General features: G+C 45.9%; 1 protein-coding gene and 1 long non-coding RNA gene across 5 annotated transcripts; one reads left to right on the top strand and one right to left on the bottom strand.

Annotated features, from left to right (window-relative positions):
• Positions 1–294: 294 nt before the first annotated feature.
• LOC310637260 lies at positions 295–2,300 on the bottom strand. The gene is made up of 2 exons (XR_014491900.1): positions 958–2,300; positions 295–812 (listed from the first exon to the last, which is right to left on the bottom strand). It is a non-coding gene; the product is annotated as an uncharacterized lncRNA (long non-coding RNA).
• A 131-nt stretch (positions 2,301–2,431) lies between these two features.
• On the top strand, positions 2,432–39,651 carry GMEB2 (glucocorticoid modulatory element binding protein 2). Of its 4 annotated transcripts, none has more exons than XM_083360872.1 (10): positions 2,432–2,574; positions 11,412–11,574; positions 20,344–20,441; positions 23,070–23,197; positions 24,801–24,904; positions 25,421–25,575; positions 28,829–28,900; positions 31,574–31,711; positions 32,871–32,993; positions 37,820–39,651. In XM_083360872.1, exons 2-10 carry the CDS (start codon positions 11,441–11,443, stop codon positions 38,464–38,466), a joined length of 1,599 nt encoding a protein of 532 aa, XP_083216998.1. In that variant the 5' UTR covers positions 2,432–2,574; positions 11,412–11,440; the 3' UTR covers positions 38,467–39,651. The 4 variants fall into 4 exon arrangements, with proteins under 4 accessions (XP_083216998.1, XP_083216996.1, XP_083216997.1 ...); XM_083360870.1 differs by having other exon boundaries at positions 31,553–31,711; XM_083360871.1 differs by lacking the exon at positions 2,432–2,574 and adding an exon at positions 2,928–3,367 and having other exon boundaries at positions 31,553–31,711.
• The last annotated feature ends 21,297 nt before the right edge of the window (positions 39,652–60,948 follow it).

Here is a 60,948-nt window from a genome sequence, read left to right as displayed (position 1 = left end):
AACACCGGACCCTCTATAAAGCAAACCTTCTGTAATGGTATTTGAGCTGGTTGTTTTATAAGCTAATTTCAGCAAAGGTGCAGAAAAAAATGTGAGTGAGTGAAGTATTAGAAAGGCTTACGGTGGGGGTCTCCAAACCGGGCAACATGCTGGTTGGTAAATTCTGAGAGTTGAAGTCCACAAATTTGGAGAGCCCTGATTTTAGAGGATTTGTAATGATTTTATACACAAATACAGATAGACAGACAGACATGAGGCAGCTTTTGGAGATGCCAAGAACCAAAACAGAAACAATCCCTTTTTAATATTTATTTATTACATTAAACGCCAGTTCCCTCCTCTCATCCCTATAAAGGAACCAAGCCTATGAGTGTAATCTGCATTAAATGGAGGTTGGTTTTATAACAGTCAAGGGCTGGATCTCTGGTCCATGACACGGGTGTATCCATGTCACTCGCCTGACAATCATAGGGCTGTGATTATTATCCCTGCCTCCTTCCAGAATGTTTTTTTCCCCTCCACTCAGGGGAGGAGTTCACAATTCCAGGATTTCCTGATGGTCTCCTTTCCCCAATCCTAACCAGGCCCAGTTAGTGTTACACCTCAAACAGAACAATTAAAAAGATAAAAGATCTCAAGTAAAACATTTTCATAATTGGATGGAACCTCTTGAGGAGCTGTTTAAACAAACATCTCTGCGTACTGGTCTGGCTAGAACTAAAGATTACATGCAAAAACATTTCTCCCCGATAATGAGGAGGAGGATATTCACTGCGAAGGTGGCACTATTCAAACAACCAGGGCTTTTTTTCCTCATAGAACGCTCAGAACGGAGTTCCGGCACCTTTTTTGGATGGAACCTTGTAGGGTAGGCAAGGCGGGTTGTATGACATGTGTGAGTTCCGGCACCTTTTTCTTTTACAAAAAAAGCACTGCAAACAACTACCCATCTTTTACAGTGGGCCCTGAAACCTACTTGCATACAGAATGATTCACTGACTGGAAATAACTCGGCCATTAATATGGCCCAGTTCCTGGGGCTAGAAATACATAACTCTATTTTATTCAAGCTTTTAATTTTTTTTTAAAAAAATATTAAATTAACAACTTTCCCTTTTCTAGTTCCTGCATTTCTGACCACCAGACGAGACTGCATTTGCATTTTGTTTTTTAAAATGCAATGAGATTAGTCTGTGTAGCCGGCATGGCCAGGAGATGATGGGATCAAGAGTCCGAACCCCAAGGAACTGGGGAGGAAGGCCCCATCACGGCCGGCATGGCCTGGGGATCAAGAGTCCAAACCCCAAGGAACTGGTGAGGAAGGCCCCATCCCGGCCGGCATGGCCAGGGGATGATGGGATCTAGAGTCCAAACCCCAAGGAACTGGGGAGGAAGGCCCCATCACGGCCGGCATGGACAGGGGATCAAGAGTCCAAACCCCAAGGAACTGGGGAGGAAGGCCCCATCACGGCCGGCATGGCCAGGGGATGATGGGATCAAGAGTCCGAACCCCAAGGAACTGGGGAGGAAGGCCCCATCACGGCCAGCATGGCCAGGGGATGATGGGATCAAGAGTCCGAACCCCAAGGAACTGGGGAGGAAGGCCCCATCCTGGCCGGCATGGCCAGGGGATGATGGGATCAAGAGTCCAAACCCCAAGGAACTGGGGAGGAAGGCTCCATCCCGGCCGGCATGGCCAGGGGATGATGGGATCTAGAGTCTGAACCCCAAGGAACTGGGGAGGAAGGCCCCATAACGGGACACGCTATTTTCCCTCAGGGAGGCACATGGAGGCTGGAGTCCCATCTCCCTGTCATTCATCTCTATAAAGCAACCAGCATGAGTATAGCCTGCATTAAACCAAGGATGGTTTCCCAATAACAAAAAGAGCAGGATTTTGACAAAACAGGCGTACAATGTCACTTTCAGGGCAACCTTCCGCCTCCCACCAGAATGTTCTTCCCCTCCCTCTCCTCTTCCTCAGGGGAGTGCCCAGCCCTGTCATCTCCTCGTGGTCTCCACTCCACTCCCAGCTCCTAACCAGCCCCTAAACCTAACCCCACTCTACAGAGGCGCTTCTTTCCTTTCCTTTTTTTTTAAACGGTGATATAAGGAGTTGACGGGGATGATGGGAGTTGGAGTCCGAAGCCGAAAAGAAAAGAAAAAACCCGGGAGAGGCTGCTTTTCCCTCAGGGGGCGCGCGCGACGGGGGAAAGAAGCCTCTCGGCGCCCCGCGCATGCGCCGTGGAGCCTCGGCGGTGGTTCTGCGGGGAGGCGACCGGCAGCTCTCCCCCAATAAAAGCCCCGCGGCGGGTGGGAGCCCTTCTCTCCCTCCCCCCCCCCGCTTCCCTCCCTCAGCCTCAGCCCCGGCGCCGCAGCAGGGAGAAGGCGGCAGGGGCGCAGTGCGCCTGCGCAGCAGCGAGAAGAGGCCGCGCGCGCCGCAGCTTCCCTCAGACACGGCGCCGAGGCGGCCGCTTCGGCTTCTTCCTCCTCCTCCTCCTCCTCCTCCCTCCCTCCCTCCTTCCTTCGTTCCCCGCCGGCGCTGGAACCTGAGCTCGGGCCACCGCGGCTGAGGTAAGCGAGTGAGGGCTCCCGGGTGGTGACGCCGGCCAGCCGACCGGCCGGCCTGCCTGTCAGCGGATCCCTGCGGAGCGTCAGGACGTTACGGCAACGACGGGCGGACGGCGGCGACGGCGACGACGGAGCGCCGCGCTCGGCCGTCTCCCCCGCTCGCCCCCCCCTCGCTCGCTGGCGCCTCGGCCCCTCCCCCTCCCCGGCCTCACATAGGCGAGCGCGCCTCTTTTTCCCCCCTCCCCGCTCGTTTTTCGACTCTGCCAGCGGAGTGCGCGTGCGCGCGGCCCGGCTACTCTTATTTCCCCCCTCCCCTCTCCGCCTCACGCGCGCCGCCTCAGAGGTTGCTGTGGGGGGGGGTGGGGTGGCGGCGGCGGATGGGCCTTGGAGTCCGGCGCTCCGACCCCGGGACGCTTCTTCCCCTGATGGGATGGGAGGCGTCTGCCCACCCGCCACCCCAACCCCCGGTCCCACAGCCCGGCGGTGCCGCGGCTGGGGATGATGGGAGTGCGGCGGGGAGAGGTGTCTGGCGGGTCCCCGTGTGGTGGAAGGGACGGGACGGCACCCGAGCTTAGAAGAGCCGTTAAAAGAAAAGGGGTAGTTGGTTTTTTGGGTTTTTTTGGTGGGATTTTCCTGGCTTGGATCTTGACTTAAGCGGGGCCTTTCCGGCGGGAAGGACTACAAAGCCCATCAGGGGCGTGGAGTGGGGGGGAGGAGTCCCCCGCCCCCCAAAGGGCGGAAGAATGGCTGAGCTGCAAGCTGAGAGAGAGAGAGAGATCAATTTGACAAATTCAAGGTGAGAGAGGAGATACAGCCAAGCTCCTGATATTATTAATGCTTTATTAATTTTATCAAATTTTTCTACAGTCATATCACAGTTTGGGGCAGCTTTGAAAGGTTCTTCCCCCACCCCACCCCCCTCAAAAAAATCTATGGAAGCATCCATTTGACAATCCCAGCTGAGAGTAGATACAGCCAAGCTCCATAAAAAATGGAGTGAACCAAGATTTTCTCTCTTTTTATGATTGCCACAGTTGTGAATCATCAAACTCCCAAAATTTACCTTTCTGGGATCCGGGAACCCCCCCCCCCCCATCCGTATATTTACCCCCTACCCGTTTTAAGATTCTGTTCACCATACTTTTGTGTTGTGCATTCAGAAGCAATTTCCAGAAAGTTTAGCCAGGCCTTCGAGCTGAGCTTACAAAAAGCAGCAGAAAGATCACAGAATTTAACTGCATTTATGATCAGAAATTATATATATATAATGTATGTGTGTATATATGTGTACACACACACACACACACACTCATCTCTCTCTCTCTCTCTCTCTCTCTCTCTCTCTCTCTCTCTCTCTCTCTCTCTCTCTCCCTCCCTCTATCTTTAATAAATTTAAAAACTGGAATCCCAGGTCTAGACATTTGAAGTTAGTAAAAATAAAAACGATGAACTCCGGGATAAAAGAGAAAATTCTTCTTTATCAACACTTACTTGATAATTCTACAACCTCTGTAAAATCTTCTGAAGATTTTCTAAAAAAATTACATTAAGGGTGAACAATGATGAGATCATGATCTCATTTGACGTAGTATCTTTGTTCACCTCTATCCCTCAAAACCTAGCCATCTCTGTTCTTAAAAATCTATTACAAAGAGAAGAACCACGACAACCTGGCTCCCTTATCATTCAGCCCTTGCTCTGATGATGTCAACACCTTGTTGACGAAAGCTCAGCAATAAAGAAGAATTTTCTCTTGTATCCCGGAGTTCATTGTTTTTATTTTTACTAACTTCAAATATCTATATCTATCTATCTATAGATAGATAGATAGATCTATAGATATAGATATATATCTATATATATATGTATGTTAAGTATTTGTCAAGGCTTTTTTTGAATATATGTGTGTGTGTGTGTGTGTGTGTGTATAAAAGGTAAAGGTTCCCCTGCACATGCGTGCTAGTCGTTTCCAACTCCGTTTCAAAGTCGAAGAGCCAGCGCTTGTCCAAGGACGTCTCCGTGGTCATGTGGCCGGCATGATTAGACAAGGCGCACGGAACGCTGTTACCTTCCCACCGTAGTGGTCCCTATTTTTCCACTTGCTTTTTTATGTGCTTTCGAACTGCTAGGTTGGCAGAAGCTGGGACAAGTAACAGGCGCTCACTCTGCTACGCGGCACTCGGGATTTGACCCGCCAAACTGCCGACATATATATATATATATATATATACACACACACATATACACACACACACACACACACACATATATATCTGTATATGTATATCTGTGTGTGTATATCTGTGTTTGTATCTGAATCTATATATATATATATCTTATCTGTATCTATCATATCTATATCTATCTATCTATCTATATATATCTAGATAGATAGATAGATAGATAGATAGATAGATTTCTGTAGAGTTCCCCAAGGTTTATGCCTCCACTTGGGAGCAAGTTTCCACAGTCCTGTGAATGTTTGAGGAGTAAGATCAAATGGGACATCCAAGGATAGTTAGTGCTCAACTTACGACCACAGCTGACCAGAATTTCCGTTGCTAAGCAAGGTGATTGTTAAGTGAGTCATGCCACATTTTATGACCTTTTTGCCATGGTCGCTAAGTGAATCCTAGTTAAGTGAGTCCAGCTTCTCCCATTGACCTTGCTTGTAGGAAGGCAGTAGGAAGGTTTTACGTAGTGATCACATCACCGTGAGATGCTGCAATTATTGTAATTATATGTAGGTTGCTTAGTGCCTGAATTCTGATCACATGATCACGGGGATGCTATGAAGGTTGTACCTCCAAGGACTGTTCCTAAGTCATCCTTTCAATGCCATAAGTTTGAATGGTCACTAAATAAATGGTTTTAGCTCGAGGGTTACTAATAAGCATGCGTAGAATTTGCTGGAAGTATCTTCTGAAGATGGTTCCACCAGAAATGGTCAAAACACCTTGTTTTGCATTCAGCATTTGCAGTGTTATTCTGCCTTGTGCAGTGGCTCTCTTGCTCACACAAAGTGCTATGCCTTTAAAAAAAAAGTAAGACTTTATGAGAAAACCCCCCCCCCCCATTTTATCTATTGAGTTGGAATGGGATATTGACGTTTATTTAATCACGTTTGTGTAGCTGCCCATCTCACGCAGTGACTTTGGGCAGCGTATATAATAAGACTCGAAACGCATAAGCAGTAAAACAACCAACAACTAATGTAAAAGGTAAAAACAACATAAAGAGAAGTTGGCACGTAAGTCATCATTTAGGCTTAGCACGTTGGGAGACCGCTGTTGGCACGCTCAGAGCTCTGCTTGTTTTTTTCAGTTATTTTTATTTTATTGATTGGTCAAATTTAGTGACCGGCGACCGCCCATCTCATTCACAGAGTAACTCTGGGCAGTGTATCACTGCAAACAAAAACCGTCTAAAATATTGTATCTTAGCAAAAGGAGATCACTAAGGGTGGAATAATAAAAGTGAAGAAACCAGGAAGAAGCCTCTTCAAGGCATTAACCAACTCAAAAGCTTGTGTTCCAACACTGATGATGTTACCTAGTTCGGTAATGAAACGTCTGCAAGAAAACAAGCCCAGAGAGGACCAAAGACCCCACAGTCCTCCTCAACCTCTCTACAAATCCCACTCCCTTCTAGCACTGATGACGTTACCTAGTTTGGTAAGGAAACGTTTGCAAGAAAACCACTAAGCCCAGTGCACCAAGGACCCCCTTAGCCTAGTTCAACCGTGAGTTACAAATATTCTCCTCAATTGCTTGTCCGTTTCTCTCCCAGCCCCGTGCGAGTTGGCAGGCCTAGGTTTTCAAACTCTTCCAAAAGGCCAGAAGACTTAACACAGGGGTAGGCAACCTTAGCTCTTTTATGACTCCTGGACTTCAACTCCCAGAATTCCTGAGCCAGCATGGGGGAACTATGGCCCCTTCGTGACTGGTGGACTTCAACTCCCAGAATTCCTGAGCCAGCATGGGGGAACTATGGCCCCTTCGTGACTGGTGGACTTCAACTCCCAGAATTCCTGAGCCAGCATGGCTCAGCTTGGAAACCTCTCCCTTTCCCCTCAGCATGGCTGGCTCAGGAATTCTGGGAGTTGAAGTCCAGGAGTCATAAAAGAGCCGAGGTTGCCTACCCCTGACTTAACAGAACTTTCAGGCAGTTGAAGGCAAGGATACTACTCGTAAGAACCCGTTCCCATGTAGCTGCATTCACGTGTACTTTTTTTTTAAAAAAAAAAATCTTACGTAACTTTAAAAACACAAAACTCTTCTGCATTCCTACACCACCATTCCTGATACGTTCAGGGATGTGATTGTGTTTCCCTAGGTGGCCTTCACTATTGAATGTGGGACACGAGTAGTAATTGTGCTTTGTTGTACCCATTTTTTAAAACACAGAGGTCACCATTTTTCAGGATAACGAACTAGAACAGCAAGAAGAAACAAATGGGAGAGTAAGATAACTGTAGCAAAAATAGGGTCCGAGCAAATGAAAATTATCAGTCAGTGCATTAGCCCTGGGTATTACAGTAGCTTTTGTATAAGCAGTGGCTGCTTAACGTTGAAATACTCCAAGTCTTGCGTTGTTAAATTATTATTAAATATTAACGTTAAATCTTGCATTTGAAAACTTGAGAATAACGACGTCAGTAAGGTTGTCCTTTTAAGGGAGTAACCATTGGAAGTGATGCAAAGGGGCAACAAGAATAAAACCCTGCAGTTCGTTGAGGTACTCCTTGACTTGCAACAGTTCACTTAGCGACCGTTCAAAGTTACAGGTTACACCACCACGGGGGAAAAGTGACCATTTTTCACACTTCTGATCAATTTAGGTTGCAAATGTTTTGTCGCATTTCTGGAAATCGCCATTTTTCCTATTCGAAAGGTGTGTGGGTTGGTTTTTTTTGTCTCAGAGCTACAAAAACATTTCTCATGTGCCTCGGGCTGGGATTTACAGTAAAGTCCACTCATGCCCATATTCTTACGGCTTAGTAAAATGCGTAGCTCCAGTCACTGTCCTTTTCCTGTGAAATTACCTGTGAAGGTTTCTTAATTAAATAAGACTGTAATGAAATGAAGTGGCGGTTATCTGAGGTGCCTGCAGTGCTTGGGATAAAAACCCATTTCCTTCTGTGCCTGCATATGCTGGGATGCTCTACCTGCAAAAAAGATTCTCTGAAGAATTTATTCACTTCACTGATCAGGTCGAGTGTTTTGTTGTTTTTTCAAGCTTCACTAATTTTCCTGATTTGCTTTCCTTTATTTTAGCGCTAGGCATGATTTGTTTCACTGTGATTTGTTTAATTAACCTCAAATCGCTGTGCCGGCACAGCATACAAAGACATAAAGCTTTTAGGAAATAGAACGAGGATTAAATTTAAATAGATAAAATGTGTATTTTGGACATTATAATTTGTTATGAAGTGAGATAAGGGAAATCTTGGTTACCCGAAGTCCGAAAATTATGGATGATCAAAGGTTAAATTGGAATATTGATGAGAAGTTAAAAATATATATGTAAAAATCAATAACAGGATATGGATTGTTTATGAAGATTGAATGTAATTAAGATATGTATAAGCTAAAAAAAATATTGCTAAATATAATAAGGATGTCTTCATTGAGTTGATATAACTAGAACTGTAGTAGCTTGATTAACCCAGTCACCACGTTGCTTTTTAAATACTCGAATGTAGAATTGGAAAAATAATAAAATATTATGTATATATAAAAAGACATAAAACCCTGATTTGCAAACTGCAAAAATACGTCAGCTAAAACTGTACAGGGAGTGCAGAATTATTAGGCAAGTTGTATTTTTGAGGATTAATTTTATTATTGAACAACAACCATGTTCTCAATGAACCCAAAAAACTCATTAATATCAAAGCTGAATATTTTTGGAAGTAGTTTTTAGTTTGTTTTTAGTTATAGCTATTTTAGGGGGATATCTGTGTGTGCAGGTGACTATTACTGTGCATAATTATTAGGCAACTTAACAAAAAACAAATATATACCCATTTCAATTATTTATTTTTACCAGTGAAACCAATATAACATCTCAACATTCACAAATATACATTTCTGACATTCAAAAACAAAACAAAAACAAATCAGTGACCAATATAGCCACCTTTCTTTGCAAGGACACTCAAAAGCCTGCCATCCATGGATTCTGTCAGTGTTTTGATCTGTTCACCATCAACATTGCGTGCAGCAGCAACCACAGCCTCCCAGACACTGTTCAGAGAGGTGTACTGTTTTCCCTCCTTGTAAATCTCACATTTGATGATGGACCACAGGTTCTCAATGGGGTTCAGATCAGGTGAACAAGGAGGCCATGTCATTAGATTTCCTGCTTTTATACCCTTTCTTGCCAGCCACGCTGTGGAGTACTTGGACGCGTGTGATGGAGCATTGTCCTGCATGAAAATCATGTTTTTCTTGAAGGATGCAGACTTCTTCCTGTACCACTGCTTGAAGAAGGTGTCTTCCAGAAACTGGCAGTAGGACTGGGAGTTGAGCTTGACTCCATCCTCAACCCGAAAAGGCCCCACAAGCTCATCTTTGATGATACCAGCCCAAACCAGTACTCCACCTCCACCTTGCTGGCGTCTGAGTCGGACTGGAGCTCTCTGCCCTTTACCAATCCAGCCACGGGCCCATCCATCTGGCCCATCAAGACTCACTCTCATTTCATCAGTCCATAAAACCTTAGAAAAATCAGTCTTGAGATATTTCTTGGCCCAGTCTTGACGTTTCAGCTTGTGTGTCTTGTTCAGTGGTGGTCGTCTTTCAGCCTTTCTTACCTTGGCCATGTCTCTGAGTATTGCACACCTTGTGCTTTTGGGCACTCCAGTGATGTTGCAGCTCTGAAATATGGCCAAACTGGTGGCAAGTGGCATCTTGGCAGCTGCACGCTTGACTTTTCTCAGTTCATGGGCAGTTATTTTGCGCCTTGGTTTCTCCACACGCTTCTTGCGACCCTGTTGACTATTTTGAATGAAACGCTTGATTGTTCGATGATCACGCTTCAGAAGCTTTGCAATTTTAAGAGTGCTGCATCCCTCTGCAAGATATCTCACTATTTTTGACTTTTCTGAGCCTGTCAAGTCCTTCTTTTGACCCATTTTGCCAAAGGAAAGGAAGTTGCCTAATAATTATGCACACCTGATACAGGGTGTTGATGTCATTAGACCACACCCCTTCTCATTACAGAGATGCACATCACCTAATATGCTTAATTGGTAGTAGGCTTTCGAGCCTATACAGCTTGGAGTAAGACAACATGCATAAAGAGGATGATGTGCTCAAAATACTCATTTGCCTAATAATTCTGCACTCCCTGTAGGAACAGAGTTATGAGGCACCAGACTGTAGTCCATACATTGGGCCTTCAGATGTTACTTGTGTCATAACGCAATCTCTTTGGCTCACATTGCAAAAAAAAGTAGTGGTTTTTTTTTTGCCAAACGGAGTAGATAAGTGGTCTTAATTTTTCTCTCCACAAAGTGTAAATTGACAACCCTGTTTTTCTCACTAGTGAATGCAGGTAGTCCTCGGCTTATTACCCAGAATTCAGTTGCTAAGCAAGACGGTTAAGTGAGTTTTGCTCCATTCTACAACCTTTTTGCCGCAGGGGCTAAGCAAGTCGCTGCAGTCGCTAAGTGAATCGTGCGGTCGTTAATTGAATCTGGTTTCTTCCCACTTGGCTTGTCGGAAGCCGGCTAGGAAGGTTACAAACGATGTTCACGTGACCCCCCGGGATGGTGCAACTTGTCACAAATGCTCGCTAGTTGCCAACCGTCTGAATTTTGATTAGATGACTGTAACGATGCTGCAACACTCATCAGTGTGAAGAAAGCCTCATTAGTCATTTTTTCCTCCTGTGTTGTCGTAATTTTAAACAGTCACTGAGCATATGCTTGTAAATCGAGGACAACCTGTAATGGAGACATTTTTTGACAGGAACTGGAGAACTTGGGGATCACCTAAAAACAGGAGTGCAGTACAACTGCATGCATAAGAATAACTAAAATGGTGGTGCAGTGGTTAGAATGCAATACTGCGGTCTACTTTTGCTGACTCCTGACTGCCAGCAGTTTGGCAGTTCAAGTGTCACCAGCTCAAGGTTGACTCGGCCTTCCATCCTTCTGAGGTCGGTAAAATGACCCACATTGTTGGGGGCAAGAGGCTGACTCTATAAAGCGCTTATAGAGGGCTACAAAGCACTGTGAAGTATATAAATCTAAGTGCTATCCACCTATCCAGCTGCCTGTCTATGTCTGTCTGTCTGCCTGTCTATCTATCTATCTATCTATCTATCTATCTATCTATCTATCTATCTATCTATCTATCTATCTTGGTACTGCAGTGGTTAGAATGCAGCATTGCAGGCTAACTCTGCCCACAGCCTGGAATTCGATCCTGGCCAGCTCAAGTTTGACTCAGTCTTCTATCCTTCTGATGTCGGTAAAATGAGGACCCAGATTGTTGGGGGCAACAGGCTGTAAACCGCTTAGAGAGGGCTGTAAAGCACTACGAAGGGGTATATACGTCTAAGTGTTGTTGCTATTGCTAAAATGTTTATAAATGTGTGTTTTTCTGGAAATTCAAGAAGTTGTGATCTCAGTACATCTAGAAGGGTGCTAGCTTCAGAACAAATTTTGATGACAGCGAAGAGACGTGCTCTCACATCCGTTGTAATGGCTTGCACAGGTGGAAATTATATGCTACCGTACAAGATGTCCCTGATCCTGGTTGAAAATGATGAAATGCATTCAGAGTAGATGAGGAGAGTGGTAACTCCTTCGCTTTGTTATCCTTCAACAGGATAAAAGAGGTCTAAAGGGGCCTCCTTAATGATGGCGACGCAAGATATGAGCATGCACATGGAGGAAGTTGTGGTGGTAACAACTCCAGATAGTGTGGTTGATGGCAGCGGTGTGGAGGAAGTGAAGACCGTCCTAGTTACCACCAATTTGTCCCAGCATGGGTGAGTAAAAAGATGAGCTACTTAGCTGGTATGATGGATACATTCAAAACTGTAGCTATTCCAGTGGTGTACCTAGAATATTTGACACCTGGGGCAGGTCCTCTTTTAGCATACACACGCTTCCTTCATTGTTGAGATCCAATTTGGGGTAGTGGTTAAGACATCAGATTAGAAGCTAGGAGACTGAATTCTAGTCCTGCCTTGGGCCTGAAAGCTCTCTGGGTGACTTTGGGCCAATCACCAGGAGACTATGACTTCCAATCCTGCGTTAGGCACAAAAGCCAGCTGGAGATTTAGGGGCAATCAGCAGGAGATGGTGAATTCCAGTTTTGCCTTGGGGCTGAAAGCTCTCTGGGTGACTTTGGGCCAATCACCAGGAGACAGTGAGTTCTAGTCCTGCCTTAGGGAAAAATGCCAGCTGGGAGATTTTGGGCCAATCACCAGGAGTTGGTGAATTCCAGTTTTGCCTTGGGCCTCAAAACTCTCTGGGTAACTTTGGGCCGATCACCAGGAGACGGTGAATTCTAGTCCTGCCTTAGGGACAAAAGCCAGATGGGAGATTTTGGGCCAATCACCAGGAGATGGTGAATTCTAGTTCTGCCTTGGCCATGAAGCCAGCTGGATGACCTTGGGCCAGTAGCTCTCAATGCTAGGAAGAAGAAGACAAGTTCAAGACAATTCTAAAAAAATAAGTAAAGTCATGGTTAGTCACTGGGGATAAAAACTGTCTTGAAGGTGCACATTTTTTCCTCCATTGCTGCTATGCTACCAGTGATTGACACACAAGCAGCTGATTGGCACACGGGCAGCAGCAACCTGTCCCCAAGCCCACGTCTAGCCTCCTACTCTCTTCAGCACCACGCCTGCATTTGAGTGGACACCTCCACCTCCCCTCCTACCTTGGTACACCCTTGAGCTGCTGCACATTTTCTATTCCTATCTCTGGAATGTAGGAATTCACATAAAAGAGGTTAGAATTAATAAATGATGTAGTTTATTAATTTATTAAATTTATATAGCCACCTAACTCACGTACAGTGACTCTGGGCAGTGTACAGCAGAGGTCCCCAACCTTTTGGGCCCCAGGGACCGGTTCTGTGGAGAGAGGTTTTTCCGCGGACTGGAGGGGGCATGGTTTCATGTACTGCCTGGGGCTTTGCTTGTTTGTGCGGACCGGTTGCTGGCCTGCTGCGGCCCGGTACCAGTCCACGGACCGTGGGTTGGGGACCCTGGTATACAGCATTAAAAAAATCCAGTTTAAACCCTCCCAATATAGTTAATCATCAGTGGGAAAATAAGGCCCTCAAAGACAGAGGTTCCATAGCTTACATTGCTATAGAATAAAGGGGGGGGGGAAATGACAGTAAACAACATTATAATAGTTTCTCATACATATATGTGCATATAAAATTGAAATAACTGCTTCATTGTAATCATCCAAGTATCATTTCTCAAATTTGGATTAGCAACATTTTTCTCAAAAACAATTTGAGGAACCCAAACTGTAACGAAGGCTAATACTGTATACACATCCCAGGATAATTTTATTTATTTATTTTATTTTAATTCAATTTATATACCGCCCTTTTCCCGAAGGACTCAGGGCGGTTTACAGGGCAAAAATAAAACAATGTAATATAAAAGTTAACATAAATTAAATCAATAACACCAAAATTAAAATTAGGATTTAAAATTTAAAAAACTTAAAACCCCTCAGTCCAGGCCGGCTAACTCAAAAAGCCAGGTTTCTAGGTCCCGGCGAAACGAACGAAGTTCGGGGGCAATCCGGAGTTCCACCAGCAATTGATTCCAAAGGGCAGGCGCCCTAATGAGGCAAGATCGAATTTGTGTCAGTCACTGAGCTTGCAAGCTCGTGCTGGAGCCCATCTTCAGGGAATTTCTCTCTACTGGAATACGTGCTTTGGGCTGTTCTGTGAGTCGTGTTTATGTGGTGGCTTCCTATTGGCTGATTGGTGTGTTGGTGGTTGGCGATTGGCTGTCGCTTCCTTGTGCCGCCCAGCCCTTGCCTCCTAAGTACTTGATAGGCTGGTGGTAAATCTGCACTCCTGTTGACTGACGAGGGCCCCGTTTCCCAGGCTTCAATCATTTCCCTGGCTGTTTTTGTGCCTGCTCAGCCAACAATCTTAGTAACTGCGAAATTGAATGTGAGGCTACCAATGAGTTCGTGTCTCCTCAACTGACCACTCTTGCAATCTGGTGGTTGGCTTCCTCCCTATTTATCCTACATAATCACAGGGGCAATCCATGCAGGGGATCCAGTAGATTCCATTGGAAGTGTCTACCCACCTCCAAGCGATCTGTACAGTGCATAATTTGTCCTCGTATGGTAGCCTCTGGGCAGCCTGCGATGCCCACTTGCAGATCTCAGAAGCTGCATTTTAACGGCTTCTGAAACGTTTTTGACATATGGGCAGGCTGTGTCTTTTACCTTCTTTTTCTTTTTCTTTACCTTTTTTTCTTTTATGTTCTCTTTTCTTTTCTCTCCTTTGATTTTTACGCAGGAGTCTTGAAATAAAGACTTGCTTTGTCATTATTCTCTCCTCTTTGAGTGTGACTTCCTTGCAGAAATCAGCTGTGCTGCCACCCATGAATTTTGTCATAGAAACAGCTCACACCAAAAGCTGTTTAATACAGCAGAAGGGTGAGGTGGGCTTCTCTGAGTTAATGACCCACCTCTCAGGTTTCCCAAGCTGAAGAACACTTTTTTTTTGGTAGAAAAACAAAAGTGTTGTGAACCTCTCTGGCGAAAGAAAAATGAGAAAGGAATACATGATCCCTTCAGCTTTTCTGCTTACACTCGATGTTTTTCCCCCCCTGTATTCCATATTTCTGGCCCTAAAAAAAGAAACAAACGTCAGGCTAATCTGTAGGGATTATCAATAGATAAGTATGGCTTCCTGTGTATAACTGGTCTCTGTGTTTAAACACTTATCCTGATTTTCCGACTGGCTTCAATAAATTAACGCTGATGCAAGGCACCAGGGGATCTTAGGTTTTCAAATCTTTGCTGAAAATAACAGGCAGGTTTGCTAAAACTGCGTTTAGTCTAGTAGTGCAGGGGTAGGCAACCTTGGCTCTTTTATGACTCATGGACTTCAACTCCCAGAATTCCTGAGCCAGTAAGCTGCTGGCTCAGGAATTCTGGGAGTTGAAGTCCATGAGTCATAAAAGAGCCAAGGTTGCCTACCCCTGGTCTAGTGGTTAAGGCCCCAAGCTAGAAAGAAGGAGGTGGAGTTTTAGCCCTGCTTTAGGCATGCAGGGCGGCTGGGTGGCTTTGGGCCAATCACTCAGAGACTCTGAGTTCTAGTCCCACCTTAGGCACGAAAGCCAATTGGATGATTGAGCCAATCACCAGTAGATGTTGAGTTCTAGTCCCGCCTTAGGCAGGAAAGCTGGCTGGGTGCCCAATCAGCAGGAGACGGTCCCTTCTAATCCCTCCTTAGGCCCGAAAGCCACTTGGGTGACTTTGGATCAGTCACCAGGAGATGGGGAGTTCTCGTTTCGCCTTTAGACCTGAAAACCGACTGGATGACCTTGGCTCAGTCACTCTCAGCCCGACCCACCTCACAGGGTTGTTGTGGGAGGAAAAATAGGAGCAGGAAGGTATGTTGGATGCTGTATATTCACCGCTTTGAGTTATTTGTAAAAAAAAAATTAAGGGAGGATAGGAATACATAAAAATAAAATAGTAAAAGGTAAAGGTTCCCCCGCACACGCGTGCTTGTCGTTTCCGACTCTAGGGGCCGGTGCTCATCTCCGTTTCAAAGCCGAAGAGCCAACGCTTCTCCGAGGACATCTCCGTGGTCATGTGGCCGGCATGACTGGACGCCAAAGGCGCACGGAATGCTGTTACCTTCCCACCGTAGTGGTCCCTATTTTTCTACTTGCATTTTTTACGTGCTTTCAAACTGCTAGGTTGGCAGAAGCTGGGATGAGTAACAGGCACTCACTCCGTTACGCGGCACTCGGGATTCGACCCGCCAAACTGTCGACCTGATCGACAAGCTCAGCGTCCTAACCCACTGAGCCACCACGTCCCTAAAAAATAAAATAGCTTTTACAAACAAACAAACAAACAACCCTTTGGAACTTAATCTCTTTTAAAAAGAAGTTGTAAAGTTGTGGTGGTAAAGTTTGTGGCAGTTGCTGAAAATTACAGCTGACCTCCCCCCAAGCCTGCCATACAGGGGTGGAAAAAATGAGCAGATAGGCAGACTAAATGGATTCCAGGCAGCCTTTAATGTACACGCTTAATAAAGCATCCCAAACACTGCAATTACATCCCACCCCCCTCGAGTTTGGCAAGGTTTATTTCTGAGATGCTCCCTATGCAATGCGCTGCCAGAAAGCCTAAAGGAAACATTTTGCTTTCATCTTCACTAGCGTCATCTTAAAATATTTGGGAAATGCCACACCTTCTTCCTGTGGGTTCAAGACCTGTTTGGTTGCAGAGAGCGAGAATGGATACGCTTGAGCCCTGGTTGACAGCCTTAGTGCGCTGCCTGTGCTGTTGTAATAAATCTGAGATGTTGTCCTGGCCAAGAAATGGTGGGTGACTTTGGCAGACAATGTATGTTTGCGTCACATAACGGGATGATTGTGCTGTAATCTGCAGTTAGCAGATGCTATGGGGAAGATGGTGCCGCTGCGCTTAATGTCAGGTTTTCTCTTTATGTAGCCAGGTGATGATAATAAAGTTGGAAGAGACCTTGGAGGTCATCTAGTCCAACCCCCTGCTCAGGCAGGAAACCCTATATCATTTCGGACAAATGGCTGTCCAGTCTCCTTAAAAACTTCCAGTGATGGAGCATTCACCGCTTCTGGAGTCAGGTTGTTCCACTGGTTAATTGTTCTGACTGTCAGGAAGTTTCTCCTTAGTTCCAGGTTGCTCCTCTCCTTGATGAGTTTCCACCTGTTGCTTCTTGTCCTGCCTTCGGGCGCTTTGGAGAATAGCTTGACTCTCTCTTCTTTGGGGCAGCCCCTGAGATATTGGAACACGGCTATCATGTCACCCCTCACCCTTCTCTTCGTTAAACTTGTTGTTGTTGTTAGCTGCGAAGTCGTGTCCGACCCATCGCGACCCTATGGACAACATTCCTCCAGGCCTTCCTGTCTTCTACCATCTTCTGGAGTCCATTTAAGCTCACGCCTTCTGCTTCAGTGACTCCATCCAGCCACCTCATTCTCTGTCGTCCCCTTCTTCTATTGCCCTCGATCTTTCCCAGCATGAGGCTCTTCTCCAGTGAGTCCTTCCTTCTCATTAGGTGGCCAAAGTATTTGAGTTTTAGCTTCAGGATCTGGCCTTCTAAAGAGCAGTCAGGATTGATCTCCTCTAGGACTGACCGGTTTGATCGCCTTGCAGTCCAAGGGACTCGCAGGAGTCTTCTCCAGCACCATAGTTCAAAGGCCTCAATTCTTTGGCGCTCAGCCTTTCTTATGGTCCAACTTTCACTGCCATACATTGCAACTGGGAAGACCATAGCCTTGACTATACGCACTTTTGTTGACAGGGTGATGTCTCTGTTTTTTAGTTCGTTAAACTAGACATCCCCAATTCCAGCAACCGTTCATTATATGGTTTAGCCTCCAGTCCCCTAATCATCTTTGTTGCTCTTCTCTGTACTCTTTCTAGAATCTCAACATCTTTTTTACATCACGGTGACCAAAACTGGATGCAGTATTCCAGGTGTGGCCTTACCAAGGCCTTGTAAAGTGGTATTAACACTTCACGTGATCTTGATTCTATCCCTCTGTTAATGCAGCCTAGCACTGTGTTGGCTTTTTTGGCAGCTGCAGCACACAGCTGGCTACTGTTTAAGTGATCGTCCACTAGGACTGAGATCCCTCTCACAGTTACTAATATTGAGCAAGGAACCACCTATACCAGTGGTAGGCAACCTCGGCTCTTTTATGACTCATGGACTTCAACTCCCAGAATTCCTGAGCCAGCCATGCTGGCTCAGGAATTCTGGGAGTTGAAGTCCATGAGTCATAAAAGAGGCGAGGTTGCCTACCCCTGACCTATACTATACCTGTACTTTCGGTTTTTCTGGCCTAAATGTAGAACCTTACTTTTTTCACCACTGAATTTTGTCATTTTCTTAGATAGCGCCCAGTGTTCAAGTCTGTCCAGATCCTCCTGTATCTTAAGCCTGTCCTCTGGAGTATTGGCTATTCCTACCAGCTTGGTGTCATCTGCAAATTTGATGAGTTCCCCATTTATCCCCTTGATTAAGGACGCAGCTGTCTGCCTGATCTACCCATTCATTTTTAGAAGCCAGGAGCTTTTAGCTCTGGAGTATCCTACGTACTGGTGTTTATTTACAGGTAGTCCTCGACTTACAACAGTTTGTGTCATGGTTCCGACAGATGAAACTCTTCAAAGAACTTCGAGGCGTTGTTTACCTTAAAGAATCTTTATTCGAGCATCCGCAGTACATAGGCAAAGCCAAAATCTCAATTCTCCTCCCCTGAGCACATAGTATCAAAGCACAATTCCCTCCCCCAATTAACAGTCATAAATAACCTTCTCCAATTAGTTTGAAATTCAGGCTTCCCTCCTGTTCTCCAGTCCTTACCATCTCTTATTTCAAAAAACCTTGGTTCTCACACTGTTACAATATTGTTATGTCTGTCTAACTCCTCTCCCCCCCCCAAGTATCATCTAATTCTAACTCTAATTCTAAGAGTAAAACATCCGATGTTAGCAGCGTTGACATCGTTACTATATGTAGTTCGTGACTTACAACCACTCATTTAAGGACCGAATTTACAACCTCCCCCCCCTTCGCGCGAAAAAAGTGACTTGTGGCCGTTTTTCACACTTAACAATAGTTGTAGCATCCTCATAGTCACGTGATCATAATTCAGAGGGTTCACATGACACACACATCCGGATGGTGCAACCGTCACAGATAATGAACCAGTTGCCAAACATTGGAATTTTGACCACATGACCCTGGAGGATGCCGCAACGGTCGCAAGCGTGAAAAAGAAGTCACAAGTCACTCTTTTTTTTCCCAGTGCTAACTTTGAACGGTCATTAAATGAACGGTTGTAAATTGAGGACTACCTGGTACCGGTTTGTAAATGTTTGTAAGCTGTCCAGAGTCGCCTTCAGACAAGACGGGCGGCAGACTAATCTAATGAATAAATAATTAAATCGGTGGGGACAGTTTCCAATTTACTTACATTGTTTTGTTTCTCCCCCCCCCCCCATTTCTTGCTAAAACTACACAGCAAGAAAATTCGTTTCTTGGAAATTATGCCCCTGAATTATGGAAGTTTCTAGAAAAGCTAACGTCTTTCCCAGAACTGCTGCCCCAGATTCTTTTAGCCTTATGTGGCCTGTATCTTTCCTTTCCTTTCCTTTAAAATAGTTAAAAACCGGCAGATCCCTTGCTTACTTTTCACAGTCCCACTTCAGGAAATACGGAAGGATTTAAACGATCAGACGAGGCCTGCTAATCACATTTATTTATTTACTAAATTGCTAACGCTGCCCATCTCGGATGGCCCCCGACCTTCGCACCTTCCGGCGCGACTTAAAAACTTACCTGTTCCAGCAGTCCGGCCTGGCCTGATAGCTCTTGGGGTTTCATTTGTTTTTTACTATTTTTTTACTATTGTTTAACTGTATACCTACCTTACTCTGTACACCGCCCCGAGTCCCTCGGGAGAAGGGTGGTATATAAAAACAAACAAATAAATAAATAAATAATAAATCTCGCTGTCAAGCGCCACACACCCGAATGGGAATTAATGCCTTCGTATTGGTCGTAAATAGGATCGGTCGTAAAGGACTGTTTTCAGCGCCTTCGTAACTCTGAACTGTCATTAAACTAGTGATCGTCCAGTCGTGTGAAAAAGAAAAGGACAGGTAGTCCTCGAGTTACGACCACAACTGACTCCCCCCCTAATTTTTTTTTTTGCTGCTAAGTGAAACATTGATCAAGTGAGTTTGTCCCATCTTACGACGTTTCTCACCACTGTTGTTATGGGAATCATTGCATCTGTTAAGCATGTTTGTTAAGTAACTCTGGCTTCCCCCGTTGATTTTGCTTGTCTGAAGGTTGCCAGAGGGGATCACGTGAGCCCGGGGACACTGCAACCGTCATAAGCATGAGCCAGTTTTGCCAAGCATCCGAATTTTGGGGATGCTACGGTGGTCGTAAGTGAAAAATGGTCATAAGTCCCTCTTTTCCGTGCCGCTGTAACTTTGAACTGTCGTAAACCGAGGACTGCCTGTCCCTTTTCTTTTTCAGACGACTGGACGATCACTAGTTTAATGACGGTTCAGAGTTACGAAGGCGCTGAAAACAGTCCTTTACGACCGATCCTATTTACGACCAATACGAAGGCCGTGGCAGCATTAATTCCCATTCGGGTGTGTGGCGCTTGACAGCGAGATGGGCAGCGTTATCAATTTAGTAAATAATAGCTTGGGGCCTTAACCACTAGACCAGGGGTAGGCAACCTTGGCTCTTTTATGACTCATGGACTTCAACTGCCTGGGCTATGTAGTAAAAAAAAATGGTCTGGCCCTTAGCAGTTCTGAAAAGTAGTTAAATACAACCTCAGATGAACAGCAAGCACCGTGTGGCATATTACGCCACGTCATCATTTATTTTACATCCAAGAAAGCCAGCCTGAAGAAGCCAAGTACATTTTTCTCGAGGAAAATGGCTAAAATGAGAGCACTTTGGCTAACGTCATTTCTTCACCGTTTCTCCCTTCCTCTCTGACCAGGAGTGACCTCAACGAGGACGCCCTGGAGACCGAAAACGCAGCCGCTGCAGCCGCTGCAGCTTTTACCGCCTCTGCGCATCTGAAAGAAGCCCTGTTAGGTAAGTCGGGTGAATCAGGACATTCCTATCCTCCAGAGTACCTGCGAAGAAGGGGAAGGTGTGAGTTGCAAGGTGAAAATGGCCGTGGCTCGTGGCAATTGCACCGTACCTGAGGAGACCTCAGGAGGAGAGGACATTGGCACTGGGCAGTAAATGCTGGACACTTGAAAAGTGTAAGAGACAACTCAGTTCAGATGGGTATTAGCAAGCCTTCCTTCCTTCCTTCCTTCCTCCCTCCCTCCCTCTACTTTCTCTTTTGTTCCCTTTCCTTTCCCTTCCTTCCCATTCCTTTCTTTCCTTTCCTTCCCTCCCACTTTTCTTCCTTCCCTTTCCCTTCCCTTCCTTTCCCTTTCCTTTCTTTCCTTCCCTTCCCTTCCGTCCTTTCCTTCCCTTTCCCTTCCCTTCCCTTCCCTTCCTTTCCCTTCCCTTCCCTTCCCTTCCCCTTCCTTCCCTTTCCTTTCCCTTCCTTCCCTTTCCTTTTCTTTCCTTTCCTTTCCTTTCCTTCCCTTTCCTTCCTTTCCTTCTCTTTCCTTCCTTTCCCTTCCTTTCCCTTCCTTTCCCTTCCTTTAATTCCCTCCCTTCCCTCCTTTCCTTCCCTTTCCTCTCCTCTCCTCTCCTCTCCTCTCCTCTCCTCTCCTCTCCTCTCCTCTCCTCTCCTCTCCTCTCCTCTCCTCCCTTCCCCTTCCCTCCTTTCCTTTCCTTTCCTTTCCTTTCCTTTCCTTTCCTTTCCTCTCCTTCCCTTCCATCTTCCCAGCCCCCTCTCGCCTTCCTTCCTCTCTTCCTCCCTTCCTTCCTTGGACTTCCAGGACAGAAAGGTTGCATTCCAGAGGAGCAAAAGACAACTCAGCAGAAAGAGGGTGAAGACAGCACCCTCCCAATAGTTGCCAGAGTATATGCTTCATCTAGGTAGCAGTCAACTTCAGTTTGGCAAGATTCTGTCGGTAGGTGTTAAAACAATAAAGAATTCGGCTTGGGAGAACTTCCGCATCTTTCCTGGTTTTTGGAGCCTGACAAACTCTGCATCTCTGGTTGCAGAGTTATTTCTTACCTGTCTATATTTCTAGCGTCATCGTATATAGCCCATCCTTTCTCAGAGAGCTCAAGGCAAGGCAGGGCAAGTGGTCCTCAGCTTACAACCCCAACGGAGCCCAAAGGTTATGTTGCTAAACAAGGCAGTTGTTGAATTTTGCCCCCTTTTATGACTTTTTTTTTGCTACTATCCATAAGCAGAATCTGTCTCCCCCACTGATTTGCTGGTCAGAAGGCCACAAGAGGGGATCACATGACCCCAGGACACTGCAACCGTCACAAATATGAGCCAGTTGCTCCTACGAGCATCTGAATTTTGATCCCGTGATCATGGGGATGCTGCAGGAGTCATAAGTGCAGGAAAACGGTCATAGGTCAACTTTTCCCAGTGCTGTTGTAATCACAAATAGACACTAAAAACGGTCTTAAGCCGAGGACTGCCTGTATTTCCTAGATTTTATCCCGACGACAGCCCAAAGACACTCGGAGGTTTTTTGCTGACATTTGAACTCACTCAGCCTGTCTTGGGGCAAGCCACGAACAGCTCCAAAATGCAACAGCAGAATGCTGAGAAGTGGCTCCAGCCGTTTGTTCCCTTCGCTTGCGTGTTTCGCTTGAGTCTTGCTTTCTCCCTGCCAAGTAAAAAAGAGGAAATTAAAACTTAGCAAACTAAAATCATCCCTACTCTATCCTCAGAGTCATTCCGATTTAGAGAAATGGTGGCGAGTGCATTTGATTTGGCTCTCGTTTAGGGCAGAATCTGAATCTAGGCTATTCCAACTGGCCCGCTGATGCGTCATTTGTGTGACAGACCCCCGTTGCTATGAAGACAACTTCATAGATGGGGGAGGAGTTGATAAATCAGGGGTGTCAAACTGCCGGCCCGCCGAAACCGCACCCACCCCAGCTCTGGAAATGGGGGGAAAAGTCGCGATACATCACGGCACGGCACGTGTCATTGCGAGTTTGACACCCCTGCTTTAAACCATCTTCACCAGCATTAGTAATTCATCTATCAGAGTAGAGCTGGAAGGGACCTTGGAGGTCTTCTAGTCCAACCCCCTGCTCAAGCAGGAGACCCTATTCCATTTCAGACAAGGGACTGTCCAGTCTCTTCTTAAAACTTTCCATTGATGGAGCGCCCACGATTTCTGGTGGCAAGCTGTTCCACTGGTTAATTGTCCTCACTGTCAGGAAGTTTCTCCTTAATTCCAGGTTGCTTCTCGCCTTGATCAGTTTCCATCTGTTGCTTCTTGTCCTGCCCTCTGGCGCTTTGGAGAGTAGCTTGACCCCCCCCTTCTTCATGGCAGCCCCTCAAATACTGGAATACTGCTAAGATGTCGCCCCTAGTCCTTTTCATTAAACTAGATACACCCAATTCCTGAAACCCTTCTTCATATGCAGTATTCCAGGTGTGGCCTCAACTAAAGCTTGATGAAGCGTTACTAATACTTCACGCCTCTGTTTATACAGCCCCGGATTGTATTAGCTTTTTTGCCTGCCACCGCAGACTGCTGGCTCATATTTGAAGAGGTTGACGTGGTTGTGTACTCTTTTTTTTAATTTAAAAAAACACCTTTTTGATTCCTCCCCTTGAAGTGAAGATGGCGGAAGGAGAAGAATGCATAGAAGCTGAGGTGGCTTATCCCATCACCTGTGGCGACAGCAAAGCAAACCTCATCTGGCGGAAGTTTGTTTGCCCCGGCATCAACGTGAAGTGCGTGCAGGTGAGATTCTTACAATGATTCATCACACAGCCGGCCAGATGTTCAGGCAGGATTTGGCATTTTTGTCTGCCTTTTTGATTCCTTCCCACGGACCCGGGAGAGGCAGACGGGGCTATTTAATGGTGTTACAGGTGGTATTATTATTATTATTATTATTATTATTATTATTATTATTATTATTATTATTATTATTATTATTACTGTGGTTGGTCCCACGGTCAGCCAGATGTTTAGAGCCTCTTTGCGTCCTTCCCAAGGATCTGGGATAAGCCGATGTTGTTATTTGATGGTGTTAAAAGGCAGCGTCATTGCAGGAGGTCAGAAGTTGCCTTTTGCAAGGGACTGATGGAGATTTTGTCCAAGCCAGTGGTGCTCCAGATGTTTTGGGATTGCGCCCGAGGCAGTCCTTAACTTAATTAAGTTAGAAACCAGAACCAATGGAGTTGGGGGAGGGATCTTCGTCCTAGTCCAGTAAAGACCTCCAGCATATCTTACCTTTTTCCAGATAGCTCTTAAAAGCATAGTAAACAGCAACAGGGCTGTGCGTCTTCACGCACTCCACCTTCAAGTATTGTGGGTGCTCCAACGCTGGAGGTTTTCAAGAAGAGATTGGACAACCACCGGTCTGAAATTGTGTAGAGTCTCCGGCTTGAGTGGGGGGGGGGCTGGACTAGAAGACCAAGTAGAAAAATAGGGACCACTCTGGTGGGAAGGTAACAGCGTTCCGTGCGCCTTTGGCAACTAGTCATGCCGGCCACATGACCACGGAGACGTCCTCGGACAAGCGCTGGCTCTTCGGCTTTGAAACGGAGATGAGCACCGGCCCCTGCAGTCGGAAACGACTAGCACACACGTGCGGGGGAACCTTTACCTTTTTTGATCCATGAGAAGCAGTAGAGTCTTCGGAAGACACGCAGGGAGGAAATGGGTTTCCCAATACGTGACAACCTTTTTGAGATAGTCCAGGCAGGAAGCACACCCAGGTGAACTAATTCTCCTTTATTCTAAGGTTACGTGAACAGAATCTTGCAAGTCGGAAAGTACCACTCTTCCCCTTCCCCCCCCCTCACCTTTACATCCCAAGAAACTAGGGGAAGGTCTGTTTGAGATGGTTGCCAGGCCTTCGTTCCTTCTATGGGCTCAGCTGCCCCTCATATCTGACCATTGAGTAGTCTGCTGCACTTCCCCCTGTCTTCCAAGGTCATCTCAGAGCCTTGGTGGAGCAGTGGGCTAATGCCTCCTTAAGTAACACCAGCTGCCTGCAATTAGTGCAGGTTCGAGTCCCACCAGGCTCAAGGTTGACTCAGCCTTCCATCCTTCCGAGGTCGGTAAAATGAGGACCCAGATTGTTGGGGGCAATTAAGCTGGCTTTGTAATAATGCCGCTTGGGGGGGGTGTGTGTGAAAGCCCTAATAAGCAGGCATATACATAGAATGAAGGCTACTGCTAACGCTTGTAAGCCGCCCTGAGTCTTCGGAGAAGGGCGGGATATAAATGGAATTAAAATAAAATAAAAATAAAATAAATTGTGCACGCTCTTACCTTACGTCGCCTGCCTGCCTGCCTTCTTCACACCCCGTCTTTTCCCTTTCTCTTCTTGCAGTACGACAATCATTTGATCAGTCCCAAGGAATTTGTGCATTTGGCTGGCAAGTCCACCCTGAAGGACTGGAAAAGGGCCATCCGGATGAACGGAATCATGCTAAGGTAAATCGCTTACTTTACTGCAAACCACACACCACCACCCCCCGCTCCCTTCTAGCCTTGAGGATATTACCTAGTTGGCTAAAGAAATTTATTTATTTTTATTTATTTATTTATTTTAATTCCATTTATATCCCGCCCTTCTCCGAAGACTCAGGGCGGCTTACAAGCTTAGCAGTAGCCTTCATTCTATGCATATGCCTGCTTATTAGGGCTTTCACACACACCCCAAGCGGCATTATTACAAAGTCAGCTTAATTGCCCCCAACAATCTGGGTCCTCATTTTACCTACCTGGGAAGGATGGAAGGCTGAGTCAACCTTGAGCCTGGTGGGACTCGAACCTGCACTAATTGCAGGCAGCTGGTGTTACTTAGGGAGGCATTAGCCCACTGCTCCACCAAGGAAATGTCTCTCTGAGAAAAAAGCTGCCACGGTCAGAGAGCACCAAGGGCCCCACAGTCCAACCCTGAGCTGCAAATACTGCCTTCTGTCATTGTTTTGTTGTTGTTTTTTTTAGGAAAATCATGGATTCGGGCAAGCTGGATTTCTACGAGCACACCAAAGTTTGCTCCAATACTTGCCGCAGCACTAAAATCGACCTAACCGGAGCCAGGGTGTCTCTCAGCAGCCAGACTTCAGAGTACACCCCACTCACTCCGGCCTCTGCAGACGGTACGTAGAGAAGCAAAACCCAACGAACAGACGGTTAGCAAAGTGCCTCTTGAGTTATCAGGAACCTACACAGGCAAAAGCGTACTGAGAATAGTAAGAGTCACACATTAACCACACAGATACACTGAGTTGCGATAAACAGAAAAAATACTTTACTCTTAGGTGTGAAAAACAAAAACACAATCCGAATCAACAGTCCAGGTCATACACGAATAACGACAGACAAGCAACAGTCCAGGGAGTATCCAAAATACAATGTCTTCTTACCGGTCTGAAGGTCAAGTACACAGTTCCTAAGGTTTAACACAGTAGTAAGCCAAAAAGCAAAAGCAAAGAGAGAGAGAGACAAGCCACGTTCCTAGCTCCTTCTTATGGCCATTGGAAAAACTTACACACCCATTGGCCAATTAGCACCTGAAGGTTTTTATAACATCATGGTTTATATATTTGCAACCCAACCAGGTAGGCTATAACCATATGCCTAACACAGACCACAGTCGAGCCGCCGGAATGGCAGTTTTAATTTCCACCCTTTCTTTACCAAGCCGCCGAGTTCTTTTTTTTCCTCCCTAAAAAGTGGTTCAATCCCCTGTCGATAATTCAACAGTCAACATCAGATAATGGCTGCCCGATCTTTTCTGCCCGCTGCAGCCTGGAAGATTTGCTGGTCATTCAGCAGCCTTCGTCTGTCAGGACCCGCAAGCTCGGCCACTCGAAGAGGTGAGGACCTTCAGCTCCCAGAATTCCCAGAACGGGGAACTCTGGGAGTTGAAGTCCGCACATCTTCAAGCCCTCGAGGTTGAGAAGCACTGGTCGGAACCCTTTCTAGTGCCAGCTGGTGCATCCAAACACTCTTGACTTTTGCGGTTTCCTTCCACAGCCACGTTTGTGGGCATTTTAAACATTCCTAGGGGGTAAAGGAGAAATGGGCGTGTGCCAGGAGCTCCATCTAGCTTTTCAGAGCCTGTCGACGGCTTTTTGATTCATGATACGCGTGGCACATTCACTCAGGAAACTTCAGCAGGCTTTGTTCACTTTCTGTAAGCTTTAATTTCGGCTGCTTTTTATCTCACTCCTTCGCAGGTCAGTGCTTTTTTCCCCCCCGAAACTGGCCAGTGAAGATAAGTTAAATATGTCATATAGGAATCTGTCCTATTTTCCTATTTTAAGCTTTTTTGTCTGAAACATTTACAGCAGACATGTCAAACACAAGGCCCGGGGGCCAGATCCAGCCCGCGAAGTGGTTTCATGCAGCCCGCGAAGCCATCCTGGAAACCGTGAGGGAACGGCCCCCACTGCCTTGGCCCTGGCCCAGAGACCCTCCTTCTGCCAGAGACCCTCAGATCTGCCCCACTCCTGCCCAGGCCCCCGTAGGCACCCTTGATGCCAATGATGTAGAGCTGGCCACGCCCACCCAGTAGGCCATACGCACCCTAGCCACGCCCACCCAGTAGGCCACGCCCACCCAGGCCACACCCACCCGGCCCCCTGAGGGCAACCGCCATGCTGATGCGGCCCTCCATGAAATTGAGTTTGACACCCCTGATTTACAGTTTCAAAGGCCTCAAGATTGCCGTGCGTCTAGTCCAGGGGGTAGGCAACCTCGGCTCTTTTATGACTCATGGACTTCAACTCCCAGAATTCATGAGTCAGCTCTGCTATGCTATGCTGACTCATGAATTCTGGGAGTTGAAGTCCATGAGTCATAAAAGAGCCGAGGTTGCCTACCCCTGGTCTAGTCGGTCTTTTCTAGTGTGGGGTGATGATGCGATGATGTAATCACCTTATAACAAAAGCACAACTTAACATTCCACGTTAGCATGAAGTAATACACCTGTGCAGCCGCTGAAAATGCTTTGGGCTTTGAATGTGCAGAGCCTCTTGCTAATGTTTAAGAAGGCAGCTCAACATTTGTCCCTCTTTTACATTTTTAGCCTATAAAGGGAGGTCACACTGCTATAAGTTCGCTTGCGAAGGCTAACTTGATTTTTAAGGCCGCGGTGTCTCCTTTTTTCAGGGTCATCCGGAAGCCTTAAAAAAACTCCTCCTTTGAATAACCACAGAAAGGGACCACGTTCACGTGAGGTCCAATGGAACTCTTCCAAATTGGTTTCCAAAATCTGCCTGGCTTAATTAAGCAGGACCTCAAAATCGCTGGAGCATTTTGAGTCCTGGTTTTAGAAAGGTTTCATGGAGAACAACGGAGGGCTTTCTGATTTTTCTCCGGCCATACCAACCAATCGTCGTGGAAAAACCCAATGGAAAAGACGAGAGACAGCAACACAAAACAATAATTCTTGCTTTAAGTTTCAGAGGGTTATTTTGCTAATATTTTGGAACACAGCAAGCATCATAACACAACGTCACTTAGATTCACAACCCATTGCAGTGAGGACCATATGGCAATAGCAGACTCCACAAGGACAGCTATAAGCCAATGGCGATTCAGTCAGGTCCGGTCCCAACCCTTTATACCGTTCCTCGTTCTGCGACTGTAGGCAGATGGTCCGCTAACTTCTGCTGACTTTTTACTGACCTTCTGCCGAACATAACTTTCCACATATACCCTTGTCCATCGGAACCCGCGTCCATCAGCTACTTTCAGCTCCCTATTTCTTACTGTTCCAGTCCTTATCTTCTAAATATATTTGAAACAAGCAAGCGTAGCAAAATCATATTAAATAAAACACAATTGGCCCTGGTGGAGCAGTGGGCTAATGCCTCCTTAAGTAGCACCAGCTGCCTGCAATTAGTGCAGGTTCGAGTCCCACCAGGCTCAAGGTTGACTCAGCCTTCCATCCTTCCGAGGTAGGTAAAATGAGGACCCAGATTGTTGGGGGCAATTAAGCTGACTTTGTAATAATACCGCTTGGGGTGTGTGTGAAAGCCCTAATAAGCAGGCATATACATAGAATGAAGGCTACTGCTAAGCACATTTGATTTGTGCTTTAGATTGTAAGCCGCCCTGAGTCTTCGGAGAAGGGCGGGATATAAATGGGATTAAAATAAAATAAAAAAATAAAATTGCAACTGCACAGTTAAGCCTAGCGCGGACTTTTGGTTTAATACTTTGTCCATGAGGCCTTGATTCAGTTTACCCAGGCCTAAACCTTGCATAAAAGGAACAATAGCCCATATTTTTGTTTTTACCACACAATGTATAGGAAAATGGAGACTGTCTTTTATCAGAGGGAAAGAGTTAAGCCCTTTCTTTCCAGGTCAAATGATGGCTGTTGCTGGGTTTTAATTGCAGTCAATGGGTCTCCTGCCACCATCACCATAGAAGCCTGCGAGGACGCCAGCGAGTGGACCACGGCGATCGGAGGTGAAGCTCTTTGACCTTCCCTCAGGATGTTTAGTGCAAAACCTGAAAGGCTTTGAAGGAAAAAAAAACAACAACCCCAGATGTGTCAACAGCTGGCTCATCTTTTTGCATGCAGGGCCAGAGATCAGCAGAAGAGCCCTGGCGGCAAGTTTTGAGGTCAAATTCTTGGCACGTCTTAAGTGGAATGGAAAAAGACTCCACTGGGAAATCTTTTTGAGTGGTGTGTGTGTGTGTGTGTGTGTGTGTGTGTGTGTGTGTGTGAGAGAGAGAGAGAGAGAGAGAGAGAGAGAGAGAGAGAGAGATCAGTGGCTTATGTCACCTTGCCATTCTTTTATTCCTGAAAATTCTGCCCACCTCCCTGTCTTAAAAGTCAGGCGGGGGGGATGGGACAGACACACACACACACACGGATATATATATATATATATATATATATATATATATATAACGAAGCTGAAGCCACCAGCCTGAGGATGATGGATGAGAGTTCATCGAAATGTCGTCCTGATACCTCCAATTCTACGTGGGGAAAAACCCGAATGACCAAAGATCTACATATATATATATATACGTATGTGTATGTGTATATGTATACTGTATGTATATGTGTGTGTATATATATGTATATGTATATTTACATATATATATTTATGTATGTATGTGTGTGTATGTATGTATATATATGTATGTATGTATGTATGTATGTATGTATGTAAAGTGTTAAGTATTTAAGAGTACCTTGCTAGGCCCCAAACATGGGACAAATCTTATTTGTGAATTCCGCCCCCAAGTCACTGCCTTCCTTGCTGCGGTTGTAAAACGAATCACTGCAGTAGTTAGGTCAGTAACGCTGTTGTTAATGGGTTAATGTTAATGGCCGCCCCATAATCAGAAGGTCGCAAAGCGTGATCCCAGAATACACAACACAAATTACATGCCAGTTGCCAAGCATCCTAATTTTGATCACGTGACCATGGGGGGGGGGTAAGTGTGAAAAAGGGTCCTCAGTTACTTTTTTCAGTGTTGTTAGTTCAGACGGTCACTTGCAAGTTGAGGACCATCTGTACTTTAGGACAGGGGTCCCCAACCTGTGGACCGCAACCCTCTACCAGGCTGCAGCCTATTGGCCACCAGGCCACGTGACCGGATGACCATTGCATGCGTGTGTGTGCATGCACGCGCACAGCCACACCCTCGCGAGTGTTGCCGCAAGCGTCACAGGTGTTCTCGGCCCCACTCGGTGCGAGCGTCACGGGCATTTTCAGCCTCGCGTGAATTGTCGCCACAAGCGTTGCGGGCTATTTGGGCCCCACTCGCGCGATTGCTCACAGCCTCACTCGCGCGAGCAACGGGAGTTTGTGTGTGTGCGTCCATTCACACACACCCCCACAAACCATCCCTTCTTTACCCCCCCACTCCCCACACTCTGGGCTGCCAACTCTGAATGGTTGGGGAATCTGCTTTAGTAGAAGGCGTGGCAGAAACGGGGGGGAGGGGGTGGAGATAAAAGAGAGATCAGCCTAGCATCCTCATTTAGGCGCAAGCAAACTTAAATCCAGCCCCCCTCGAATTTCAGGGACCCTTGCCTTAACTCCAAGCAGGTGCTAACCACGAGTCGAGAAGATTAATGTCAGGAGTGGAAGATCAGGTCCAATTAAACTGATTTGTTGCTAAAAAGCCTATGCAACTCAGGATTAGCATCTGCTTGGGGTTAGATAAGGGTCCGTGGAATTCTGCCCATTAGGGGCACTCGGCCGCCAACCCACATTTATGGCCTTCGGCGGTGTCCCCTCCTCACACAACTGCAGCATTGTAGTTTCGGGCCCAAAGAGACCCGTAGTAAACAACCGTTTCTCTTTACGCCCTCCCCCCAAAAAAGATGGTAAAAATAGAAGCTAGTCACCCAGCAATCCACTTAATGACTGGTCACAACTTAACGACTGGAATGTACCCTTTGTGGAACGTGATTGCAGGGCCTATGAGGAGGCAGCTGGTTGCATTCCCTCAGCTGCCTGTCTCGTGATCAAGGCATCCGTGGAGATGGTCAGTCGTCCAGGTTGTCCCAAAGATGCTTTTTCAAGAGGCCACTGGGCTGTCCCGGGTGTTTTTTTTTTGTTGGAAGATGTTTCGCTTTTCATCCGAGAAGCTTCTTCATTTCTGACCAAACGGTGGGGAACAGAAGGATTTACGTTCCTGGCAGTCCTCTGGTTTTTTGTGCTCTTTCGGAGAGTTGTCGAGGCCACTTGGAGGTTTACCTGTGCCCTCGGGGTCCTCTGGATCAAGAGGGCAGACAGGTGCGGAAGCTTCCTGGAACTGCCAGAAAGACCCCCATCGTAAACAGGAGATAGGTGGGGTCGTGTCCCTCCCCCTCTGTTGAGAGAGGGCTGCTCAATTTTAATGCCGATGGCCTCTTCTGGCCCTCTTTTCAGACCAGCGCTCCTCGCTGTCCAGAATGCGGACTTTGCGGTCTTCAAAACAAGACAGCTAACACACACACACAGACGGCCTTCGGAGCGCTAACAAGATGACTGCAAGGACTACAAACCCTTCCGTCCTCCGCCATTCGGTCGGAACCGAAGAAGCTTCTCGGAGGGGAAGCGAGACGCCTTCAAGAGGGAAAAAAAAAGCAAAAAATCCAGTTGGGTTGTCAAGACATGTCTCCTTTCTCTTCAGAGGACACGTTCAACTTCTGGCAAGGCCTGAAAGACGCCGGGTTGCTCGAAGAAGTGGTCCAGGAGTTCAGGATGGAGTTCACGGAAGCCGTGAAGGGCCTCCAGCAGAGGATCCAGGAGCTGCCTTTGCAGCTGAACGGTGAGAGGATTGAACAGCTGCTTAAGACTTACTTACAGTTAGTCCCCGGCTTAAGGGCCATTTGTTTCAATGACAATTTGAAGTTACAGCAATGATGAAAAAGGGCCTTATGACTGCAGTGGTTGTAAGGGTGAAGAACGGTCATACGTCCCTTTTTTCAGTGCCGTCGTAACTTTGAACGGTCACTACGTGAGCTGTTGTAAGTCGAGGACTACCTGTCCAAAAGTGATTAAACGCAATCATTGCATTGCTATAATTTTCTACATACACCATCTTTGATTAATAACAACAACAGTTGGGAGGGACCTTGCAGGTCTTCTAGTCCAAACCCCTGCTCAGGCAGGAAACCCTATCCCATTTCAACCAATGGTTGTCCAATCTCTTCGTAAAAACTTCCAGTGTTGGAGCACCCAGGACTTCTGATTTAATTGTCCTCACTGCCAAGGGAAATTTCTCCTTAGTTCTAGTTTGCTGCTTCTCCTTGATTAGTTTCCATCCTTTGCTTCTTGTCCTGCCTTCGGGCGCTTTGAAGAATGTATGATGCTTTATAGAGCATGAAAAGTAAAAACCATTATTTCACTTTTCTGCTTCAAGAAAGCTTAAAATCATAAGAGCAGAGGCAGCTTATACATGTGCTTCATTTTAGCTAAGAAAGAAGGATTTGAGGACATTCCTACCTTTTCCTGCACACCCACCTCTGGAAATGAGAGGGGGGTGGTGGATTTGTGGATGGGTATGCCTAAAAGGGACGCGGTGGCTCAGTGGGTTAGGACGCTGAGCTTGTCGATCAGAAGGTCGGCAGTTTGGCGGGTCGAATCCCGAGCGCCGCGTAGCAGAGTGAGCACCTGTTACGTGTCCCAGCTTCTGCCAACCTAGCAATTCGAAAGCACGTAAAAATGCAAGTAGAAAAACAGGGACCACTCCGGTGGGAAGGTAACAGCGTTCTGTGCGCCTTTGGCGTCTAGTCATGCCGGCCACATGACCATGGAGACGTCCTCGGACAAGCGCTGGCTCTTCGGCTTTGGAACGGAGATGAGCACCGGCCCCTAGAGTTGGAAACGACTAGCACGCGTGTGTGGGGGAACCTTTGCCTTTACCTTTATGCCTAAAAGGCTCTTTGTTGGCCACGTTTTGCTTTCTCATCCTGCACTTCCATTAGATGCCATCCTGCTGAACAACATCGTCCAAAACTTTGGTATGCTGGACCTGGTGAAGAAAGTTTTGGCCAGTCACAAGTGCCAAATGGACCGTTCCAGAAAGCAATACACGCGAGACTTAGCAGGTACCATCTCCTGCTCCTATTCCTCTCCTAGAGTTCTGTCACCTGGTAAGGTGCAGGTAATCCTCAACTTACGACCTCAATTATTATTATTATTATTTAAACTTATATACCGCCCTTCTCCCGTAGGACCCAGGGCGGTTCACAAGGCGATTAAAACAATATAACAATACAAAAGTTAATAACAAATTAAAATAAATTAAACTATCCTTAATTAAAATCTAAAACCCTTAACTCTAATTAAAAAACCCAATTACAATAGGTTAAAAATTAAAAGTTCTCAGTCCTGGCCGGAAAGCTCAAAGAGCCAGGTCTTCAGGTCCCGGCGGAACGAACGAAAATCTGGGGCAGTCCTGAGCTCTACGGGTAACTGGTTCCAGAAGGCAGGCGTGCCCACCGAGAAGGCCCTCCCCCTGGGTGTTGCCCGCCGGCAATCCTTTGCCGGTGGCACCCTGAGAAGGCCCTCCCTGTGGGAGCGCACAGGACAAAGGGAAGTTGATGCCGGCAGCAGGTGTTCCCTCAGATATCCCGGACCCAAGCCATTTAGGGCTTTATAGGTCATCACCAGCCCCTTGAATCTCACCCGGAGGGCAACCGGAAGCCATTGCAGCTCGCGGAGTAGAGGTGTTACATGGGAGTATCGGGAAACCCCCATCACAACTCGCGCAGCCGCATTCTGCACCAGTTGAAGCCTCCGAGTGATCCTCAAGGGCAGCCCCATGTAGAGAGCGTTGCAGTAGTCTAACCGGGAGGTCACGAGCGCATGAGTGACTGTGCGCAAGGCAAAAGCTCCCTTGCTGAGCAAGACAGTTGTTAAGGGAGTCTTGTCCCCATTTTACGACCTTTCTTGCCACCGTCGTTTAGTGAATCACTGCAGTCATTAAGTTAGTAGCCTGGTTGTGAAGTGAACCTGGCTTCCCCATGGACTTTGCTTGTCCGAAGGTCGCAAAAAGGGATCACAGGGCCCCCAGGATGCTGCGAGGCGTCCTAAAGTCAGTTGCCGAGCATCCAAAGTTTGATGACGTCACCGAGGGGATCGTGGAAAAGTCTGAAGTGTGAAGAATGGTCATCATTCGCATTTTTTCCCCAGTGCTCTTGTAACTTTGAAAAGTCACTGAATGAATGAATGTTTGTAAGTTGAGAACTGCCTGTTTCTGCGAAGAAAGCCCCACCCTTGGATGTGGGTTACAGACAGGAAAGACAAATAATCAGGGAACTGGAAATGGAAGTTGTAAGGGGGATAAATAAAGGAATGGGGAATGGTTAGCCTTGAGCAAAAAGTGTTGTGGGAATGTGTGTGGGGCACAATTGTGGCCCCGCAAGCGATCTTGGGCGCCCAAAGAACTGGGTTCTAGTTCTGCCTTAGGCATGAAAGCTGGCTGGGTGACTTTGGCCCAATCACCAGGTGAGTTCTAGTTCTGCCTTAGGCTTGAAAGCTGGCTGGGTGACTTTGGCCCAATCACCAGGTGAGTTCTAGTTCTGCCTTAGGTATGAAAGCTGGTTGGGTGACTTTGGCCCAATCACCAGGTGAGTTCTAGTTCTGCCTTAGGCATGAAAGCTAGTTGGGTGACTTTGGCCTAATCACCAGGTGAGTTCTAGTTCTGCCTTAGGCATGAAAGCTGGCTGGGTGAGTTTGGCCCAATCACCAGGTGAGTTCTAGTTCTGCCTTAGGTATGAAAGCTGGCTGGGTGACTTTGGCCCAATCACCAGGTGAGTTCTAGTTCTGCCTTAGGCATGAAAGCTAGTTGGGTGACTTTGGCCTAATCACCAGGTGAGTTCTAGTTCTGCCTTAGGCATGAAAGCTGGCTGGGTGAGTTTGGCCCAATCACCAGGTGAGTTCTAGTTCTGCCTTAGGTATGAAAGCTGGCTGGGTGACTTTGGCCCAATCACCAGGTGAGTTCTAGTTCTGCCTTAGGTATGAAAGCTGGCTGGGTGACTGGCCCAATCACCAGGAGATGGTGAGTTCTAGTCCCGCCTTACGCATGAAAGCTAGTTGGGTGACTTTGGCCCAGCCACTCTGTCAGCCCAACCCACCTCACAGTTGTTGTGGGAAAAATAGGAGGAAGGGGGTATCGTGTACGTTTGAGCTACTTATAAAGAAATAAAAGCAGGATAAAAATCTAATAAAAACAAATAGATAAATACAAATGGAATTAATAGATAAATTATTTAGGCAAATATTTCTATTTATTAAATTTTTACATCATCCAACTCCCAGCAAAATTTGAAGAAATCCCAGTTTGGAGAACAATTTACTTTTTTTTTTTTAAAAAAAAAAACTAATCTGTCAAGTCAGACCTTCCCATCCTGATAGGAGAGGCAGAGCTTCCTTCTGGGTTTCCAGGTGTACAAAACCAGAAGGATATCAACAAGCTGGACCGTCTGCTGGCATTAGTTGTCCACCCAAGACCACCGTGCCTTTGATTTTGAAATGGCCTTCCGACTTAGATCAGCAATCCCCAACCTTTCTGTGTTGACAGCCTGGCAGGGGGAGGGGGGAGGGAAGAGGGTATGTTTTTGCGTGAGAGGCAGACACAAGTGGGCCTGCGAGTGTGCATGCCCATCATTAGATAGATAGATAAATAGATAGATAGATAGATAGATAGATAGATAGATAGATAGATAGATAGATAGATAATGGAGATGAAGATAGACATGAAGAAAGGTAGGTAGATGATAGATAGATAGATAGATAGATAGATAGATAGATAGATAGATAGATAGATAGATAGATAGATAAATGGAGATGAAGATAGACATGAAGAAAGGTAGATAGATAGATAGATAGATAGATAGATAGATAGATAGATAGATAGATAGATAGATAGATAGATAGATAGATAGATACAGGGAGTGCAGAATTATTAGGCAAGTTGTATTTTTGAGGATTAATTTTATTATTGAACAACAACCATGTTCTCAATGAACCCAAAAAACTCATTAATATCAAAGCTGAATATTTTTGGAAGTAGTTTTTAGTTTGTTTTTAGTTATAGCTATTTTAGGGGGATATCTGTGTGTGCAGGTGACTATTACTGTGCATAATTATTAGGCAACTTAACAAAAAACAAATATATACCCATTTCAATTATTTATTTTTACCAGTGAAACCAATATAACATCTCAACATTCACAAATATACATTTCTGACATTCAAAAACATAACAAAAACAAATCAGTGACCAATATAGCCACCTTTCTTTGCAAGGACACTCAAAAGCCTGCCATCCATGGATTCTGTCAGTGTTTTGATCTGTTCACCATCAACATTGCGTGCAGCAGCAACCACAGCCTCCCAGACACTGTTCAGAGAGGTGTACTGTTTTCCCTCCTTGTAAATCTCACATTTGATGATGGACCACAGGTTCTCAATGGGGTTCAGATCAGGTGAACAAGGAGGCCATGTCATTAGATTTCCTTCTTTTATACCCTTTCTTGCCAGCCACGCTGTGGAGTACTTGGACGCGTGTGATGGAGCATTGTCCTGCATGAAAATCATGTTTTTCTTGAAGGATGCAGACTTCTTCCTGTACCACTGCTTGAAGAAGGTGTCTTCCAGAAACTGGCAGTAGGACTGGGAGTTGAGCTTGACTCCATCCTCAACCCGAAAAGGCCCCACAAGCTCATCTTTGATGATACCAGCCCAAACCAGTACTCCACCTCCACCTTGCTGGCGTCTGAGTCGGACTGGAGCTCTCTGCCCTTTACCAATCCAGCCACGGGCCCATCCATCTGGCCCATCAAGACTCACTCTCATTTCATCAGTCCATAAAACCTTAGAAAAATCAGTCTTGAGATATTTCTTGGCCCAGTCTTGACGTTTCAGCTTGTGTGTCTTGTTCAGTGGTGGTCGTCTTTCAGCCTTTCTTACCTTGGCCATGTCTCTGAGTATTGCACACCTTGTGCTTTTGGGCACTCCAGTGATGTTGCAGCTCTGAAATATGGCCAAACTGGTGGCAAGTGGCATCTTGGCAGCTGCACGCTTGACTTTTCTCAGTTCATGGGCAGTTATTTTGCGCCTTGGTTTCTCCACACGCTTCTTGCGACCCTGTTGACTATTTTGAATGAAACGCTTGATTGTTCAATGATCACGCTTCAGAAGCTTTGCAATTTTAAGAGTGCTGCATCCCTCTGCAAGATATCTCACTATTTTTGACTTTTCTGAGCCTGTCAAGTCCTTCTTTTGACCCATTTTGCCAAAGGAAAGGAAGTTGCCTAATAATTATGCACACCTGATACAGGGTGTTGATGTCATTAGACCACACCCCTTCTCATTACAGAGATGCACATCACCTAATATGCTTAATTGGTAGTAGGCTTTCGAGCCTATACAGCTTGGAGTAAGACAACATGCATAAAGAGGATGATGTGGTCAAAATACTCATTTGCCTAATAATTCTGCACTCCCGATAGATAGATAGATAGATAGATAGATAGATAGATAGATAGATAGATAGATAGATAGATAGATAGATAACCTTTATTGTCATTTTTTTCCCTGTGGGCACAATGCCACACATTACAAATGAAATTTAGTTGCTTCCTCTCAAAGTGCCCGACTGGGGCTGCACGCACGAACCCTTCCGTGAGTGGAGCTACATGCGCATGTGCTCTCGCCCACTGCTTGCGGGGCCCGGTTCCAAATGGGCTGCGGCCTGGTAGTGGGCTGCAGCCCTGGGGTCGGGAACCCCTGTCTTAGATGCTGTGCAGTGTAAGAGGGGAAGCCGTGTCTGCTCTAGCCTTGCCCTTTGACCCTTGCCAATCTGCCTGCCTGCTACCCGTGGCCTTAATCGCTCTCCTCTCCCGCCCCTCCCCCTTTCCGCCCCCAGCTCTGGAGCAGCAGTGTGACGAGCACCGCAAGAGAGCCAAGGAGCTGAAGCACAAATCCCAGCATCTCAACAACGTGCTGATGACCTTGACGCCCGTCTCCATCCCCTCCCCTCTGAAACGCCCCCGGCTGACCCGAGCCACCTCGGGACCGCCGGCCATCACCTCCCAACTCCTGACTCAGTCGGCCCAGATCGCCCTGGCTCCAGGCATGCCGGTCACCCAGCTGGCCGGTTTGCCCATCGGCAAAGTCGTCTCTGCCCTGCCGGCATCTGCTCTGGGAAAGGCCAGCACCCAGGTGACGTCTGCCGGCTCTCCCGTCTCCCCGCTGCTGGGCGGATACACCATCTTGGCGTCGGCGGGCACCGCCTTCCCCAACGCGCTGGAAATCCACCCGGAAGCCTCCAACCTCACCGTCTTGAGCACGGCGGCCATCCAGGACAGCAGCACGGTGGTCAAAGTGGTCAGCCCTTTCCAGCTGCTCACCCTTCCCGGGCTGGGCACGGCCATCCAGAACGTGACGCAGGTGTCTCCCGGGGGCAGCACAATTGTGGCCGTGCCGTCCAGCGTGATGGAAGGCGCTTCGGCCGCGGAGGAGCACGCAACCATTGAGGTAACCACCGTAGCGGACGAGCCTCCGCAGAAATGAAAGACGGACGTTGGTCCATTTTGGGGGCGGGGGAGGGGAGTGCTCCGGGCTTACGGGCCCGTCCCTTGGATGAGAAGACGACGAAGAAGAAGAAGAAGAAGAGTGCTGGGGGAAAAGGAGGGGAAAACGGATCAGCTGACGGAGGAACGGGGAGGTTGAAATCTTGGAAGAAAGATGAAGAGAGAGCACAAAACGAAGGGAGAATGGCATTAAAGCGTCAGGGGGAAAAAACCACAACCCCTGTTCCTGGGATCCATTAAAAGCTATATAACCTTCGCGCCCCCAGCTTGTAAGTACTCCCCCGTCTCTTGCCAGCCCTGGGAAACCGAGGCAGCCGAGGCAGGTTTCCAAGAATGTAACAATTAACCAAACCAGGCAGGCCAAAGGATTAGGCAGCTAGACAGGAATATTTAAAAAAAAAAACGTTTCAAGGCTGGCAGAAGTGGGGAGGGGGTGGGTGCAGGGGGTCCCAGTACCAGGCAAGTTGCCTAAATGTTTGGTTAGACGGGGGGGGGGGGAGGCTGACGGACTTGTTTCTCTGCCAGAATGGAGGCGGAGAGAGACGGAGGGAACTTGGCCTTTCTTTGCCCGTGGGGGAAATGTAGAAGGAGCCCTGCGCGGTTTGCCAAAAGGCGCAGGGTGTGTGTGTGGGGGACGGGGAATAGCGGCTTGAAAACGGGAAAGTCCCATGAGGACGTGGGAGGCTTGAAAGGAAGAAGGGGAGGGGGGGCCCTTCGGTGAAGGGCAGATCCATTCTCAACTTAAAAGAGCTTCTACTTGCTGAGACACCCCCCCCCCAATTCCTTCCGCCATCTTGCATCTCAGCCCCAGAGCATTCCTGGCCAAACTGCTGAAGGTATTGGATTTCTCCCCCCCCCCCCCAAGTGGGTCTGTCCTCCACGGCTACCAAGCCTTATCTTCCCCAACCCCGGTACATCAGCACTTTAGGCTGCAAAAGACTTTTTTTTTTTGCCAAAAAAAATGGCAGCTCCTGGTTGTTCCAGCTGACTTTTGAGGGACTTGATACTTGAGGGTGTGGGAAGAAGAAGAAGAAGAAGGAAGAAGAAGTCGTTGGGAAACGAACCATCTCCCGTTGGGAAGCGACGAGGGCTGGGATTCTCACCGTGTGAGTTTTTGGCCCGTCGGAAGCGGCGGGATCAAGTAACATTAAAATTGGTTTTCCAAGCTCGCCTTGCGCTTGTGGGTTCTTGCCCTGTTCCCGCGCGGTGTTGCAGAGAGGCTTGGCCATCTTAAGCTCCGGTGGGTTTGTCTGAACTTTTTTTTTCTATCTCCCAAGCCGGGTTGAAATTTGTGGCTTGTAATCCAACTGGACTTCCTTGCGTTTCTTTGGAAGACGCTTCACTTCTCATCCGAGAAGCTCCTTCAGCTCCGACTGGATGGCGGGGAGTGGAAAGATGTGTATTGCGGGCACTCCCCGCCATCCAGTCGGAGCTGAAGAAGCTTCTCGGATGAGAAGCGAAACATCTTCCAAAGTAACGCAAGAAAGTCCAGTTGCCTTCTGGGGAAAAAAAAAAAGAAAAACCGAGGCCTGGATGACTTGAGAACCTCCTTAGACATTTGTAATCCACCGTTTACAGGTGAGAGCAGTTTTCCTCAACCTTGGCCGCTTTAAGATGGATGGACTTCATGTTTCGTGCTGGCTGGGGAATTCTGGGAGTTGAAGTCCACCCATCTTAAAGTGGCCAAGGTTGAGAAACCCTGGCTTAGATTCTCCTATACATTAAGCCATCATCATCATCATCATAAAAAAAAAGTTGGAAAGGACAGTGGAGGTCATCTAGTCCAACCCCCTGCTCAGGCAAAAAACCTTATACCATTTCAGACAAATGGCTGTCCAGTCTCTTCTTAAAAATTTCCAGTGTTGGAGCATTCACAGGTTTCTAGAGGCAGGTTGTTCCACTGGTTAATTGTTCTCACAGTCAGGAAGTTTCTCCTTAGTTCTAAGTTGTTTCTCTCCTTGATTGGTTTCCATCCATTGCTTCTTGTCTTGCGTTTTAGTACTTTGGAGAATAGCTTGACTCCCTCTTTGGGGCAGCCCCTGATATACTGGAAGACTGCTATCATGTGCCCCCTGGTCCTTCTCTTCATTAAACTAGATATGCCCATTTCCAGCAACTGCTCCTTATATGTTTTAGCCTCCATTTCCCCTGATCACCTTTGTTGCTCTTCTCTGTTCATCTTCAAATTTGAATGCTTACAGTACATAACCTATATAAACTCAACATCCTATTGACTTGCATTCTGCAACAACATGCAAAATCCAGAAAGCAGGAAAAGGCCAAAAAAATTACAGGCCTGAGATGAGGAGAGAATAAACTGCTAAAGTCCCACCAAGGCCGATTCCAGGTTGTTTTGAAGGGACGCGGTAGCTCAGTGGGTTAGGACGCTGAGCTTGTCGGTCAGAAGGTCGGCAGTTTGGCAGGTCGAATCCCGAGTGCCGCATAACAGAGTGAGCACCTGTTACTTGTCCCAGCTTCTGCCAATCTAGCAGTTCGAAAGCACGTAAAAATGCAAGTAGAAAAATAGGGACCACTACGGTGGGAAGGTAACAGCGTTCCGTGCGCCTTTGGCGTCAAGTCATGCCAGCCATGTGACCACAGAGACGTCCTCGGACAAGTGCTGGCTCTTCGGCTTTGAAATGGAGATGAGCACCGGCCCCAAGAGCCTGTGGCCTAGAGGTTAAAACAACTGCCTAATGTGCAATCAGCCCAGGTTCGAATCTCAGAAGGGTGTGGCTGACTGATGAGAACAAATAAGTTTGAAATAGCTATATCAGCCTCCCTTTAATTCTTTGTTAGCAATCCAAAAAATGTACGCTATATATAGTCTCCTTTCTTAGATTAATGGTATGTCAGCTGACCCTCTTCCAATCTGTTGACCTGTGTGATGGTCTCCACATTTTACAGCACGGCATGGTTAGTGGCTTTATAGCTGCTTCTGTCACTTGCTTGGTTTGTCTGTTATTCCATTGGTTCTTGTGACCTTCTGACTTGGTAACGAGCACTGTAGAGTTGTGGTATAACTTAATCGTATACAGGTAATCCCCGAGTTACGAGCGTTCACTTAACTCTTGTTCAAAGTTATGGGATGAGCGCCCCCTAGTGCTTTCGAGCAAGTCCCGAAATTATGACTATTGCAGCACCCTAACACTTATGAGCGACCACGGAGGCACTGCAACATGCACCCTGGTTATTCCCTCCCTCCCCACTCCCCGCGTCTCTCCAGGCGCCAGGCCTTCAACAGTCATCCTGCAAAGATTGAGATCCTTCGCTTACCTGGCTGCTCCAGGAGTTTGGTGCGTTCGCAGAGAATGGAAGTGTTCCCCCGGCCTCAGATCTGGGTGGCAGCGGCTTAATAAGGTCTCCGGTACCTGGATTGGGTTGCCTGAGGGCCGCAGAAGCGTCTCCCAGCCTCAGAACTGGGCGACGGCAGGAACCGCGGCAGAAAGGAGATGGATCTTTTCCAGGTGAGTCCCACACAGCAGGAAGGTAGCGGGAAGCACGAGGTATCTTAGTCGGTCGGGGAGGCCTTAGGGGCCTGTTCCGTTACTAGGCCCTCCATGGCCTTCCCCATTTTGAGATAACCTCATGTTCACTTAACGAGCCGCAGGCGTCCTAACGAGCAAAGGAGTGATCTCGTTCAAGGTACGAGATTCACTTTTCAAGTTACGAGTGGAATGGTCAGGCCCCATTCCACTTGTGACTCGAGGAGTACCTGTATTAGGGACCTGGTATTAAAGGAGAAACTTCCTGACAGTGAGAACAATCAACCAGTGGAACAGCTTGCCCCCAGAAATCGTGGGCGCGACCAGGGGTAGGCCACCTTGGCTCTTTTATGACTCGTGGACTTCAACTCCCAGAATTCCTGGGCCAGCCATGCTGAGGGGAAAGGGAGAGGTTTCCAAGCTGAGCCTTGCTGGCTCAGGAATTCTGGGAGTTGAAGTCCACAAATCATGAAGGGGGCATAGTTTCCCCCTTGCTGGCTCAGGAATTCTGGGAGTTGAAGTCCACAAGCCATGAAGGGGCCATAGTTCCCCCATGCTGGCTCAGGAATTCTGGGAGTCATAAAAGAGCCAAGGTTGCCTACCCCTGGGCTAGACAGTCACCTTTCTGAGGTGGTACAGGTTCTCCTGTTTGAGCAGGGGGATGGACTAGAAGACCTCCAAGGTCCCTTCCAGCTCTATTCTATTCCTGTAAGTGAGGAATATCTCTGAGATTTCCCAACCTTGGAACTTCAGGATCTGTGGATTCCAGAATTCCCCTGCTGCCTGGGGAATTCTGGAAGTTGCAGTCCAGGAGTCCTAAGATTGCCAAGGTTGGGGAACCCCGATTTAACTTACCTTGGATGTTGAGACCTCTGCTGTACAGAGTTTTAGTGCAACTAGTCCTCAACTTGCAATCACAATTGGGACCAATGTTGCCATTGCTGAGCAAGGCAGTTCAATGAGTCACACCTGATTTGGTGACCTTTTTTGCCACAGCTGTTAAGCAATTCCCTGCAGTTGTTACATGAGTTTGGCTTCCCCCCCATTGGCTTTGGCTGTCAGAAGCCAGCTGGGAGGGTTGCAAAGAGTGATCATTTATTTATTTTTTTATTTTAATTCCATTTATATCCCGCCCTTCTCCGAAGACTCAGGGCGGCTTACAAGCTTAGCAGTAGCCTTCATTCTATGTATATGCCTGCTTATTAGGGCTTTCACACACACACACCCCAAGCGGCATTATTACAAAGTCAGCTTAATTGCCCCCAACAATCTGGGTCCTCATTTTACCTACCTCGGGAGGATGGAAGGCTGAGTCAACCTTGAGCCTGGTGGGACTCGAACCTGCACTAATTGCAGGCAGCTGGTGTTACATAAGGAGGCATTAGCCCACTGCTCCACCAAGGCTCCACCACCCCCGAGACGCTGCAGCCGTCATAAGTTGGGGGATTGTCATTTGCAACCTGGCTAGCTAGCTTCTGACAAGCAAAGTCAACGGGGTAACTGCTTGATTCACTTAACAACTGCAGTAATTCACCTAACTCTGGCAAAAGTCATAAAATGGGGCATGTTTCACTTAATGCCCTATTTAGCAATGCAGATTTGGGAGCCAGTAACGGTCATAAATCGAGAACTGACTGTACTCTTTGCTTTTTATTTTAATCAGATTGAGTTACTGTCTATACACCGGTGTCCTTTAGTTTACCAATTTAAGCTGGGAAACTTGCAGAGGCTTGCTTTCCTTTGTTTTCCTTTCCACTTCCCGTTTTCTTCCTCCGTTTCTTTTCTGCCTCTTACAATCTCACACATTCAGATGAAAGGAAGATTTATTTGCATAAAGTTAATACTTGGTCTGAATGGCGCTCTCTTCGCTGGCAGCCATTAGGTGGCGATAGAGATGCATTAGAAAGTTAAAAAAGAAAATGAAAAACTGCAAACAGTTTCTGAATGAATTAAAAAAAAAATCCCAGCGTTAACAGGCGAATCATGCCGTCAAATTATTGAGCAGAACATTCTTTTTCAGGGCTGATATGAAGAAAAGCAGAATGGGCAGGAATAGAATAGAATAGAATAAGAAATAGGCATAGAATAGAATTAGAATAGAATAGAATAGGCCAGATAATATAGAATAGAATAGAAGAATAGAATAGAATAGAATAGAATAGAATAGAATAGAATAGAATAGAATAGGAAGGGACCTTGGAGGTCTTCTAGTCCAGCCCCCCCTCCCTCTTAAGCAGGAGAACCTACATTGTCTCAGTGTCTGTCTAGTCTCTTAAAAACCTCCAGAAAATATGGAATGGAATGGAATGGAATGGAAATAAAGAATAGAATAGAATAGGAATAGGAATAGAGCTGGAAGGGACCTTGGAGGTCTTCTAGTCCATCCCCGTGCTCAAACAGGAGAACCTATACCATCTCTGACAGATGATTGTCCAGTCTCTTCTTAAATATCTCCAGTAATGGAGCACCCATGATTTCTGGTGGCAAGCTGTTTCACTGGTTAATCGTCCTCACTGTCAGGAAGTTTCTCCTTATTTCCAGGTTGCTTCTCTCTCTGGTCAGTTTCCAACCATTTTTTCTCATCCTGCCCTCTGGTGCTTTGGACAATAGCTTGACCTCCTCTTCTTTGGGGCAGCCCCTGAGATACTGGAACACTGCTATCATGTCTCCCCTGTTTCTTCTTTTCTTCAGACTAGCCAAACCCAAGTCCCGCAGCCGTTCTTCGTATGTTTTAGCCTCCAGGCCTTGGATCATCCTAGTTGCTCTTGCCTGAACTTTTTCCAAACTCTCAACGTCTTTTTTCTGATCTGGTGACCACTTTTCAAAGTTCTCTAGGCATTGCCTAGTCTTTGTGGCTAACCTTAACAGAAAACTCGGTCTTGGGCACCGTCCAAAACAAGTGAAAATAGCTCTCGACTCAGTTTAACCACCATTTAAAATTACAACAGGGCTGAAAAAATTGATTTATGACTGGTCCTTGAGTTATGACTGTCACAGTGGCTCACGATCAAGATTGGGGCACCTGTCAGCCGCCAAGCATTTCCAATAGTTGCCACAACTCGGGATCACTTGATCGCCATTTTCAACTTTCCCAGAGGCATTCTGATGAGCAGATTCAATGGAGAAACCTGGATTCACTTAATAATCTATGTGATTTGCTTAGCTACTGCGGCAAAAGGCTGATAAAAATCCGGTGGCGCTCACTTAACAACCACGTTACTCAGTGATGGAAATGCCATTTCCCAATTGTAGGTTGAAACTCGAGGATAATCACTAGGAGAAAAACGTAAATGTTCACTCCGGTAACTCTCTTCTTGCAGTGCCTCGGCTCCTTTAAATGAGCTCCAGTGTTCCACAAAGAGGATCAACTGGAGTCCATTAGTGCCTAATCCACAACACAAATTGCAATCACTGCATCTTGGCACAGAATGCTTGTTGGCACAGAATGGTGTCCTTTTACTCATTTCCAAAGAATAGCGCTAGAGGCAGTTGCTTCCCCTTCTGGTTACTGTCTCCACAATGTTTCTCTTCCTCAAATCTGTGCAAAGAAAAAAAAAGGGGGGTGGACATTTTGGACTCATTAACGTGGACCATAACGTGTGTCCTGTCCCAGCCTACGTGATTGTGATTTCTTGTTATGCTCAGAAGGAGAAACCCCTCTTCCAAGAAACGGGCAGGAACCGGAAGAAAAAAACAAGCCCTTTTCTTATTCACAGACTTGAATCAACGTCCAAGGCAAACAAACAGTCCACAGGAACTCCATCCTCAACACAAACAGTTGCCTTAAGCAACCAACACCTCCCACACCTTCCCTTTTATAATTCAGCCCAGGCATGGCTTCCTAATGCCTTCTCCTTTGCCTTTGGAGCTGCCCCATTGCATTCCTTTGTCCTACTGCCTTCTCTTGCCGGTGTTTTCATGCATCCCGGATTTGTCCCAGCTGCTCTTCATCACTGTCCAACTCAGGCTCCCAGCACAGCTGTGTCTCAGCCAGAGCACGAGTAGAGGGGCCAGGCTCCTCGTCTGACTGTAAGTCTCGGAGCTCCTCAGAGCCTTCCTCTGACTCTGATGTCACTCCAGGCCCCTCTTCCTCCTCCTCCTCTGATTCCTCAGACTCAGCTGCCGGATCCGCTGGCTGGCGAGGAATCACAACAACATGGTCCAAAATGGTCTCCCATCAACCATTAGCAACTGGTAAAGGTAAAGGTAAAGGTTCCCCCGCACATGCATGCTAGTCATTTCCGACTCTAGGGGCCGGTGCTCATGTCCATTTGAAAGCTGAAGAGCCAGCGCTTGTCCGAGGACGTCTCCGTGGTCATGTGGCCGGCATGACTAGACGCCAAAGGCGTCTAGGAACGCTGTTACCTTCCCACCGTAGTGGTCCCTATTTTTCTACTTGCATTTTTACGTGCTTTCGAACTGCTAGGTTGGCAGAAGCTGGGACGAGTAACAGGCGCTCACTCTGCTACGCGGCACTCGGGATTCGACCCACCAAACTGCCCAAACTGCCGACCTTCTGATCAACAAGCTCAGCGTTGTACCATTCAAACTCCTCCTGTCTGATTGGGTTATCACAGATTGTGTAATGGAACGTGTAAGTGACCTTGGGGGAGGAGGGGAAGAGACCATGTCTAGGAAACAATCAGATAAGGGCATAGAAGCCCTCAGTAGTTTAATGGTCAGAGGAAGAAAATGAAGGACGACTCAATAGATCAGACAAAAGTGGAGGTGGGAAGTTTGTTTCAATGAGAACAGAGCTGGAAGGGACCTTGGAGGCCTTCTAGTCCAACCCCCTGCTCAGGCAGGAGACCCTATATCAAGTGGTTGTCCACTCTCTGTTTAAAAGCCTCCATTAGCACCCTCAACTTCTGGAGGCAAGCTGTTTTACCGATTAATTGTTCTCCCTGTCTGGAAATTTCTCCTTAGTTCCAGGTTGGTTCTCTCCTTAAAAGGTTTCCATCCACTGCTTCTTGTCCTGCCTTTGGCTGCTTTGGAGAATAAGTGGATTCCCCCCCTCTTCTTTATGGCAGCCCCTCAGACAGTGGAACAAACTGCCATCATGTCACTCCTAATCCTTCTTTTCACTAAAAGATACTTTGTTTGATCCACAGAATTGAGAATATCTTTCAGAATTGCACCGTCTGCTGCTTTCAGACGCCTTCATTTTAGCTCCAGCTTCTTCTCAACATGTTCTTGTCACCACCACTGCTTGCTTGGAACACCACTAGCATTCTCAAGGATGGTGTCCCTCGGCCTCAAGGACCAATGCTCACTCAATTTCTCTGTCACTCTAAAACATGAAGAGCGGTTGCGCGAACTGAGTATCTCTGGTTTAACAAAAAGAAGGACTAGGGGAGACATGACAGCAATGTTCCAACATCTCCAGGGTTGCCACAAAGCAGAGGGAGTCAAGCTATTCTCCAAAGCGCCTGAAGGCAGGACAAGAAGGAACGGATGGAAACTCATCAAGGAGAGAAGCAACCTGGAACTAAGGAAAAATTTCCTGACGGGAGAACAGTTAATCAGTGGAAAGGCTTGCCTCCAGAAATTGTGGGTGCTCCAACGTTGAAGGTTTTGAAAAAGAAACCAGACAGCCATTTGTCTGGAATGGTATAGGGCCTCTTGCCTGATCAGGGGGTTGGACTAGAAGACCTCCAAGGTCCCTTCCAACTCTGTTATTCTGTTATTTCCTAGACGTCTTAGAAAATTAGGGCTTTTTCTAGTCTAGATCAGGGCTTTTCAGCTGTTGGTACACGTACCACCTATGGTACTTTGGCAGGTGGTATGCGACTGTCCTAGAAAAAGTGTAGCAAGGGAGGGGAATGAGCCAAAGAGACCCAAGCCTGAGGGAGAGGCAGCTGCAGGACAGTCTGGGCTCCGCAGAAGCCCCAGGAACCAAGAGGGCTCTAGCTGATTGGCTCCAGCTGATTGGCGCTTCTGGAAGCAGCGTGGAGCTAGAGGTGAACTGAAGAAAAAAGGAGGGAGGAGAGAATATAAAAGGAGGTGGTTTTGACGGGAAAGGGGAAAAAAAAGAACAGAAAGAGAAGGGGAGCTCAGCAGGCAGGGAGGAAACGGACAGGGAAGAAGCAGCAGCTTTTGCTGGAAGAAAAGGTCCCCTGGTTCGTTTTCTCCAGCCAGGAGAATGCAATCAGCACCGATGAAATGAAAAGCCGGGAGACGAACATGTCAGAAAGGAGGTGGGCTCATTTCGGAAGCCAGTGGCTTCCAAATCAGTTGGCAGCTTGACTGGGTTACCAAGAGGATTTTTGTGCAGTTTTTACGGCGTTTTGTAATTCAGAGTCTTGATTTGTGCGGTTTGGTTATTGGAATAACCAAAGGCTAACAAACGATGAGTCCAAAGTGTTGACTTCTATAGGTTCAAACCCTTTAAACAAATGTAATTAGTTTTACCCCCTTATCTTGTGTCTGTCTATCGCAGGGGTCTTCAAACGTGGCCTGGCTGAGGAATTCTGGGAGTTGAAGTCCACAAGTCATAAAACTTTTAGAAAGTACTCTTTGAAGGTAAACAGGCTTAATTTAAGGATAAAGCTTTTCACAATTGCGGGAGCCTTTCAGTCTCAAATTGCAACATCATGACACGCCTGAGGGAGCTTAAAGAAACACACACACACACACACACACACACACAAAACCACCGGAGTTTAGCGTTTATTCTGGGAGCCTTTTGTGAGCCTTTCTTGCTTTTCACTTGATTCCTGTGTCTAAGGGTACAGGGAAGGGATTGGGGTGGTGGCGCATTCTTACTACACTGTGGAAGGAATGCTCAGAAGACAGGGAAGAAGAAGGAGAAGGAGAGAAGGGCCAGCCAGCCAGCTGACAGTGGTGCGTATTAATAAACATGGATAAATTCATGATCCATTTGTCAGTGCAAAGGAAAAGTGATTCAGCAAAGGAACTGCCACCCAAGAAATTAAAACTGGTACTTTTTTTTCTTTCCCCCCCTACAGTTTGTAGTATTTTATTAGATTATAGAATAAAATACAAAAAGCAAATAGTAGGACACTGAGGGGGGGAAAGCCAGGGGGAGAAAGGAAAAAAAACCAGACTTCCTCTCTTGCAGTAGAAGGAAGCATTAACATCAACTTTTTGCTTTTCCATAATATTATCAACTAGCCCAGGGGTAGGCAACTTTGGCTCTTTTACGACTCGTGGACTTTGACTTCAGCATGGCTGGCTCAGGAATTCTGGGAGTTGAAATCCATGAGTCATAAAAGAGCTGAGGTTGCCTAGCCCTGGTCTAGTGGTTAAAGCATTAGGCTGGAAAGCAGGAGACCTTGAGTTCAAGTCCCGCCTTTAGGAATGAAAGCCAGCTGGGTCTCATGTTATGGAGAATTGCCAATCCAAAATGACACTTGCCTGATGTCTCAAGAAGAAAATGATCCCGTGGTAGGACACCAACCGCATCTCTTGCTCAAAGCGCTTGATGGAGCCCAGCTGACTCTCAAAGGTGATTTCCGCGTAGCCAGTCCCATCGAAATAGGAGCCGTCGGTCAGCCAGGGATCGCCCGTCGATTTGGATCTTTGAGAAGAAGGGAAGACTGGATGAGTGATGTGCCCAATCTACACCGCTGCATTCCAGAAATTAAGAATTTGGAGATTTAAGAAAAATATATCTACCAAGGGTAGGCAACCTCGGCTCTTTTATGACTCGTGGACTTCAACTCCCAGAATTCCTGAGCCAGCATGGCTCAGCTTGGAAACCTCTCCCTTTCCCCTCAGCATAGTTGACTCAGGAATTCTGGGAGTTGAAGTCCACGAGTCCCAAAAGAACCAAGGTTGCCTACCCCTGAACTAGCCATTTCTATAACAAGAAATGAATCTAATCAGTAAAACCCAAAATCTCTCCCAGCCACTTTTTTTTTTTAGTCATCAAGTTTTTGATACCTTGCTAAGCACTGGCAGTACTCAAATATTGTCACGTGCTAAAAGTGGTACCATCTGTGAAAAGGTTGAAAAGCCCTGGTCTAGATTTCTTCACAGACCCAAAATGAACTTTAGCTTCCAAATGCAGAAGCTCTCAAGCCAGAAGTTTTTTTTTTTAGCCCTCAACTATTTGTTTAAAAATAGGGAGCACTACAGTGGGAAGGTAACAGCGTTCCGTGCGCCTTTGGCGTCTAGTCACGCCGGCCACATGACCACGGAGACATCCTCGGACAAGCGCTGGCTCTTCGGCTTCGAAACGGAGATGAGCCCCTAGAGTCGGAAACGACTAGCACGCATGTGCGGGGGAACCTTTACCTTTATTTGTTTAACAACCATTCAGAGTTACAAAGGGACCAAAAAAAGTGCGTTATTTACAACGGTTGCCGCCACCCAGGTCATTTTAGCGTCATTTGTGACATTCCTGGCTGGCTTCTGACAAGCAAAGTCCATGCATGGGGGAAGCCGGATTTGCTTAATGACAGAGATTCACTTTACAACGGCAGTGACTCATCAGCGGCGGCAAAAGAAAGTATAATTGGGTGCAATTCGTTTCACAGCCATTTGGCGTAGCAAAGGAAAAATATGCCCTCCCATTGCAATAATAAATTGAGGACTACTTTTAGGAACGCTGGTGCACGCTACATTTTTTTAATATATATATATATATATCCTGAGATCTCCATAGAGTTGACATATCTTAGGTCTTCTCACTTCCTTTTTTAAAAAAAACAACAGCTATATATTTATTTTCTGCAGTTTGATCTTTGCTTCTAGCCTGGATTTCACCCTTTGGTTTTTAGCTTTGACCACCTGATCTCTGCTCTTCTCCTCTCAAAAGGATGATTTTGAGTTGCAGTCACATCAAAGAGTTACACTCGAAAAACGCTGCCTTTGATCTACCCTAGATAAGGTTATATTCCATCCACACATACTACCCCCTTTGACCTGAGACAATCTTCTTGTTTGCCTGTTTGCGAGTCCTTTCCATCTTTTTGCCCGAGCTCCAAATCAGATTTGGACTCAATACTTGGTGGGACTGTTAGGACTTGTGCAGGATTATGTATTTGAAGGCAAAAAGGGACACACACACACACACACACACACAACATGGACACACACACAACACCTGTCTGCAAACTGTGGAATCAAAATGCAGGGCCCAAAAGCAAATAATCAAGGCTCTTTGCAATAGTTACTCTTAACAGTGCTTGCCGGAGAAGATCTCCATAAGCATAGTGGGAGACACACCCCTGCAAGCCAAGGAGATAACCTGTATTTATACCAATAGCAATAGCACTAAAGACTTATATACCACTTCACAGTGCTTTACAGCCCTCTCTAACTGGTATTACAGAGTCAGCCTATGGCCCCCAAGGATCTGGGTCCCCATTTTACTGACCTCAGAAGGATGGAAGGCTTAGTCAACCTTCAGCTGGTGAGGATTTGAACTCCTGGCAATGGGCAGAATTAGCTTGCAATACTGCATTCTAATACATAGATTGGAAGAGAGAGAGAGAGAGAGAAACAGATTGAGACATAGACTTAGAAAAATGAGAAATGATACAGACATGGAGAGACAGAAACATTGAGACAGAGAAAGACTTAGAGAAATGAGATAGATAGATAGATAGATAGATAGATAGATAGATAGATAGATAGATAGATAGATAGATATAGTACTCAGATGTATATACCGCTTCACAGTGCTTTTCAGCCCTCTAAGCGGTTTATAAGTCAGCATATTGTGGCTGACAACCTGGGTCCTTACTTTACTGACCTTGGAAGGATGGAAGGCTGAGTCAAACATGAGCCAGTCAGGATCGAACTTCCAGCACTGGGCAGTGAGTTGGCCTGCAGTATTGTAACCACTGTTCCAACAGTGCTCCCTATTTATATATTTCACAAAAGAAGAGAAAATAATATGTGCATGCATATTTAGAAGTAATGACATAACAAAGCTCAGCTTACTACCTGCCTTTCTGCTATCTACAGAGAACAATGGCCAATCACTAGGAGATGGTGAGTTCTAGTCCTGCCTTAGGCATGAAAGCCAGCTGGGTGACTTTGGGCCAATCACCAGGAGAAAGTGAGTTCTAGTCCTGCCTTAGGCATGAAAGTCGGCTGGGTGACTGGGCCAATCACTAGGAGACGGCGAGTTCTAGTCTTGCCTTAGGCATGAAAGTCAGCTGGGTGACTTTGGGCCAATCACTAGGAGATGGTGACTTCTTTACCATTTATGGTAGACGTGTTAAAGCAAAGAAATATTGGAGCAGGATTCATATTTATTTATTTATTTATTTATTTATTTAATACTATTTCTATACCGCCCTTCTCCCGAATACAGAAAATAATACAGAAAATCCTTAAAGTGAATATAAAGATAAAATCAAACTTTTCTTTTGGGCGTAATGGAAAGAGGCTTGGGGAAAAAAATTGGAACTTTGATGTTATATATGTTGACGGCAATAAGACGACTTTATGCACAAAAAAATGGAAGGGCACTTCGATGGATGAATGGCTGCAAAAGTTGATGGAGTTAGCAGAGATGGCTAAATTGATTGCTTTGATTAAAGAAAAAAAAATGAGTACTTTTGTTTCTACTTGGAAACCGCTTCTGGACTTTGTGCTTGAGGTGGAAAAAAAAATGAAACTTTGATTTTTGGGTTTTACTGATTAGATAGATTTGTTGTTGTTGAAATGGCTAGTTTATACTATTATATAAAAGCGAAAAGTTGATGTTACTGTTTTATTCTGCTGCACTAAAGGGAGTTGGGAGTCCACACTTTTTTCTCCCTTCTTTTTTCCACTTCTCCTTTCCCTCCCCCTCCCCCCCACTATTTGCTTTTGCTTTTTTGTATTTTACATTATAAACTAATAAAAATGGCAAACAGGAGAAGCTGTGGGTGCTCCATCGCTGGAGGCTTTTAAGAAGAGACTGGATCACCATTTAGGTTTGAGCAGCGGGTTGGACTAGAAGACCTCCAAGGTCCCTTCCAACTCTTGTTCTGTAAAGTCTACTCCTGCATTTCCTCCCCCTGAAGGCAAAACTAAATCAAAGCCCCATTTAGCAATCAGCTAAAGCTTCAGCTTATCTCCAAAGAGCTCAGAAAACCCAAGAGGTTTTAAGACAATGGAATTGCTAACTGATAAGATACTCAAAATTGCTGAGATATTCACAACCCTCACACAAAACCATCTGGTCCTCCCCACCCATTCTCATCCCCATGTAACCGCCACCCCAGTCCAGCTTCTCCATTGCATCTGATGAAACGTGCTGTTAAGTCATAAAATGAATTTAAAAAGTTTTCTAACGAAGCAAAGGTGAACAGGAGCCTCTGGGTTATTGAAGATGGCAGAAGTTGTGGGTGCTCCATCCCGGGAGGTTTTTTTTTAAGAAGAGTCTGGCCAGCCACTTGTCTGAAATGGTATCGGGTCTCCTGCTTGAGCAGGGGGTTGGACTAGATGACCTCCAAGGTCCCTTCCAGCTCCGTTATTCTATGTTCTCTGCTGTCTCTCCACTATAAGCCTTTAAAGGTCTTTGGTATGTCTAGGGACATACCAGGGGTGACATAATAGCAGCCTTCCAGTATCTCAGGGGCTGCCCCAAAGAAGAGGGAGTCAAGCTCTTCTCCAAAGCGCCCGAAGGCGAGACAAGAAGCAACGGATGGAAACCAATCAAGGAGAGAAGCAACCTGGAACTAAGGAGAAACTTCCTGGCAGTTAAAACAATTAACCAGTGGAACTACCTGCCTCCAGAAGCTGTGAATGCTACAACACTGGAAGCTTTTAAGAAGAGACTGGACAGCCGTTTGTCTGAAATGGATTAGGGTTTCCTGCCTAAGCAGGAATTTGGGGCTCAGGTGAGCAGGGGGTTGGACTAGATGACCTACAAGATCCCTTCCAACTACGTCTTCTTCTTCTTCTTCTTCTTCTTCTTCTTCTTCTTCTTCTTCTTCTTCTTCTTCTTCTTCTTCTTCTTCTTATTATTATTATTATTATTATTATTATTATTATTATTATTATTATTATTATTATGAAGAAGAAGAAGAAGGAGAAGAAGTTGGAAGGGATCTTGTAGGTCATCTACAAGATAATGGAAACTGACCAAAGAGAGAAGCAACCTAGAACTAAGGAGAAATTTCCTGAGTCAGAACCATTAACCAGTGGAACAACCTGCCTCCAGAAGCTGTAAATCAGGGGTCTTCAAACTTGGCCCTTTTATGACTTGTGGACTTCCAACTCCCAGAATTCCTAAGCCAGCATGCATGGCTGATGAATTCTGGGAGTTGAAGTCCACAAGTCATAAAAGGGCCAAGTTTGAAGATCCCTGCAGTGTAAATGCTCCAACACTGCAAGTTTTTAAGAAGAGACTGGATAGCCATTCGTCTGAAATGGTATAGGGCAGAGGTAGGCAACCTCGGCTCTTTTATGACAGCATATGCATATGCTGACTCAGGAATTCTGGGAGTTGAAGTCCACGAGTCATAAAAGAGCCGAGGTTGCCTACCCCTGGTATAGGGTTTCCTGCCTGAGCTGGGGGTTGGTCTAGAAGACCTCCAAGTTCCCTTCCAGCTCTTATTATTCTGCTCTGCATGACTCTAGATACAATGACCCACGATGCTTCCTCCTCCCCCCACCCCCACCACAACCACAATTTCTGCCCTCCTCACAAAGGTGTGTTCTGTTTCTGTGTGTGTACACGAAGGCAAACATCTGCCTGTCTCGGAACTTAAACACGTGTCACATCGGAAAGCGGGTTGTGATGAAAGGCAGATGAATAAAAAAACCTTTTCTTTAAACCGAATAAAACAACAACACGTTTGTGATTCAGGCTGCTGCTGGGTTCGGAGGGAGAAAAAAAAAATAATCGCGCAGAAACAGAAAAAGGATCTGCCAATCGCACCTCGGCATCGACGAAGCTCTGACGGCCGAAACTCGTGATGAAATGACGAAAGGAAAAGAGAAATGGAAACCGAAACTTAAAGTTTTTGTGTTTTGTTTTGTGGTGTTTTTTTTTTTTTTGCATTGCGGCTGGGTCTGGTCTGGAGCAAAACAGCTTTTCTGCTTTTAGGTTTTGATTTCCGCTCTGGCGTCAAGAGGCTGCTCTTGAGTAACCTCCTTTGGTCGGCCGGTTTTGCAAAACCCAGGCAACAAAAAATAATAATAAATAAAATAAAATAAAATAAAATAAAATAATAAAATAAATAAAATAAAATAAGATAAAATAAAATAAAATAAAAGGTCATGGTTCAGAGCCAAGACTCTGACAAAGAGATAAGATATGCTAAGCTGAAGAACGAAGCAAAGGGCTTGCTTTAGAAATATAAACGCCCTTGGCTAAAATCAAAATATTCCTGATTCCGTCCAACATATAAAGCTGCTTTGGTGGGTGGAAAGCTAAAGAGAATTGAGCCAGGGAATCTTATAAACTTTCTTTCTTTCTTTTCTTTCTTTCTTTCTTTCTTTCTTTCTTTCTTTCTTTCTTTCTTTCTTTCTTTCTTTCTTTTTTTCTTTCTTTCCTTCTTTCTTTCCTTCTCTCCCTCCCTCCCTCCCTCTCTCTCTCTTTCTTTCTTTCTTTTTCTTCCTTTTTCTTTTTTCTCTATCATCTATATATTATCAGTCTCTTTATTATTTATCAGTGTATCATCTATCATCTCTATATCAATACCTATCCATCTATCATTTAGCTATCCTCTCTCTCTCTCTCTCTCTCTCTCTCATATATAAGACTTCTCAAGAGATCTGGGATCCTTTCTTAATGCAGTAAATGACACCAGGAAATCCAGCAAATAAAACCAGGAAAAGGCAAAATAAATATACATCAGATAAGCAATTTATTTCTCTGCTAGGCTTAATAACTAAACTTTGGCAATGGGCAAAATCGTATCTTGTGTTTGTTTCTTTGTTTATTCACTCCATCTCAGCAAGTCACTCTGGGCAGTGTACAATCTTAAAAAGTAAATTAAAAACAAATTTCCATCATAAATACAAAAATTAAAATGAACCGGAGGCCAAAAGGGTGTCACAATCCATGGTTGTTAGCACGATCACAAGACTCACACACTTGGACACATGAATTTATTAGCGGCAAGCAGGAAATCAATACAGATTTTTTTTTCTTCAGAAATTTTTTTATATATCTCCATATATCTTATGCATAACAGCCCTAGGAAGATCACAGCTACGCTCCCTAAAATCAGAATTTTTTTTTAAAAAAATAACACCACGCTATCATAAATTCCAATACATTAGAACGTAACACATTAAACATGAAAACGAGATATATATTTTTTTGTTGGGAATCATGGATAGACAGAAAAGAATTATGAAAAGTTTTTTTTTATATAACCCTAATTGCTTTGAGATTATTGTAGGCACAAAAAAGGAAAGGCTGAGTTATCTTATTGTACCAAGGAGGAATGGCTGGTTAAAGATAACAGAATTGGCACAGATGGCAAAAATGACTTGTTAGATAAACGACAACGACCACATTTATTAGTGACCAGATAGACTTTTTGCTGAACAATGAAAAAAAATACGAACTAGTGAGTGACAGGTTTGATGATTAGAAAAGGCAGACAACAGAAGGAAGGAAATTATGTTGCAGCTTTAGAGGAACAGGGTAAAATATAAATATATAAATATACTTCTAAGTGCTATTAAGAAGACTGGAAGCTGCTTCTCCATAACTTTTTTCTTTTCTTTCTTTCTCTTCTATTTCTCTCTCTGCACTTTTTAAAAAACTTACTTTATGTTATTGATTTAACTTTACTTTTCTCCTTTCAAGGTTTGCCTCATTTTTATCTTTTTTTAAAAAAAATAATTTATATATGTTAGAATAAGAATAGAATAGAGCTGGAAGGGACCTTGGAGATCTTCTAGTCCAGCCCCCCCCCCCCCGCTTAAGCAGGAGACCCTATACCAGCGGTAGGCAACCGTGGCTCCTTCATGACTCGTGGACTTCAACTCCCAGAATTCCTGAGCCAGCCATGCTGAGGGGAAAGGGAGAGGTTTCCAAGCTGAGCCATGCTGGCTCAGGAATTCTGGGAGTTGAAGTCCACGAGTCATAAAAGAGCCAAGGTTGCCTACCCCTCTCCTAGGCCTAGGCTGCTTTATGACTCGTGGACTTCAACTCCCAGAATTCCCGAGCCAGCCATGCTGAGGGGAAAGGGAGAGGTTTCCAAGCTGAGCCATGCTGGCTCAGGAATTCTGGGAGTTGAAGTCCACGAGTCATAAAAGAGCCAAGGTTGCCTACCCCTGACCTATACCATCTCAGACAAGTGGCTGTCCAGTCTCTTCTTAAAAACCTCCGGTGATGGAGCGTCCACAATTTCTGGTGGCAGGCTGTTCCACTGGTTAATTGTCCTCACTGTCAGGAAGTTTCTCCTTAATTCTAGGTTGCTTCTCTCCTTGATCAGTTTCCAACCATTGTTTCTCGTCCTGCCCTCTGGTGCTCTGGTAAAATGGATGCATTGTTGCTGAGCATTTGCGAAGTATTTCCTCATTCTTGTTAGGTGTAAGAATCTGGTGATGTTGAGTCATGAAGTTCTTTAAAATTGTTTTGCTTTCCTTTCGGGGTGTGCTTTGGCCATTTCATGCCCTTGATTTTCTAAAATCCTGGGTATTCACACTACTTCAGGTGTTTGTCAACTTTGGCAGCTTGAAAGGCATGTGGATTTCAACTCCCAGAATTCTCCAGCCAGCACGCTGGCTGGTGAATTCTAAGGCTTGAAGTCCACATGTCTTCAAGCTGCCAGGGTTGGAAAAACCCTGCTCTACTTATTTGCAATATTGGTATATTGCCTTAACCCAGGGGTCTTCCAACTTGGCCCTTTTGCGACTTGCGGACTTCAATTCCCAGAATTCCTCAGCCAGGAAGTCATAAAAGGGCCAAGTTTGAAGACCCCCACCTTAACTGTTCCCTCTAATCCTTTGGTCTCTTCTCCCCCTCCCCAAATTCTACTTCTAAATCGGACACTGATAAAATGGGGGAACACCATGCAGATAAATAACAATGATTATTTATCTGGTTATCACAATGAATTTGACACGGAACAATTGTTCTTTACAATCATTTGTAACCTGGACAACTTGCATCCTGACTTTGGAGATCACCTGGAGATGGTGAGTTCTAGTCTTGCCTTAGGCATGAAAGCCGGCTGGGTGACTTTGGGCCTCTCACCAGGAGACGGTGAGTTCTAGTTCTGCCTTAGGCATGAAAGCCGGCTGGGTGACTTTGGGCCACTCACCAGGAGACGGCGAGTTCTAGTCTTGCCTTAGGCATGAAAGCCGGCTGGGTGACTTTGGGCCAATCACCAGGAGACGGTGAGTTCTAGTTCTGCCTTAGGTATGAAAGCCGGCTGGGTGACTTTGGGCCAATCACCAGGAGACGTCGAGTTCTAGTCTCACCCTAGGCATGAAAGCCAAATTTTGGCCAGTCCCTTTCTCTCAGCCTCAACCCACCTCATAGGGTTGTTGGTGTGGAGAAAATAGGGGGAGGAAGGGGTATTAGCTACGTTCTCTGCCTTGAATTATTTATAAAAAAAACAATAAAGGTGGGAGAATAAATCTGGATTTCTGTGCCCTTAGTGGAAATGGTGAGGATGGCAGAGAAAGAGACATCTATGACGAACAGAAACCAACCTGACTTGCAGGGTTTCCCCCTTGCAAGCAAATGAAACAAAAATTAGAAAGAGAATCCATCCATGGAAATGTAGGACTAGAATAGATTTCAGTGTTTGCCATTTCAAGCAAATAATCACTTCTAACTTTTCAGAGATCTCCTTATGCAGCCAGGTCAGGAAATAACAGTTTGATCCAGTAACTAATCCTTTGAGGGGAAAAATAAAATAAATTGTATGTTTAGTTTTGACGGGGGGGGGGGGAATGGTTGCTTTCCTCACCTCTTTGCCTGAATTACCATAAGTGACTGTGGTAAGAAAGGTCAAATGGGACAAAACCCCGCTTAACAACCCGCTCAGCAGAACAGGACCCAGATTGTTGGGGGCAATTAAGCTGACTTTGTAATAATGCCGCTTGGGTGTGTGTGTGAAAGCCCTAATAAGCAGGCATATACATAGAATGAGGGCTACTGCTAAGCTTGTAAGCTGCCCTGAGTCTTCGGAGAAGGGCGGGATACAAATGGAATTAAAATAAAATAAATAAATAAATAAAATAAATTTTGGAGTCAATCGTGGTCACAAATCAAGGACTACCTGTATTACATTTTTGTTTATATTCGCAGATTGCGACTTAAGTGTAGCATAAACAAATGTGAAAACAGAGCACTTCCTCTTTTGAGATGGCTTTTATTTTCATTTTTTTACTATGAGCCCACTGGCCCCCATTAAAAATGAAATTCTGTTGCCCGCTTTCAAAACAAAGTATATCCATATCCATACATAACACATATACACGCATGCTACATATATACAGACACACACACACACACACACACACACACACACACCAGTGGGGTACCACAAGGCTCCATCTTAGGCCCAGGACTCTTCAATATTTTCATCAATGACTTAGATGAGGGAATAGAAGGGGAACTCATCAAATTTGCAGACAACAAATAGCCAACACCCCAGAAGACAAACTCAGGATCCAAAAAGGTCTTGTCAAACTGGAACAATCCGCCCCTCTCCAACAAAACGAGTTTAAATATGGAGAAAAGCCCAGGCGGGAAAACTCAAAGATATTATTTATTATTGGGACTTATATGCCGCCCTATCTCCCGAAGGACTCATATAAGTACAGACTGGGCGAGGCATAGTGGACGATCACTTGACCATGAGCCAGCCGTGTGCAGCGGCAGCCAAAAAAGCTAACACAATCCTGGGTTGTATAAACAGAGGCATAGAATCAAGATCACGAGAGGTATTAGTACCACCTTATAAAAACCCTAGTAAGACCACACTTGGAATACTTCAACCAATTTTGGCCACCATACTACAAAAAAAGATGTGGAGACTTTGGGAAAAGTTCAGAGAAGAGCAACGAAGATGATCAAAGGCCTGGAGGCTAAAACATAGGAACAGCTGCAAGGTTTGGGTTTGGCCAGTCTAAAGAAAAGAAGAAACAGGGGAGACATGATAGCAGCGTTCCAGTATCTGAGGGGCTGCCCCAAAGAAGAGGGAGTCAAGCTATTCTCCAAAGCTCCAGAGGGAAGGACAAGAAACATTGGTTGGAAGCTGATCAAAGAGAGAAGCAACCTGGAATTAAGGAGAAACTTCCTGACAGTGAGGACAATTAACCAGTGGAACAGCTTGCCACCAGAAATCGTGGGTGCTCCATCACTGCAGGTTTTTAAGAAGAGGCTAGAGACTGTCACTTGTCTGAGATGGTATAGGTCAGGGGTAGGCAACCTCAGCTTTTTTATGACTCGTGGACTTCAACTCCTAGATTTCCTGAGTCAGCATAGCTGACTCATAGAATTCTGGGAGTTGAAGTCCACGAGTCATAAAAGAGCCGAGGTTGCCTACCCCTGGTATAGGTCCTCCTCGAGCGGGGTCATCTAGTCCACCCCCCTGCTGACTTGGGAAACCTTATACCTGTCCAGTCTCTTCTTAAAAACTTCCAGTGTTGGAGTATCCATAGCTTCTGGAGGCAGGTAGTTCCACAGTTTTAACTGTCAGGAAATTTCTCCTTAATTCTAGGTTGCTTCTCTCACCGTAGGAAACTAACCACACACACACACACACACACACGCACACACACACACACAAATACTGCTATTAATCACTATTTTTAATAAATAGCGGAAAGAAGGAACTTAGCTGCAGAAGTTGCTGAAAGTGACAAAACAGCTGTGGCAAGACAAAAGGAGAGGAATGCACAACTTAAGGTATTTCATAACTTTAATCTGAGCTGGCTTTGGAGCTGATGGAAATTCTGTAGCAAAGATGAGCTAATAAAAAACAACAGAAAAACCACGAAACGGAAAGTGAAAAAAAAAAAGCATCAGCAGAAATGGAAAGAAGAAACAGACATCCCCCCCCCCCACGCAGGATTAGTTGGAAGAAAGAAAA

Source organism: Vipera ursinii (assembly GCF_947247035.1).
Source record: "Vipera ursinii genome assembly, chromosome: 3".
Lineage (NCBI taxonomy): Eukaryota > Metazoa > Chordata > Lepidosauria > Squamata > Viperidae > Vipera > Vipera ursinii.
The sequence above is the reverse complement of the archived record's forward strand: the minus strand, read 5'-3'. Positions and strand labels throughout refer to the sequence as shown.

Excerpts from the sequence above, each read along its gene's own strand:
- GMEB2 (XM_083360870.1), top strand. The coding sequence starts at position 11,441 with ATGATGGCGACGCAAGATATGAGCATGCACATGGAGGAAGTTGTGGTG. Across the intron at positions 23,198-24,800 it reads TCAACGTGAAGTGCGTGCAG|TACGACAATCATTTGATCAG; the intron begins GTGAGATTCTTA and ends CTCTTCTTGCAG. Across the intron at positions 25,576-28,828 it reads CACTCCGGCCTCTGCAGACG|TCAATGGGTCTCCTGCCACC; the intron begins GTACGTAGAGAA and ends TTTTAATTGCAG.